Source organism: Ascidiella aspersa, chromosome 8, assembly GCF_963924565.1.
Source record: "Ascidiella aspersa chromosome 8, kaAscAspe10.2, whole genome shotgun sequence".
Lineage (NCBI taxonomy): Eukaryota > Metazoa > Chordata > Ascidiacea > Phlebobranchia > Ascidiidae > Ascidiella > Ascidiella aspersa.
Genome location: NC_139454.1, coordinates 11,852,034 through 11,921,186, shown reverse-complemented (window position 1 = coordinate 11,921,186; position 69,153 = coordinate 11,852,034). Strand labels below are relative to the sequence as shown.

The following is a 69,153-nucleotide window of genomic DNA, read 5'->3' as shown; positions in this document are numbered from 1 at the left end:
TTAGGTTTCAATCTTATATAACTTGAAACTATATTAATACATGTATAAAAACTTGTGTGTTTCCTTTTTTATAATAAAGTTTAAATTATACTAAGATTAGGCCATCGATGGGTTGTAGTGTGGCAGATAAGGATACTTAAAAAAGCCAAATGAGCTACAAAAATTATTTTGGGGTATTTTTTGTCGCATTTTAAATACCATCATTCCAAAGGCTCATAACATAATTAGATACTTATCATACGTAGCCTATCGAAAAAACACGCCACTGGCCAATACTTTTCAGCTAATCCAAAACTGAACTATTTGTTCTTCGTGGCCAATAGCGCCATTCTACTGGGTTCGAGGATAACGGAACAGGCAAATGTGTCTTATATTAATAACTTTTATTTTGCCTTTTAAACGTTTTTATGTGCGCAATATTTAAAAAAAAATATTGCCAATCACCCTTTTTACTGTTGTTTGTAAACAAGTCAATGTTTTGAAATGACCTAGAGTTCAAGTCAAGTCCTATTGAATAAATAACAAGTCAAGTCATATTTATAGCAAGTCAATTCCACATCAAGTCCAATTGTCATAAAAATGTTTATGTAGCAAAAGTTTAGATAGCTAACCCGATTTTACAAATGTCAATGTGTAAAAGAATATCTGATGTTGTAGAGAGCGGTATTTGTTCTTGCTACTTCACGCGTTCGTTTTGCGTGTGCTAAAAGTCTGTTTAAAGCAGGGCTGCGGAGTCGGAGTCGGACTCGGGACTCGAGTAAGACCTTGTAAAACTACCCGAGTCTCGAGTCCGACATGCGCATGCGCAGTACCGAATTTTAAAACTAATATGGCCGCCAAATGGAAATTATAAAGGTAGAATATTATATGACGAAATATTTTCCAACCGTGTATTGTAAGGGAATGAATTATACGACACTGTAGCGCGTCGACTTATTATTTGTTGTTATTTAATTACGTGGCCCAATTGCAGACCTGCCACGATTGCTCGTAAATTAACACGAAGATGTTATTTGCATTCCGTAAACACGCCTCTGCTAATCGATGGCCAGGCGTGTTTACAAAAGCCTAACTAGACGGCATCCTAACTGAATCTACTGAACGTAACTGGAACTGACTGAATCTCAATTTAACCAACTGATATAATGTAACGGACAGACTTTATTATGCTGGACTATGTTCTTACTGTACCATGGACTTTAATTTATTCCTGTAAGTTGATTGCCGTTCTGATGTTATACAATAAACTCAGATCCGTTTGATACCTTGCTGTGGCTAAACTGTTAGAACACGCAACCTTCGATCAATCTTAACAAACGGAGCCAGACTCAAATCATAGCAGAAACCAGCATCTGCTTCAAACTATTCAATTTAGCCCTGCAACACCCCTATAAGTGGATTGCTGAATATCCACGTTATTTTAGTTACGTAAATTCGTGAAATACAGGCTGCAGAGTCCGGGGGGGTATTTTTAACCGACTCCGCAGCCCTGGTTTAAAGTAGCTCTGGCTATTTCATTTTCCCTTTTGTATCCTGCCCATAGAGGCCGTTAACTGACCAGTTAATCCTTAACGCATTCGCTTTCCTCCAACGTCAGTTTTTATTTGATTTCTACAAAAATACACACCACGGGCACGCCTTACTGGCGAGACGCGTTTTACTGCGCTGAAAGCAGTTTCATTGAAAGCGGAGTATACGGAATTTTTCGAATGTACAATAAATTTTTAAGCGTCCTGACTATATGCACTTTGTAATGCAATCGCAGTTTGTTTTATTTTTGATTTAGTTGAGTTCAGATAACACGGTGGTCATGTACCCCTGTTGAAATATAAAATGTCAAAGGACTACTTAAGTAAAAAATATATTTAATGAGTCCACTTTTATATGCTCTTAACTGGACCTATTTTAACCTCGACCACAAATCATTAAAAACGAGAGTTTATGGAAGTTTGGGTTGGCTGATGCCCATGCACCTTATAAACACGTTTGGCTTAAATAAACAATAATTTTTAATTGAATAGAAAGCGTTAAAAATAAGAATAATATATCTTGAAAATTTTTGCCCCCGAGCACATATTGGATCTATGTGGCAATAAACATTGTATACTATATACCACACATAAACTAATCTCTTCCTGCTTGATTAACATAACTGCACAATAAGATCACAATTGAACAAACTATTGATTTTTTTAGGTAGGTAAGGCAAATAAATTATTTGGTAGAACAGTAACAACAATTAATAACAACCAACCGCAACCAATTTTTAAAAGATTAGTCGCACATGATTGACAAAAAAAACTAGAAGAAGAGGTACAAATATTACTTCTTGTAATCATAAAATCCGCTGCCAGTTTTGCGGCCAAATTTTCCTTCAGAAACAATTTTATTAACAAGTTCGCTCGGCTTGAATAGTGGATTATTTGGCTCCAGTTCACACCAACCTAAACATACATTAAACAATAATTATATTTATATTTAAAGAAAAAAGTGTCAAAAATGGACATAAACAAGTTTTAAATATTTTGTATAGTTTTCGGCTTACACATTTCATGGTATTAAAGTGAAAAGTAGTTATTCAACATAAAAAAACAATTATACAGGTGTATGGGGCTGAAAAGTTGTAATTGAAGATTATTAGGCTTAAAGATCGACAGTTATTAGGCTTAAGAGATTTACCATCCATTATAAATTTGCATGTGTCAAGTCCAACATAGTCAAGTAACTCAAAAGGTCCCATTGGATAGCCGGCACCAAGCTTCATGGCAGAATCAATGTCTTCTTTTGATCCATGGCCTCTTTCATGCAACCTCACTGCCTCCATAAGATAAGGCACCAACAAGCGGTTGACAATAAATCCTGGTGTGTCCTGACACAAAAGTTAGGCAAATAAAAACACCATTCACCATTTTTATTTCAGAGGTATTTTAAAAATTTTTTGTTCACCTGTTAAAAATTTAAGGTTTGCATTACAATTGAGTTAGCAACAAACAAACACAGGGCAACTTTATGCTAAAAAAGTAACTTGTCAAATTGAGAATTTTTACTAGTAATAGTTAAAAATTTATTTAAAAAAACTGTTCCTTGAGTACTGTGAAAGTTTAACATAATAGTTGTAACAATAAAGCTTAGTAAAGCCCACAAAAATATATTTTTTTTAATTTAAAACATTAAATTTTGCAAGAAATTTGGATAAATATAACCAGCTGATATTAGGGATAATATTACACCTTGCATGCAACAGTAGTTTTTCCCATTGATTTTCCCCACGACATAAGTTTGTCGAAAGTCTCATCACTTGTGTTTGGGGCTTTTACTATCTCAACCAACTTCATCATGGGAACGGGATTAAAGAAATGAACGCCGCCGAACCTTAAAAAAATCCAAAAAGAATACAATGTAGGCATTCAAGAATTGAGGTAACAGTGGAAAATAGGAATAAATTTATTTAAAATTACCAGCTTTTATGACTTGATTTTATTGTAAGCTTGATATTTATATTTAATGGGATGTAATTTCATTTTAATATATCCGAACAAATGCATCAAGAATACTAATGTAATGCAAATAAAAATACCTGTCTTGTCGCTGAGTTCCTTTTGCAATTTCCTGTATAGGTAACGATGAGGTGTTGGAGGCAAAAATAGTGTGTCTAGATTTAAAAGTTAAAATAAATTAATAAAAAACAAATAAATAACAAAAAAATCTTTTACATACTGAGGAGCACAAGCATCAAGCTTTTGAAATAAATCTTGTTTGACTTTTAAATTCTCCACAATGGCCTCAACAACCAAATCACAATTTTGACTTGCTTCGACTGCATCAGATTTGAATGACAAATTTCCAAAGATTTTTTCCACAAAACCTTGGCCTCCCTAGAGAAAACATGGTGTTCAGTTTGTAAAGATTAGTAAAAAATATCAAGTTTTTATTGCTTGAGGAAATAAAATATCTTATTTCACATTATAATTGGGAACAAGACATTTAGCAGATAAATAAATTATAGGACATGTAAATATTTGAAAAAAAATTTAAAAAATCACAATTTCACTATTTAGTATTTGAAAAGGGTAAAGGAGAAAGCTAAATGTGTTAATGATTTTTTATGTTACCAGTGTCAATTAAAACACTGCTTGATTGGTTGGAAAGATATGGCAGACCATTTCCATATAGACCTAAATAATATTATGTGTTCACTTACAGCAGGATCTTCTGCAAATTTTTTCTTTGCAACCCTTTGAAGGCTGTTTTTAATGGAAGCTTGTGTTTTGTCAAGAACTTTTTGATCAAGGTCAACAACAGTAACTTTTTGACCTTGAGTGGCGGCAACTTGTGCGATTCCGGATCCCATAAGGCCACCCCCAATAACTGTAAAACAATTCATTTTTAATTGAAATAAGATGTAATAAATATATACAAAAAAGTATAAGATTCTGGCTGAAAACTAATGCTTTAAATTTTTCAGAATTCTGCAGTGTGCAGCACCAAATTTGCAGCTGTGCAGGCGTGTAATCCTACCCCATTCAACCTTTTCATAGAAATTTGGGTGTACAATTTACTGATTGAGGTCTACACACAATTTGCTTTGAAAAAATCTTTGGTATGCAACTGCCAAAGAATGCAGACTGGGTGGTAGACATGCAATCACCTGACTGCTTTCCACAATTTATGGACACCCAGTCTGGAAAGTATGGCAGTTCTCGCAGGCACACAGGCAAAAAAATCCGGGTGACCGGGTGCAACAACAGGTAAATTTACTAGGCCATTGATATTCCATGCCAAAGGACGTCACTGACGAGATTTTGGGCAAGCATTCAACACCAAAGATCTCTGGCAGGAAGGCAGTAGAATGCAATGGGTATGCGATCAGATAATCCTTATAAACCGCAGCCAAGTTGCCTGTATATATATATATATATATTTTACTTACCAACTACACTGCTAATGCAGTTGCTTGCTGAAGTTCGCATGCCATGTTGAGCAATTTTTGTAACTTGAGAGAGCATTCTTCTGGATTTTTGTTTTTAGTATTTGCTACACTTCCCTATGAAATTCTAAATTCACAATGTTTAAGTTATTGAATTAGTCAAAATGTTTAGGTGCAAAAATTTGAAACTTCACTATAGTGACTAAGTTAAAGATTAAAACATGGTGCTAATCCATACAACTTTTTTTACAGTAACAAAACGAGTTGACACAAATGCAAGAAAGAAATAATATTCGAGAATAAATATATTAATACTACTTTGGATAAATATATTAATACTACGACCCACCCGAACCCAAAAGCTAACTTGCACCTTAACCCAATGTTAGCAATATAAACATCCAGACGAAAATGTGGTAGGATACTAGGTCAGCGCCTAAAACACAAAATAACCTTACCATAATAGACAGCCTTCTACTTATTTAAGGCAAATCACGGGAAACGAATAATTTTTTTACTTGGGCAACTCAATTAATTTCTAGGGCAGCTTACCATCCACCATTGTAAGTTATAGTTACGAATTTAACAACGAACTTTGACCCTGCTCCACATGATGCTTAATCATGCTTGTTACGAATTTTCAAATCTCGGACGACGTGAAAATAAAATTTAGAAAAAACACTATAAAAAACTTGACAAAAAAAATTACAAGTAAATGCTTTTGAATAGCTCTCTTAGCATTTTTTGTTATAGTTTAAACTTAAACATAAAACTCGCTTGAGATTTATGTAAAACCAAAGAGATTATATCTCTTTGTGTAAAACAGTGTATCGTACTAATGTGGTATGACGTCGAAGTAGTTATAGGCGTAGCCAGGGGGGGGACTGAGGGGCCATGCCCCCCAAATTTTTAAATATTTTGTTCTTAATAATTTGTTTTGTAGCATTTATGAGCAGTACCACAACATTTGATCACAGGCAAGCCACACCTTCAATTGTCATGCATTGTTACGTCTAAACGGTGTAGTTAATATAACATTTACTATACATTAATGTACTTTCACTACTTTCAGAGAGTTTTTGCTCATTGACTGTTTTTTGAGTATTGCGTTAACACTCAGTCAGTTGCTGCTCGAAACGGTTTGCTAGCATTGTTACTTGTGTTCGTTACGGCAGTTGATACAATGCTAAGAGCTAAACAAAACATTCCAACTTTTTGTCCCCCCCCAAAATTTTCGGTTGGCTACGCCACTGGAAGTAGTATGCATTTATTGAAGCGTTCAGGAATATGTCCCCGTTTGGTTGATTAGGAAGGAGGTTATAATTGTTTTCTAAAACATAGGGTTTGGCGCCGTTGTATCGGTAGGCCTACTCGATTATTTTTTTACAAAATAGTAGGCTACTTAACTCACTAAAAGCAAATTATTTTGCGAATCGCGAGAGTCTGAATTATGCCATCTAGTAGCATGCCCATTTTTAGAAAAACTTTGTACTGACACGTTATGGCGTGTTATGACACCATCTTCGACGTTTCGACGTATTACCTATACTTAGGTCGACTTCACAACCATGGGCGCCCGCACGGGGGGGCACTTGCCCCCCCCCCTGGAATTTCAAAATGCAATTATTAGTATTATTTATAAGTGTAATATGTATTACTTATAAAGGTTAAAAATATTATACATTATCCATTGCCCTCAGTGGCGTATCCAGGGGGGCGGGAGTTCTTACCCCCTTTTTGTAAGTGATATTATCGTTTGGTGTTCGTTTTTGTCATGGTTTAACAAACTGTTCGAAGCGGCGTGCTCTTTAAGTAATTGGGTCACGCGTCTTAATCTAATGCGAAACCAAAATCGAGCGCAAAACGCGTTTTTCGTCTTTTGTTTGGTCGACCGTAACCGTAAACGCTGGAAGTTTTTCTCTTTCGTTATTTGTTTAAGTTGACTGATTAGCAAGTGTGCATTCGACAATTGACAACGCTAAGTCAAACCTTCTTTCTTTTTTACTCGCTAATAAACGTCGAGTTATACGCAGTATGTTCCTCGCTGTTCGGTCTCTGCGTGCGCTCATATCCGATGCTGCACGACATTTGTTTAACTGAAGCAGTTTCTTAAAAGGAGGTATAATGGTGACTGTCGTGCGCGTTTCAAAGTCTCTATTTTTAAGTAATGATGGTTAACGCAAAATTATGCTATTTAAGCATAGGCCTACTCTAAGACCACGTGCTAAGTGTGCAATGGACACGACTTATTTCCCCTCATCCGCAGCTTGTAATTTAGCTGACTTGGCACACAGCTCGGCGCAGATGTTGCACTAATCTAATAACACCCGGAAAAAACATTCTTTGTTTAGCATTGCAGATGGCGAAAGACGTGCTTGTAATTTAGCGCTCGTTCCGTTCATGGAACTTGAAAACTGTGCTGCTGATAGTCGAATTATGTGTGATTCTACTACAATTAATCACACATATTCCACGGTCTTGGTTTGTGAAGTTAACGATTGTACACCGTGATTTTGCAGCTGGCGCCTGACAGGATTGTCGATGACGCACGTGGTCGCTTTTGCTTGACGTATTTGGTAGTTTCTGATTAGTTTTTTTCTCACGTCTTGCAATCACCATTCTATGACGTCATACTGTCACTATTTTATGACGTCATTATTCATTAACGTCAGACGAAAAATAGGGGAATTGCCCGAGTTAAAAATTCAGAACTCCCCTTTTGATTTTCTGGTTACGCCCCTGATTGCCCCCCCCTGGAAAATTTTCTGCGGGCGCCCCTGTTCACAACCAATTAATAACGTCGTAATATGGATGTACAACGTTTTGTGTTCTTCGGAAAAAGGAGGTTATATGCAATCAGGGTATACGTTTTTATCATGTGAGGGGTTTCCCAGCAAACAATTTACCGTTGCGTAAACGTTTTTTAATGGACTATTTAAACTACCAATAACGTTTTTCTGGACCGTTGTTTTGTCGTAAAGTGTAGACTCCCAGCATCGTTTTTAAAACGACATATATTACGTCAATTCTTACTTTCCTATGACGTTGCACAGAAATGTCGTAAGGACGTAATTGTGTAGACTCTAATTACCGTTTGTAAAACGATAAATATTACGTCAATTCTAACTTTCTAAAAACGTAAAACATAGACATTTATTACTGACTTTCCTATAACGTTGTACGGAAATGTTGTATGGACGTAATTGTGTAGACCGGTCATATTCAAATGGCGGATCGCGATCCGGTTCCGGATCTTTTCAACCTTTTGTGCGGATCTTCTAATGTAGTCTTAAAAAACAAACTTTCTACAGTGTTTTCATGTAAATACCAATTGTCAGTGTTAATGAATTTTGTCAAATATCAAGCATAGAACGAGACTTCCAAATGCTAATCTTTGTGAGCGTTTGAGGATATCAGTTAGCGACAGAAAGCCCCAATTTGATGCTATTGTAAGACCTGAAGTCTAAAACAGGGGTCGGCAACCCACGGCCCGCGGGCCGGATGCGCCCCGCCAATGTAATTCATTCGATCCGCCGCCTCTTTGACAAACTAGATACTAGTCCATTTCAAATACTTTTAGACTATTTTAACTAAAAAAAAACGTAAATGCGAAAGTTTTTTTGAACTATATATAAGCGCTTCATGCCGTTAACTAAAAACTTATTCAAAAATATTTGACATAAATTGTTTAAATCATAATTATTTTCGGCAATGTAATAAAAACTTACAACAAATTTAAAAGAAATGCCGGTATACGTAAAAAATCGCGCTCGCTTCGCTCGCTAGGTGCGCCCGGACTTAGAAAGGTTAACAAACACTAAATAAGATTAACTATTAAGGTTATCGCATTTCTTCAAAGTAGTTTTATTACACTTTTAATAGGGAGTATGGATGACGACGTTTGGGCTCGATTTTAAACCAAACAAACGCCATTTTTCGCGCTTTGCGCCGACACTTTACTGCCTCCTTAAATGTAATTAAACACGCTTTTAAGCAAAAAAAAAGATCCGAGGTCCGCCTGATTAAAAGTTGTTCTAACATTTTTTTGATAACACAATTCTCAGTTAAATTTTTGTGCTTTCTGAGTTTGGTGTTGGCCCGCGACTAGAAAAAGATTGCCGACCCCTGGTCTAAACCAACTCATCATTTTTTTTTCTCATTGAAACAATCTTGGTGCTGTAGCACACTTCACTTTTGACTCTTACAAAGTTATCAATATGTTGTAGGGTACATTTACATAAATAAAGCACCATAAAAATTAAAGCGTGTCTAATATGTTTACTATTCGCATTTGGTGGATCATCATGTTGTAAAGTTTGGCTGTGGTGGATCATGGCAGAAATCATTTGAACACCCCTTGTGTAGACTCTAACTACCGTTTGTAAAACGATAAATATTACAAACGTAAAACGCAAACGTTTAGTACTGACTTTCTTATAACGTTGTAATGAAATTTTACAAGGACTTAAATGTGTAGACTACCAGAAACGTACTAAGAACGTTGTGCTTGCTTTAAAATTTTATTAAAAATCAAAGCTGAGAACAGAAACGAAACAGTAGAACCCGTGGTATTATTCGTGTTTGGATGGCATATTAAGTGACATCCAACGTAAACTTTCAACATATTAGTCTCGCCCAACGAATATTTTTCAATGGCATATTCAATCGGATTCATTCAACGTAGGAGATAGCCTACTGCTGTGCAGGATGAGGATATGTCGCTGCTGGATACTGGCATCTCGATGTTCCTAAAAATAACTTTTTGTTATAATGGAAATAAAATAACGAAATTCAGAAATATATATCAGTTAGATATACATTTCTATATGATTACGATTTATTTTGCAAAAGTCAGGGGTGCATAACCTTTTAGCTGTAACGGCCCCTTGTCTTTATTTTTCTCACGGCCGCCAGTAGAATATGTTTTACGTCATAACGTGGCGTCATAAACCAATTAATTCTAAAAATAAATGAAGTTCTCTAACGGAGTCGTGCGAAACCATACAACTGAAAAAGGTCAAATCGCGTAAGCGCAAAAAATGCGTTTATTGAATTTAAATTGGCAAAACTTTCAATTTAAATGATATGGACTTAGGCACATAAAAAACAATGCCATATTGTTAAAAAAAATACCAGTATTTATTTCTTAATTTAACAGAAAATGGACTTATATTTTTTTAGTGACGCGGCGCACAATACTACAATTACATGCTGTAACAAATAGTGCAAATAGACTAAAACACAATAAAGACAGACGGAAATTCTCGTGAAGCGCCAACACTTTTATTTTCCTAAACATGTAATAGTCAACGGCCGCAGGTTGTGCACCCCTGGCTTAAGTAATAAATTGTTTAAATCATAAACGCAATACTAAAAGCTTGCAAATATTTGATTACATTGAAATTGCCTACAACATTATGGCACAAAAACATTGACAACTGTGTACACTTTAACTTAAGGAATATATTTGGGTTGAATGTTCTCTTTTTCAATCGTAAATAGTTGATATTTACTGGTTTCGCAGAAAGATGTAAATTTCAGTTTTTAAACACTTTCAACTAAAAGTTGTTCATACAAATAATGAGGGTTTTATATAGACCTAAACTGAACATCGAATGTAATGTCGATTACAATTAGCCTAAACTTTCTTTTTTATTACAATTCATATTTTAAAACAGTTTACCTTTTTATAAACTTAATAAAGTAAATTTTGATAGTTTGAAAAAAGCGTTAAATTATAGGGTCAATGGGGGATAAATTATAAAAAAAATATAAAAACAAAATGCAGTTCTAGGCCATTTAATCTGATAAATACACAAAAAAATAACCAGGTGTTGTCAAACGAATATATTTTGTCCTATGAAGAAAATGCCACACAACACAATTAACACATTTTTTTATGTTTAAGCCTTTTAAGTTGCTTGGTGAGCAACGTAATCTGTGATGTACTTGGTTACAAACGTAATCTGTTAAGCGATCCTGTAAATCTTCCTTAAATTTTAGTTAAAATCTATAATATAAAGTGCAGTACAAAATTACTTTTGATGTGTATTTTTCAATATTTAAACTGCATGTAAATATAACATTCAAAAATTATAATGTTTACTTTTGGGTAAAAGTTAAAAGATAAACTGCTGACAGCAAACTCCAGCGCAAAGCTGCCCTAACTTGCACTTCCTCAAAGTTCAAATGTTCGCGCAAAACACGTTCAAACTCGATTGTGATGATGTCATACGCATATCGGCCAATCGGACGTCGTGTGGAGTAAAATTATATGCACGGTAGCGAAGCGGGACGGGGTGGGAGGTCGTTGTGACCCAGCAGGAGGCCATTCATGCCAATAGCGTTGTTTCCCGCGGGAAAAGGTTAGTTAAGAATATAATATCTTTAAATTGAGCAACCTATGTCTATTGTCAGAATATATGCAATATGCTTCATAAACTTACCAAATAAGTGTTTGTTTGACAATTCACTTGAATGAGAAAAATACAATTTATATTGCACGTAAATTTTTCCAACAAATCAATTTGGTAATGCTTTTTTCGCACTTTAAATGTTAAATTAACTCGATTCCAAACTTTAGGATTCTAAACGAAATTGCCCAAAAATTAAAGAAAGCTACATATCTAAATGTTACTTTCGGAACAAAGAGATTTAAAATCTCTTTAGAGAAACGCTTTAAACAACGCATTTTTTTCAAAACCTAGACGTTTAACCATATACGTTGAATAGGATCATAAGCAAAACGTTTTTAAGAGTTTATCATTCGTTAAAATGAAACTAATATATTTAAATGTTTCCTACAAAGGTTTAAATAACGTTTTTTTGTCAAAACTCCAACTTTTAATCATATCTGTAAAATAAGTTCAAGTAAAACTTTATATAAGAGTGACTTTATTTTATATATTTATAAATTTCATGTAAACGTTTAGCTAACGGTATTTTATTAACAAATTAAACTTTTAAATATCTCCGTTAAAAAAGTACGGATTTTAAATGTTAATTATAATTAAAATAATATTCCGTTTTAAAACATTACTCAGCAAGGTTTACATAACGTACGTTTTTTTCAATAACGTAAGTTTTTTTGTTTTTTTTTAAAGTTTAACCATATACGCATATAAGTTCATAAGTAAAACGTTATATTATCGTGACTTTATTTTATAAATTTATAAGTTACATATAGACGTTTAAGTAACGGAATTTTATTCACAACTCACTTAGACGTTTAAATAACTTTGTTAAAAGGGTACGGATTTTAAACGCTATTTACGATTAAAACAAAGCTATATTCATTTAAAGTTACTTATTAAGGTTTACATAACGTTATAACATTAACGTCTAAAACGTTTATAATATTAACGTCTAATCACACACGTTAAATGGGGTCTTTAGTAAAACCTATAGTGTGTTACGTTTTTTCAACGTTTTATGAAATAATAATAAAAACTACTGTTTATGTGTTGCTTTATAGCGTTGACATAACGTAATTAAATTCTTATCGTTAACGTATGATTAAATATCTTTAAAATGTACGACTTTTAAACGTTATGACAAAAATGTTAAAAAAATTGCATTTAAATGTTGCCTATTAAAGTAACACTAACGTCATAAAAAACGCAACGTTAACGTCCTAATAAATGTTCTGTTCTTACGATTTTTAAACGCTAGTTTTAACGTTATAATAACGTTTGTAGTTTTCGGTTGTTTAAAAACTTCATGTCTACGTTATAATAACGTTTATTGGTTTTAGCTTCGTAAACAGAACAACGTTCGGGCAAAACCAAGATATAACATTTACTCTGTTGTATTTAGACGTATCACCACTTTACAACCAATTGTTAACGTTGTAAAATGGATGTATAACGTTTTGTGTTTGCTGAAAAAAAAAATAAATCAAGGTAGGCCTAATTGTTTCTTGTGGAGATTATTTTGTTGCCAAAGCCAATTCTTGTCAACATGCATAACAATGCTTACATTTCTTGCTCGCACTTAGCTTTATTCCGTAAATATATGAGTACCTAATTTAAAAGTGTGCTATAGATCTAATTGTCTAAAAAAAATAATCGTTATTTTACGATTACTCTACCATACAATGTAAAGTAAATGTTTGGGACTCACAGACTGACGTACGGTACCGGTAACATATAACCACAATATTATTAATTAAACCACAGTTGTTTATATTTTGAGGTAGCCTATAGTATTTTAGGTTGCTTTACTTTTCACCCAACCCGCCTATTTGGTGAATAATCTTGCTCCAGAACAGCGGTAACCAAACTGCAGCCACCGATTTGCTTATTTTCTACCTCAGCTAGATTAGATAACTCAATTACTGTGTTTGTATTCTTGTCTCGAGTATTTCGACTACCAATTCTTATAACTCCGTCATTATCACCGGATCCATTAATTATTTGGGTAAGGGTTTGGGTTTGGGTGGGTCAAATATTATTAAATATTTTTTCTTATGCACATTTTTCAAGTCAAATTACTGCATTGTCCAAGACCTCAAAGTCTAAAAGTCGGACTTTTAGATCCTTTGGATGCCCTAATCGTCGCAGACCTTAACTATACTAATTTCTGACGGATTGGGTGTCGTTGTAAGTAACCTATTCCAAATGGACACATAGGAGGCCGTAGGTTTTATTATAAATATTTTAGAATAAACGAGTTTAGGAGAAATTTAAGATGTTTTAAACACGATAAGATGTTTAATGAGTTTTTTTCTAGAACGTCTACTGAACTTTTTAGCAATCGTTATTACCGTTACGTTAGACCTGGACTACTAAAGACGTAAATAAAGCCAAGACGTATATATATATGGACTATGAACAAAGTTAGAATGAGCTAAAGACGTGGTTTATCACCCGATCCGTTAGAAATCAGTGCATTTCTAAGCAAAAAGGTCTACGACAATCAGGGCATCCAATGGCAGAAAAGTCTAGACTTTTAGACCTTGAGGTCCTGGCAATGCACTGATTTGGACCTTTAGGTAAACTCCCGGCGTAGTTAAATTAAAAATATTCATTAAAAGTTCAGAAAAGATAACAAAAAATATGAGATAGGATTAATAACACTTGACCCACCTAAACCCTAACGCTAACCCGAATCCTAACCCAAATAATGTGCGTTATTTTAATAATTCTTTAAATGCTGGGGAAAAAAGCCCAAACTCGGATGGGCATAAGATGGTTTCTCGTCCATTGTATTTAAGATTATTACGTCACAAATTGAGGTATTTGGTCCTGAAGCGTTATAATTATTAAATTATCGCACATTATTTGGGTTAGGGCGCTGGTTAGCGTTTGGGTTTGGTTGGGTCAAGTATTGTTAAACTTAATCTTCTTATGTACATTTGTTAATGCAAATTAGTGCATTGTCCAAGACCTCAAAGTCTAATAGTCGGACTTTTTGATCCTTTGAATGCACTGATTTTCGTAGACCTTTTTGCTTAGCACTGCACTGATTTCTGACGGATGGGGTGGGTTTATCCTACTGAAGATGTATTTAAAGTTTACTAAACGTGTTTGTCGAGCGTTAGTATTACAATTTTAGACTTCCTCGTGACGAAAATAAGGCAAATTAAGATGAAAACCAACAAGTTTTAGACAAGCTAAAGATGACCTGAAGCCATGGAAGAAGAAATGATTGCGTTTTTTAAAAGTGTATTGTCATCTGTAATCCAAGAAAATGTAGAACAAGCTCTACAAAATTGATATATATAGTATAGATCAATATATTTGGGTTTAATAATACTATTTGCTCGTGAACGCACTTTTAAAAATCCATTTAAGGGGTCGTAACTTTTAATTGACACCCCGATGCCACCTGTCACCGATTTCGTGACATCCTGTTTTACTGATTAAGTACACCCTGTCATTCATTTTTTTTAATCTGAAAAAAGTTTGCAGTGGACAGTATGCACTTTTATTTGTTTAAAAACGCAGTAGTTTGTTCCATATTTGCTACCCATAACTCAAGTCCAGTTTATACTGCGTATTTGTTGGGCTGATAAAGTTAGTACCGCTAGGCAGATGTAGAGTCGCTACATTTTTGTAGCCTGCACTTAAACAAGTTTAAAAAAAAAAAAAAAAAAAAAAAAACTGCCAGTTCTAACAATTAACTTTAACAATTTAAGTTTTAACAATTAACCATATTTAATTAAAAACAATTAGCGCTAGAATTCAGAACTGGCAGTTTTTGGGTGAAATTCATAGAGATCAGTGGTCGCACCAAAAAGTATTTTCAAACACATAATCTTTGTAATTAGTATTCTATGGTCGGGGGTTTACCTAAAGTTTTAAGTACGGAGAGGTAGATACTTAAACGTCTATAGTAGGATTCCAAATCTAAGCGTTTTCAGAACGCTTCCTATTGGCTGAAATTTAATGACGTCACAGATGAAATTTTAAGACGTAACAGGCGATCAGCTGAACGGCCGTACTAGATAATTTAGTTTTCTTATAGAAGAAAAATACCAAACGGGTTTTTGAACATATTTTTAACTCTGGTAATAGGACACGTCGAGCCGCTGCAAGGCGCTGGTCTAGAATCCTACCACAACGTTGAAATGATTATTAAGCAATGCATAATATGTGGGTTAGGGTGTCGGTTAGCGTTTGGGTGTGGCCGTGTGGGTAGGTCAAGTAATATTGTTTAACTCTATTACTGGACTCACCCAAACCCAAACGCTAACCGGCACCCTAACCCAAATAATGTTCGTTGTGGTAGGATTCTAGACGAGCGCCCCGCTGCAATGCTGTCGTACCACATTTTCGTCCGGGGGTTTATATTGCTAACATTATTCGTGTTAGCGTTTGGGCTTACGTGGGTCAAGTATTATTATATTTAATAATAATGTTTCCCCAACCCAACCCAAAACCTAAACCAGTCCCTAACCCAAATAATATGCATTGTGGTGGGATTTTTAATGAGGCTCTTTTAATTTATGCCTACACGTTGAAGCACATTTTTTGATACTATTTAAATAAGTCTTAGGAAGATATCAGACAATAAATAAATCTAATGTACTGTTAACATAATTATATTTTGCTAATATTATACGTATGAATCTAATTTACTGTTAACATAATTTATTTTTACAAATGTTATAAGTATGAATCATGATATCTCATTTTAGACAACATTCGTACAGTACCCTTGGATATATAATTATATATATATTCTAGAATCTAGAAACAACTGTTTTCACAAAAAAATTGTTTGTTGCTTTAAATGTGCACATACCTAGCATATTCATTGACCATGCTTTCTTTATTAAACCAAAAATTGACAACACTAGATAAGGAGACTTACGTATTAAAAAAACAGAAAAAATCACAAAAAACACTTCACAGATTAAATAAAAATGACTTTAAACTTTGCATACACATTCTCCGGCTTATTTGAATTTGCAATTAATATGATTAAAATTAAACTGTAATATTTGAAATAATTCATTTAAAATCAGTTTCAGTAATTCAGGCTGTGATGCAATCAACATCTAGCCATGACATGAGGCTTGCATCCAAGATCTTGGCTCAACAGGGACAGTCACTTTTTCAACTGAGCTACATAGGGCTCCATGGGAACGGGTTAAGGAACAACCATAGCACATTGCCTGCTGCCTTCTGTTACATTTACAACTCCATTGAAGATGATCTAAAAGACTATTCATAGCATGTTAAACCTAGTTAGTTATAAATAGAAATGCCTATCAAATTAAGAAAGTTGAAATAAAATGCATTAGATCACAAAATAAATATTATATATACAAGAACATCATAGTTTAGTTTTCAACCTTTTAGTTCGTAACCAAACGGTAAAGTGCATTCTTACAATTTGAATCCTAATTGCTTTAATGTCATTCACGTTATGGACCAACAAATCAATATTTAACATTAAAAAACTTTTAACATTCTGGATTTGAAACTACTATTTAATAATACCTCTGGTATTCTACTTTGAACATCCCATTCCTATCAATCAGGCATTTTTTTAAATGAGATTTACTGTTTAGGACTTTAGGATCTTAAATATATAATTTAGATTTTAGATGTTTCTTTAGATTATTATAAAAAAATGTTGTGTAATCTAAAATTGTGGCAGATTTAATATCAAGGATAATTATTTTAGTAATTTCTTAAGTTTAAAATTTTTGCTAATTGAAAAACAATTAATTAGTGAGTTAATAAATCAAGATTTCCATAACTGGTCCATATTCAGTAAAATGTTTTTTAAAACAGCAAATCTAAAGCTTAAGGCAAAACCTGTTATGTCCAAGTGTATTAAATATTTTCAAAAGTATTTTTTAGATTTCTTTATAATAAATCTAGATGTTTTTGATTTAATTTATTATCGTTAGAAAAAATGGCAACTATCATTGAAACAGCACACACCAACTGTACACAAGCAGAAAATCCTTCTTTATTTGTTGCACTTTAATCATACTCAAAAATTGCTAATTAAGATCTTAATGAAAATCAATAAATGAAGCAAAAATTGTAAGTGTTGTAGATATTGCACCAAAGTGCCAACTTAAAATACAATCAAGTCAATCAGTCTTATATAGCTAATCCTAAGGTGTGTTTAACAATCACTGATGGTGGGTAAAATTGACTTTTAACACTAATATAGTTCCAACTCATTTAAAGTTTTGTGCTTCATTCAGCCTACTTAGACCACCACAATAGATTAGAGTTCATAATTAACTGATTCTAACCTAAAGGAAAGTGGCACGCCGCCTGGTAAATAATACAAAGTTTGTCACACAATTGTAGATTAGATCATCATTACTTTTACAGTAAAGGCTGAAGTTTTCAATCCTATTTATTCAAGTTGTATGATATTTGCAATCAGGAAACTGCAGGCTATTGTTACTAAAATGGCAGCTAGAAATGAGTAAAAGGCAAACAAAAAAAAATTGCCAATTAAGTTGGTTGTTCAAACGCACATGACAAAAAATATTTATATTTAATAAATAATAAACAAAACGAAGTTATTAAGTTTAGTATGTTACTGTATACCCAGCATAGTTGCGTACGGTTAGTTAAGCAGACTGTACGCAATTTTTTGGGGCCCTTTTTCACTATTGTACGTAAAAATTAATAAAAAATTTTTTTTATTCAAATGCCGCATACCACAACACATATTGTTTGGGTTAGCGTTTGGTTGAGGGTGGGTCAAGTTATTATTAATAATAAACATAATATTACTTGACCCACCCTCACCCAAACGCTAACCCGCACCCTAACCCAAACAATATGCGTTGTGGTATGCAGTATTATTATTATTTATTTTTTTGCATGACTTTTCACGTACAATAGTGAAAGAGCGCCTTTTTTTGTAATGGCCTGTTTTGGCTTTGCACGCCTGCATTCACACACAACTCGTTTTGGCTAGGGATATTATTAATCAAGTTTAAACACACTTGAACTAATTTTTGAGACATATACTGCTAACGCTTGTTTTTTAACAGAACAGTGGTGTGGTTATTTTGCGCTTCTTTTACGGCGTAAGATTTAAAACGGTGTCAAAGTATTTACCCATAAGCCAACTAATTTTCTCCTATTTACCGACACGACAATAAACGATGTTTTAAGTAACGTTTTATGGTTTTGCTCAAAGAGACTTTAAATCTCTTTGGTTTTGCTTTATTTTTCGTCAAGTACTACAGTACATTTGCGCTTAATAAGAATATATTACGTCATAAAATTTCAGCCAATAGGAAGCGTTCTGAAAACGCTTGGATTTGGAATCCTACTATGGACGTTTAAGTATCTACCGTACGGAGAAATAATGAATTGGAAAGAATGGAAGCATTAATTGCTGAAGAGTTGTCAGCTGTAAAAAAAAACCTTTTGGCCAAAGTTGAACACTGTCAAATTATTGCATGTCACCGAAATCTTGTTTCTGTGAAATTAACGTAAGGGCTCTAATAGTGTTCAAAAACAAAGTTTGTATATACCCACTAGTTTAAAACATAACCCCAAGTTTAAACATGGCCATCTTCCCCTTGGGAATTCACCTCGTGCCAGAAGATATGTTATTAAAACAAATACTTCTTTTTTTTACTCCTATTGATAAACAGTTGACATGCAATATTGCAAAGCATCCATAAAACTTTTGCCAATTCACATTGTATTTATTTAGAAAAACGAAACACAGGGAATTGACAGCTTCCATTCAGTTTCCTAAAGACTATCCAGAATCAATATTGTTAGTGGAAATAAAGAGTAAAGTTTTGTCTCCAAGCCTGCTTAATTACATTGGTCAAATCTGTGACCATGAGCTAAAGAAATATGTTCATCAAAAACAAGTAGGTCTACGTCATTTTAACTTGGCAAAATAAGGTTAAACTCATGCTACTGTTTTAGGTATTCCTACTTGTGAAGTTTTTGCACAAATTCTTAAATGAAAATCCTCTGGTAACTTGCAGGGATGAGCTTACGTCAATCAAGAAATGCCTTATAGTGGTAAATAACTATATTTACTGCTGAATCTTTATCCATTAAACTGAACTATTTTTAGGAAGGTGTGGATACCATGAAAATCAAACAAAAACAAGGAATTGTTTCAGTTCATGTGAAACAGAAAAATTATTTTCTAAAAGTGAGATTAATAAAAAAAGTATCACACTTAAAAACATTTTTGGTGATATAATTTTTTAACAAACAGTGTACAGCTGCTGTTCCAGACCACTACCCAGAAGAGAGGGTCGAGCTTAAATTAGATGATCACAACTTTCCTGCTGTAATGGCATATTACTTTATATCACAAGCAAAAGAATTTGCACGACAAGCTGTGGAAGCCCCACTCAAAAAGGATCCGAAGTGGGTTAATGGTAGATGTTGAACTGTTTGAGGATAATACTTGCACTAAAAAGACCAAACTTTCCATTTTTTAGAAAGCCACCTTTCCAACCTAGTCCTCATTTTAAAAAGGTCTTGGAGTTTTTAATACAGCAATGTGCAAAACGCTACCCGCTAGAAAATTGTCCAATTTGTGGGGAACCGAGTTTACCGGACGACCCAATGGTAAGCCAGTTTGACCTGCCAAAGATTTAGACATTACCAGCTTTATGTTTATTATTTAGAAAGTTGTGAAGGAAGTAAAAGATGCCAAATATGCAGATCGGTTGTTTTGCGGACATTTGTTCCATCATGGATGTTTAGATAAGTTTATGAAGACACCTCCATTCCATGGTAAGCGTCTTTCAGATCTAACCTCATAACAGACATTTTATGACAGGCAATTTAGATTTATAATATACTAATTTTCTTTGAAAAAGTTTACACTGTGTAATGCATTGCACTTATTGTTGGTAAAATGTCAATGTCTCTTGTATGCAGAGGGGAAGAAATGTCCAAAATGTTCGACTCGCATCTATCACGACAAGTGGAACATTTCGCCAAAGCTTGCTGAGGAACGCTGGGCACATCATGAAGCACGTCAACGCGAACTCGATGAAGTTGTAGACTTCTTGTCATGATACTGACTACATATGCATAATCATCAGCACTTAAAGAGGTCAAGGCAAACTCTGTTGACAGCCACCTGTGTGTTCCTATTGTTATAATAAATATAAATTAAAATAGTTTGATTTCAAGAGCATATTATTCCTCAAATTAAACCTAACCTCAAATATCTGGAAACGCCTTTGCACAGGCAACCTGGCCACCTTCTTGGTACTCCGCTAGAGAAAGCCACTGAGTTTTGATATCATCAGAGTTTGCCCAAGTTTTGCCCCCTTGGCAAGCGTATGATATTGGACTATATTAAAAAGGCGGAAATGTTAATTTTTGATAACTAACAAAAAATAAAATTTGTACAGCCACAATTTTTTTTTTGCTTTTTAAAGGCTTAACAAAAACCTGAAACAGTGTTTATATGTTATAATAAAATGTTCAAGTGCTAAATTGCCAATACAAGACACATATACGAATTATTTTGGTATAAATTGTACATCATGCAGTAAGTAGCTTTATAGTTAATTAAGAAATGTTTGAGCAAGAACAATATGCAATAAAAGTTTGAAATTACTTCCACTTACTCTTTTGGAAGGGTAATATTGACCTCATATTCATCTGGGGCTAAGCGTCGAACATCGCGATAAAGACGCTCTTTGAAATTCGGAAATAGGCAGTTTCCACCAATAATCAGGATATTTCTAAGCAAGTGTGGTTGCTGCTCTAAAAACAAAAAATTAAATAGAGATATGAAAAGAACAATACATCCTGAAAGTCCATCCTAATCATGGTTTAGCTTTAATTAAGAATCGTTATACCTTCAGGGCATTTTGAGACCGAATACAAAATTGCTTCTGCTAAACCCATTTGTGATATTCCAACATCGGAAGGATGAAACAGTATTTCTGGAACCGTAAATCTTTCGACAGTAAGTCGAATTGTTTGTTCCTGCTGATTCTTTCCTTTCTGTACACCTTTTACAGAATCTTCCCAAGGCTTAAAAAAATAGGCAATTATTTACACGCCTCTTGGGTGCCCTGCGTTTTATTTGAATTTATTAGGGGGGGATGTAAAATAATTTAAAAAAACAAATCATTTTTAGGGAAATCCTACAACACAAAAGCCTTTCTTCTTACTAAAAAACAAATCCATGCAGTTTTGCAGTTAAAAGTATATTGAAAATTGTACATTTGTGATTGTCATATATGTTGTTACAAACCTTTATAAAACCCCGTTTGATGTGGGTGTAGTCTGGCAAAACATAATCTCTTAGTACTGTGTTTTCTTTGCCCCTTTTCTTACAGATTTCCATGTCACTGTTAAAGTCCATGCTGATGTAACATGCGTCTTCTTTTACCTAAATAAACCATAAAAGGTGATTCATATTTTAGGGGGTGTTTAACATTTTTAAGAAATGATAAAAAAAAAAAATCAAAACCTGATTCATGACATAAGTCTCGTCCATGACTTGCAGCTGACGGTAGGATATCACTTCCTTTAGATGATTTGTCATAAGCTTTCCACCAACATCAATTCTAAGTCAGAAAATTGTAAATTATTTCTGCTTTGCCAACTAAGCGAACTTTTATTTTTAGCCAGATATACCATGATTTTTTAAATATTTACCTGCAAACAGCATCAACAATTTTATGATTGTTATGGTAAGGAACGATATGAGTGAATGAGTAACCAGAGTCTACAACAAGGCAACTGTGTTCCTCTGGGTTTTCTGAGGAATACTAAAAAATTTTAAAAGAATAATTAATAAATTAACGTTTCGAATAACTCTTTATTTGAAACGTTCAAAATTATACCTACTTCTGTATGGGCTTTGATATTCTTATTACGTCTTACTACAACCTCCAACCATTATGTTTCAAAATAATTAATTTGATATTAAAGTCTTTTGAATTTCCATTTTAAAGTCTTGTAAAAAACATGTGCATGGCAAGTATTGAATTTAACATATCAGAAAGTTAAAAAAAGAGAGAAATATTGACCAACGAACAAAGATCCAAAACCCAAACTATAAATACAATTTGAAATTGAACACCTCTACCTGGTGACTTGCTAATGTAGATGTATTGGTTCTTATTAGGTTTTCAAATTCATATTCTTCAAAAAATATTTCATTCATTGCTTCTTGTGTTGACCCAAAGTTGAAATGAGGCTCTGTTACAATCATGCTGGTTTCATTACACTTCAGCTAAAAAATAATTTAATAGATTAACAAACAATTCACTGAATTCTAGCATAAATTGTAAACCATATTGTTGCAATACATACAGAAAACTAACCCTACTCGGAATGACAAACCCAACATTAAAAAATTGCACTCTAAAGTAGTAACAACATTTTAGCAACTATCCAGACCGTAAAATAGGTTTTAAACACACAAACTTCAGTAAATTATTAAAAGTGGTACATGTACTCAAAATAATCCAGTATCAGCAATAATGGCGGATGTCGTTAGTTTTGTCATTGTTTGCTGACGTTTCTTGCTTAGATTAAAAATAGGGCTCAACCTAGGGTTGAGCTTTTTGAATCTTTAGGTTTCAGTATATTTTTTTTTAATATTAATAATTCTGACATAATTGTACCTAATTATTTAAAAACAAAAATGTTTGAAAGCATACATTGAGAACATCCTTTCCAAATATGTGATCCCAAATTTGCCTTTGGACATCCCAATTAAGTAAATAACCTTTTTGGAAGGGTAATACATAAAACAAACTGGAAAAGTCTTTACAGGAATCAATTTGGCTTGAAATAAAGTTTTTTCTCCTCTCACTCTTCGAGCGAAATATTGTGTTTGGCAAATTCCTGTAAGAGGCAAAAAATATGTATATATTTTATTTTATTACTATTATTAACAACCTTTGTAAGTCAATAATGACCATACTTTGTGTTGGTTGTACTAATAGACCAAACTGTAACTTATCATTTTAACTCGTTTACTTCGTATACATCCTTTAGGGTTTTAGTTTTTAAACTAAAGAAATTTGATGAAGTTATTCAATCTTGAACATGATTTCACATAGCAACCCCCCAGTTTGCATTTCATGTCCACTTTTTACTTCAACTTCGGGTGTGCAGCTTCAAATTTTGTGATTTCAGTTCAGGGCTGCGGAGTCGGTTGAAAATAACCCGAGTCCGACTCCGGCCAAAAAAATAAACCCGAGTCCAATCAAATGTGCGATTTGGTGAGCCCGAGCCCGGCTCTTACTGTACACTGTACAGCCTTTATTCCGCCAATTTACGTAACTAAAATACCGTGGATATTCAGCAATCCACTCAATGTGTGTTTTTTTGAACTGCGCATGTCGGACTCGGGTAGTTTTATGTGGTCTTACTCAAGTCCCGAGTCTGACTCCGGTAAAACAAACAGATTCCTTGGGTCCCGAGTGCGACTACGACTCAGCAGCCCTGTTTCAGTTATCCAATCATGTTTAATATTGATTACTTGAGGTTCCTAATATAACGTTTTTTCATAATTTAGGTTTGCACCTGTCACGGAATGTATATTAGGCAACCACCTAGTCTACATTCTCTAACAATTGCACACTCAATATTTTTAAATCGATTTGTATGCACACATTAATTACAGAAAGAGGTTTAATTGTGATAGAATTCTGAACTTCAGGTGTGCATAAAACCTTGAATGCACACCTGAAAATTTGGCTATATGCCCAAGATACCGGAAAAAATTGTTATAGAATGGAGGATAGGCAACGACAAAACAAATAGCAAGCAACCTGTTTTACAAAAAAAGCAGTATCACTAAAGTTAAATGACTAAAAATCAATTTACTTAAAACACTTGATTTTAATAATATTTATTTGCCAAATGTACCTCACTGTAGGGATATCATTCTGAGCCACTTTCAAGGAACATGCTCCGTTATCCAAAACAGTAAACGACATATTTTAAGAAATAAAAACGGACTTAGTTGCTATTATTTAAAGAGAACAAGTAAAATTACAAAAATGTGACTTCAAAAGCAACACTTTTTCATGTAAATTTATTTTATGTGCTAGGACAGGGGTTTGGCTACCTACAGCAATTTGTAGATGCCAACTGCCAACTCTCTTTTACAAACTGGGCACAATACCATCCCATTATTTGGCTATGTTAAATAGTTATCATCTTTGCACTTATTTAAGTTATGCATCTTGTTTTGAAGAATTCTTTTCAGCCTAAACGGTTGTACAAAACCAGGAACTATCAACAATGTAAGTTCACTCAAATAAGTATAGTAAACTGGTTAGGATTAAATTTATCGCGTTTTCTGAAATATTTTTATTATACATTTTCATTGTGATCATGAAAGGAGTCCTGTGGATTTTTTGGCGCTCTTTCACTATTGTACGTAAAAATTAATAAAAAAAAAATTTTCTTTAAATGCCGCATACCACAACACATATTGTTTGGGTTAGGGTGCGGGTTAGCGTTTGGTTAAGGATGGGTCAAGTTATTATTAATAATAAACGTAATATTAAGTTATTATTAATAATAAACGTAATATTACTTGACCCACCCTCACCCAAACCCAAAGAATATGCGTTGTGGTATGCGGTATTATTATTTTTTTTTTTGCATAACTTTTCGCGTACAATAGTGAAAGAGCGCCGATTTTTTTTACGTGCATAACTGAAGGAGTGCCTTTAAATTTTATAAAGTAATCAGAACAACAGTTATTATAACGAAATGCCCAATACACGCTTTGCCATCAAAGTTGACAATTAACAACTATTACGACCAACCGACACCTTTTTGAGTTTGGATTTTGCGAAATAACCCGTTTGCACACTGCATTGACCGCACATGTGTGTTTGCTAAAATTTAACAAACAGCTTGAAAGAACAACCAAGCCAGCTGAATGACAATGATTTATACGTCACAATTGCTGTTTGTGCTAAAAAATTTCATGGCGAAAATACGGCACAACATTTCAACGCAATTCAATTATTAAACAAAGCATCGCATATTTTTTAACTAACAAACAACAGGGGTTTCCGTTGCGGTCCCCGTTCATTTTATTTTTTTAGTTAATGTTCGCGCCACAATGCCTGTGAGCTTTGAAGACTCGCCTTCTAAAGAAAAGATTGTTAAGCAAAAATCCATTTGCAAAAAGCACTCTATTGACGTTGCAGCGCAAAGGTTTGTTATGTTTTTGTAATTATTGTATTTATTTATTTTTTTCCTAGCGACTATGATAGTCAGTAAGTTCTTCTGGCATTTATTTGTTTGTCCAACGTTTCGGTTACCTATCCAAGATGCATTCATCAGGGAATGTAACCAACAAGTAAAACTTTTTTTACTTTGGGTAGTGTTTGGCGTGGTGTTGTTACATTCCCTGATGAAGGCATACTGGATAGGTAGCCGAAACATCGGACGAACAAAAAAATATCAGAAGAACTTATTTTCAGTGTATACTATGCCTGGTCGCAACAGCCTTAGTTTTGCAAATAGGCACGATATATTACGTGCATTCGTGCAATGCCCCGATTTTGAGTGGTTAAAATGTATGAAGCCATCAAGCTGTTGATTGTTGATCATCATCGCATACTATGGTGTAGACCAGTGTTTCTTAATCTTGATGAATGGTTCACCCCAGGGTGAATAAAATTTTTGCAGGGGTGAACCAACCAAAAGGGGTGAATAAGGGTGAACCGTGTCAGAAATGGATGATGGCTTGGGAGCAGGGCGGATATTTCCTGTTCAGTGAACAGGTGAGAATTTCCAAAAACAAAATCAACTTTATTTATTTCATAAGGGTGAATGAAATCTGGATATAGATGCTATAGGGGTGAACAAAACTAAAAAAAGTTTAAGAAGAACTGGTGTATAGGCCACTATTTTCGTGTAAGTGTAAATAAATGTTTAATTTCACATTTAACCGAAAGTAATGTTCCGTATTGTGTATAAAAAGTATTATTGTAAGCTTGTTAAAGACGCCTGCTATTGCCGATGTTTTAAAAAAAGTTTGGGGTATTTAACAGTTCCGATAAATCAAATTGCCACGTTGTGTATTTTGTTTAAATGTCGCTACTAAACACACAACCTTGGCTAAGCACGTCTTCATATATCGATCGAAAATCACTAACAAACGTAAAACCCTAAGTCGTAGTGTAGAAAATGTTAGAATTGCGCGAAATTTAAGCAAATACGTAATCCCGGTACATACCACACTGCATCCAACGACAGAAAATCCCGTTTGATAAGTAAATGTGCTAAGTGTTCAAACCGCTGCAAAAAACGCTATATTTTGCAAACTCAGTCTAAATGTTTCATAGTTTATACTCGGTTAAAGGTTGCTGTACGTTGTCTGGGTACGTGCCTTGATGCCTAATGAAAAAATGTTAGGGAAAACGCTGCAAAACACGCAATGTTTTGCGAAACTTATAGACTATCTTTTTCGTTGTTAAACAAACTGCAAGAAGCCATTAAACAACTCTAAATTTTTAGTTTTACCAAGGAATGTACTTGACTTGATAGTTTTTAGCCAAAGGCAATGTACTTGACGCAGTTTATTACACTATATAATTGTTTGGAAACGTTTATCCCTTTTACGTGAAGTGGTTTTTCGAAAAGTCGCACGCCCGTGCTTTGGAGTTACCATGCAACCTGCAATGTTGTGTGATGTTTTTGAGATGGTACGACTAAATAATCAAATCGACTATAGCACACAACACTCGAATAAGCATGTCATACATATTTTAATTTAAGTAACGAAAACCCGTGACATTTGTTAATTGGTAATAACTCTCGAACGTAAAGCGTAATATTTAAGCAAATACGTAATCCCGGTGGTAGACTGCGTCAAACGCGAGAAAAATCTCCAAATTTCTACGAACTCTGCTTAATTATTGCTTGGTTAAACACATTGTAAGAAGCCATTAGGCTTTGGCCTTGCAATCACTATCAAACTACTTTTCGGAAGGTTTGTTGTACGATATCCGCCTAGGTTTCCTGCTGCTTAATCAAAGTATGTTTATTATACGCCTTGTTTGGTAGCAGTTTAACTTGTGTGATATTCAAGCCAACACGTAATCCCGGTACCCAAAAATAATCCGTATAGTGTTTAAAAGTGTAAATTGCTAAACCGTTGCACTAAAATCCATTATAAGCTGCCAACGTCAGACAAAACCGTAACTTGTTTTTTTACAACGATAAATCACAAAGCGAGCGCAAATCAGTAAACAGTTTAGCAAGTCATTCTCATTTACAGTACCAAACAGCTGAACAGTTACTGGAATGGTTTGAAGGGATATAAAAAGTTTTGATGAAATCCAAGCAGTGACATCTTCCCAAAATTTGCAACATGTTCGCAATAGAGAAACACATGAGAAATTGTTTCAACATTTAAGTTGCAAAAAACTCGCCGGTTGGTTTCAGTTCTATCAAATGAGAATATCGCATTATTGGTCACAATCGCACGAAGATTAAGTTTAATTTGAAAGGATCGCAGTTTAGTTTCAATTGTGACTTTTCAAGTGATTTGATATAACCTGTCCCAAGGAGTTGTGAAATCCCGTTCCCACTTGCTTTGCTCTTTATGCGGACGATCAGTAGTGTATGTTTTTATCTCATTGTATAAAGCTTTTGATGAGTTATGTACCTGAAATGTTTGTCTTAAAGCAGACCTGGGCAACATACGGCCCGCCAAGCGCAGTTTAATCCGGCCCGCGACTTATTTTCGAAAAAAAAAATACATAGGCTAAGCGAAAACCAGGGCAAGTTGACAGATCTTGTCAAGACCCCGCCAAATTTGATTTTTAGCCTGTTCTAAATGCTAAAACGGAAATTATTTTCGCGCTTCTTAAAGTTTTAAAAATAAAGAAAAAACATATAGGTAAGTTTTTCGTACGAAATTTTCACGTATTTTAATCTTAAGTTTTGGGTCAACGCGCCCCACAACTTAATAAACGCTAATATGTCAAGCAATATACATTTTTAGTCGGTGCTCAATGCTTTACGTGCCATCTAAATCTAACTTAAAGTTAGCATTTTCAAACAAACATAGTCGCAAATTTTTCGAGCTTCGCGCGACGTTTCGTGACCTTCTTTAAATCCGACTTAAATTGCACATTTCGCACAACTCTAAACGTTATAACAAATTGGTTGATTATTTGTTTTACACCGTCAGAGTATGACGTCATATTGTATGTATTTTAGATCCTATGTTTGATCCGGCCCGCCACAATATTTTAGGTTTCTCATGCGGCCCGCGGCTAAAAATAATTGCCCACCCCTGCCTTAAAGTGTTGCAATTTAGTATCGGCTGGGGAGTCTGACTTGGAGTGGTCCCACTCGGGTGGGAGAGCAGCGAACATTCTAATAAAGGTTTTAAAATCTATATTGTTTGGGTGGAATTTGTACTTAACCGCCAGCTGATCATAGGTCATATAGTGTCCCGAGTCGTTTAGGAGATCATTGTGGTCAATAACTCCCGCATCAATAAGTGGCTTTAAATAAAACGTTTCTGTCGGACGTATTTGTTTAAACCAGCGTTTCTCAACCGGTGCGCCGCGGCGCACTGGTGCGCCATGGAAGGTTGCTAGGTGCGCCGCGAGCGAAAGGAAAAACATGACGAAATAAGTGCAAAATTAATCGGATTAAGACTTTAATCGACAAAATAACGTTTTCAGTCTCAAAGACTGGAAGTCCCTTTAAGTGTTGCAACTATAAAACCCATATAATGAAAACTGCAGGCAATTTAAGAGAAATATGGGTACACCTAAAAAATTTCGCGCTCGCTTCGCTCGCAAGGTGCGCCGCCACGTTTTAATACGTTTCTAGGTGCACCCCCAAGTAAAAAAGGTTAAGAAACACTGGTTTAAACCATAGGGGACGGACCTTAAGTGTTTGCAATTGTGTTATGGTCATATACTTCCTACAGTCTTATATTGCTTTTCTAGTAGTGCGTAAAGGTCTTAGTTTACAACATTGCCTCGAGGTGGCAGATAAGTCTCCTCGCAGCCAGCATTCGAACTCTTTGTTAGAACACCCTTTTCAAGCGTTTTCCACGGTGCACTATACTCGACGCCCATTTAATATTTAGCGACATGATATATGCGTCAACGTCCAACATATTTGCTCCTCCGTGTTCAGTATTTGCGCATAATTTCGTTCGCTTAACTCTTTCCCATCTAGATCGTCATATAAACTGAAATAATTTCGTTTTAACTTTACGCAACCATGATTCGGACAAGTTGACCGGAAGAACACTAATTTTGTAAATTGGTGTGGGAATTACTAAGCTTTTTAGTATACAAATTCGTTCCAAAAGAGTTAGCCCACGAGAGGACCAAGTATTTAAAACTGCACTAATTTTATTTATAACTTCGCCAAACCGTAACTTGTTTGAAATATAAATTAATTAATGTTCAAACTACGACAACCAACTGCGACAACAAACGCGACATTTTGCGTACTCAGCCTAAATTTTGCGTGGTTAATACTGCTGCTAGAAGTTTTAAACTTAAGTCGCCGGTCCTTTTGATAGGCGACAATTCATTCTCTAACTCGAGCGACCCACAGTGTGACGTCACCGGTACTTTTGTTAGGCGACGATTGACTTCCTTTACTCGTTCGCCGCACAGTGTGACGTCGCCGCTCATGTCAGTCACTCATCGGGCGAACACATGGCATCGTCGGCCATCCGCCGTCCGGCGGACAAACTTTCTGATTTATATATATATAGATGAAGCTGTCGCAAGACTATTATATTGCAATACTTTCAAGACGTGCTTTACTGCGCTGTTAACTGAATTCGTTGAAAGCATCTTCATGTTGGATTTTTTTGATGTAAAAATAAACTTCGCGAACTGACAATATGCTCGTTAAATTGTCGAGGCGGTTTGGTTAGTTTTGATTAAATGGAGTTAGCTAGTAGGCTACGGTGGTTACTTTTAAAATCGTTTACAACAGTAGACTACATGCTTTAAAACAAAAAATAGCATGAGCTACATCTTTTAAGTTGACAACCTACCAACTATTAGCTAGGGATGTTTAAAGTAGAATATCGAATCCTTGGATTCGAATCCAATTCTGCCGTTTATTTCGGGTAATTGGAACCGATATAATTTAATGTTTTACTGCGGATTGTTGCGCCTAATTGAACAAACGCGTGTGGTAAGTTGGCCTGTCGCCGCGGCGACCAATTTATAGTGCTTGCTTTAAATGTAACCTCGTAGTTCAGTGTCAGCGTTTTTTCGGGCGACCAATTACCGTCTAGCGATAAAGTTCGTCTAATAATTAAGTGTCAATCAAGCGTTATTGGGCGAGCGGTTAACGTATAATGTCTGGTGTGGAATTTGCAACTTCCCTAAATGCGTTAAGTTGAAAAAGTAACATAGCTTTGCAAAACGTGCTTTGACCTATAGGGTTCCTTAAGGTCAAATTTAGGCCAATATTCAGCGAGGTTATGCTGTTATGCACAACGTAATTGTCAAGAATTCGTTATGTCAATAGTAACTTCGTATTCTTTGCAGTACATTATTTGACTGCAAAACAGATCATGTTAGTCAAAAAAGAAGCACTAAAACCCAACAATGCTTTCAAAAACAGGACCGAATTGCTTAAGACTTCTGTGTGCAGTGTTGCATTGTACTCACTATTGGCAAAAATATAAGTTTTGGCAACAACCTGGACAGTTGACATATCACAGTTTACAGAACGGCTTCAGATGACAGTTGTTAAGAATGTTAAACATATGGGAGATTTTTTTTTAATTATAATGTACACATGTTAGCAAATTGTTTGGGCGATTTATTGTTGTGATTGTGGGCCCTGTAGGGTAGATAAAGATTAATCCGTTCCCCAAACAAAATCGAGGCTAAATAATTTAATAAAAATATACCAGGATTAGCTACTGGATTCGTTATTCTAGATTCGAAACCTATTATTCTAGAATACCTTGGGATTCTACTTTGAACATCCCTACTATTAGCCCATTACCTATACACGGTGTGGTTAACCACTATTAAGTAGAAAGGAAGTTTTCCGCCTTTAAAAAAACATATAGAACGGTCAAACATTTAAGCTTGACATATACAAATATTTGCTCTTTCAGAGGCCCATCTGGATTAAAAGACGTTAAACTTCCTCAGATTCCGAATGGCGAAATAGGTGGAGCTGGTCCTATGAAAGTCGATCCTTCTCGTTTAACATCATGGAGCAAACTTCTTACCAGACGTCAGCAAAAGGCTTTTTATCAAGCGTTTCAGGTAAAAATCGCGTTGAATTTTTTTTAGCTTAATGTTTCTACATTCCCAGAATGAAAAGTTTTAGCAGTAACTTGACTACAGTGTCGATATTTCAAGCTGCCTAAATATCTCTTCCGTGTAACATCTAAACTGGCCAATATGGCTAACTTCTCACCGTTATTTCGTTTTTGCCGCCTCTTATCAGATAAAGTGTTTGTTATTGGCGCATAAATAATTTTTAGAACGATAATAACATTTTCTTGTTTGTAGTTCTTCGATCACAAACAAAACGGTCGAATAAGCTGTGAAGAGTTTATCGAAACACTCCGTCGTGTTGGTGTCACTGTTAACGAGAACGTGGTCTACGATCTTATTGTGGCGCAGGTAATTGGCAGCTAATATATATCTTAAATTTGTCCTGTGTCTTTTATATTTGTATTTTCTGTTGATTTTAAACGCACCCCTTCCCTTCATGTGGTTTACTGGCTTACCAAACAGAGTAGCCGAGAGAAAGCCAAATATATTACACCCTATTTTATGTTCCTAATTCGACCCCAAACCGAGACAAAAGGAGTATTAACACTCTTTTATCGACATCTGGACGGTTAAGTTAGCTGACACATGTAGACTTTCGTAATCACCGACTACAAAAGCTGAATCCTTTTACTTTAGGATGAGAATGAAAACGGCGAAATGGACTTTGAAGAGTACTTGAACTTCATGACGAACGAAGATATCTTCATGTCCATGATGGGCGCCGGTATGCCAGGCAAACCTGATGACAAGGATTTCCTTATGTATCAGGTCATATATTTTGTTTTCGCATGTTTACTGCATGCATTTCTCCTTTATCATGCCTGGGTGAAAAAAACACATGTAACCAGCAGTGAAATCGGCCAAAAGTGTCCGGAATGTACCATTAAACTAATTATATTGGCAACGAACATCATCTCAAAAACTTTTTGAGAGTTCCGATAAAAACAGTTTTTCATCGTTTCGTTAAGATTTTTTTTCATTGTTTCAATAAGAAAATTACTTCTACCTTTGACCCCTGCAAACTGGCTTAAACACATATTTTTGCTAAAAACAGTTGGAGAAGAATAAAATCAATGGGGAAGGTAGCGTTCTAGGAAAATACCAATTAAAACTTTCAGTTAGGCCGGCGGTGTGTACTGGGAATACTTGCTGCAATTGGAATTACCAATGTTGATTGATGTTGCTACGAAAACTCCTACAATAACACTTAATGTCGACCACGCAGGTCTTGTCCAAGTTTATTAAGAAGAGCGTTTTGGACGAAACCCAGCGACAGGAGATTGTCGGATACTACACTAGAAAGCTGAGAAAGGTTGCCAAGAAGCACATATTAATGCACGCGGCACATGTGGTGCACCATTACGCGGACGGTTAGAACGTTATACCTATAGCATGAAATAGGCAGAATCCTCTATTTTTGTTTTCTTGGTAAGTGGACGTACTTGGTTTGTTTACAGGAACAAACTACTTATATTTACGTCTATAACGTATCCCATTAACGTAGCTTTTTACAAATTTAAGAACTGTTCAATGTTCATTGCTTTGCCAGTTTGTGTACGGTACCTTTTTTGAGCCAGGCCTTTTTTGGAGGACTTTTTTCAGTTTAAATTTGGTACAATAAGTCTTATCCTATATAGGTATACCTTGCAATTTGTTCTTAAAAAGAAACAAACAGAACAGTATGCCAGAGTATACTTACTTAAGTTCACTCTGCATTGTTTTGCATTAATTGTAATATTAGCGGCAAACAAGAGAGGCTCGTCCGAAAACATTATTTTATCACAGGTGCTCGCTCATTGGGCCTCACTGAGAAGGAAATATTTAATCAAATCGAAATCATTAAACAGCAGAACGAAGGCGACGAAATGAAGAAGAATAGTCCTTACGCAATTCCTATTCAACTTGTGCTCTCTGCAACAAGTCAGTTTCGTTATAATACGTTTTCAATATAGATAAAACCATTATTTACAGAGCAATTTCAAGTTAATATTGAAAAAAACATGCACAAATTGTTCTTACTCTGTAATTTGTTTTAAATGAATGGCCTGAAAAGGCGGTTCGTGAAAATAATTATTAGGCTACACAGTGTACCGGTAAAAATATATTTTTCTTTTCAAGGGGTCATTTTTAAAATTATGCTTTAACATTTTTCAATATGTAATCAATATGTAAATAGTTGATCATTGTGTTCAGTTAACTATAGACATTTTTGAAGACCACATTCAACACTTCAAAGATCCGCATATGAATCGCGGTCCAGCCAGAAAAGTATAGACCTGCAATAAACGAATGTTCGCTTCGCCCCAATGCATTATCGCCATATCTTTCAATGTATTTAGTTTATTTGAATTGCATATTTGTGCACGGGATCGGCCAGCGAACACGTACACAAACATACGAATGAAATTTGCATTTTGTTTACTTCGATTTTTCAAAACATTTAAAAAATGAAGCCGCGTCATTGAAGAGTTCCCCATGGTACTCAATATATCTCGATTGTTAAAATAACCACAATTAAAATTAGTGGAGTAGAAAAAAGCAAAATAAAAACATTTACGAATATTAAGTCGGAGAGAAAACTGTACACAATTTCAGAAACGACCAAATCCAACCGTAGCTTCAAGCCTCCTGGCTGGAACACTCGACAGATCTCGGCGTACGGGGTTCGACTCCCGCGAATAGACATCAGCGAGTCGAAAACCTTTGAGAACGTACACGGAATCAGGAACAAGGTTAAGGCCGTCAAGGAAGACTACTATTGGTAAGCATGGGGCACGTAGGAGACGTATACTCCTATACACCGGGATACACCGGGATTTTTAGATCAACCTTCGTTTTTTTAAGTTTTAAGACTTTTTATTGAGAAGATTCGGTTCGCCTCGAAAGTTATAATTAAAACTGTAAGTGCAGCAATTAAATTAAAAAACACGTGTAACGAAATAACTTAATAACTTATTGTGAAATGAAATTTTAGCAGTAGAGCTGGTAGAGAAATGCGAATACTGGGAAAAAAATTAAGCCTTTTGTATGTTTTGTTAAGCGTATTGTATGTTTTGTGCAGTGGGTTATAATTTAGACATTTTCTTGTCTTGTAGATAATTGCCATTGTTCGGGGATAGGCCGGCATGGCGGACGACGCATCCTCGACAAAATATAGTGGATTTTAAAGGCGTATAGGCCTACCTGATATTTTCAGGAAATATAAAAATGTTTAGGACCAAGCACGGATCCAGGATTTTTGTTTGGACAAAGCTATGTCATAACGTTACGTTACAAAGTTACTTGAAACGTCAAGTAACTTTTAAAACACCACCCAGTTCGTGTATTTCGTAACAAGTTCTAGAGTTCTAGAATCTAGACCAGTGGTTCTTAAACTGGGAGGCGCGCCCCCCTTGGGGGGCGTGTAAGGTTCACAAGGGGGGCGCGAAAAATTAACAAACTATGTATGAATTATGACTAAACTTTAAGGTGAAATGATATTAGAATGGACAACATCGAGTTATCACACATTAGTTTTTTTCTGTTATGTAGAATATTCCTGTTGATTTTAAGGTTAGTATTTTCGTTTTGTGAGAAGATGATTCCACAAAAACTTTATGATAACTAGGGCGAATATTTTTTGACCTAAAACATAGGAAATTTTGACCTGAAAAATTAAAATTTTGACAAATTTTAACCTATAATTTATTTTGACAAAATTTTGATTTGTTAGAAATTCATTGATTTAAATGAGCTAGGCGACATTAATCACGCGTTTTTTATACCATGCTCAATAAAAGGTATAATACGGTTAAAATGACTTTGAACGCAAATCAAAACTAAATTTTTTTGATAAAATTGAACGATAAATTTCAAAACAACTGAACAACGAATTTAAAAAAGCTGACTATATATTTTTTTAATTTTGTAAACGATTTGTGCATTTTTATTTGATTTTAACTTTACAAATTTTTGATAAATTTTGACCTAACGTAAATTTTGACAAAATTTGGACTTTTTTTGACAAATCAAAAAATATTCGCCCTAATGATAACTCATTAAAAACGTGATTAAGTTATCCGCTCGGATCGGCCATTCGAGGAAAACTTGGTGTGTGCCGCATGCAATTAAAAACGATATTTGTTAATACCAAAACTTTTTTAATTTTTTGTAGTGTTTAATAAACAGCTTATATATTCACAGAGCGTAACTTGAGAAGTGCTAATACTGCTGATTGTTGAAAAATACTGTTCATTGTTACGTCACACTACCTAGCTTATGGCTATCTAATCTTTCTGTTTTCGCTTTTGTAGAGTTTTTACGTATTGCGTTCTGTTTTATTAGGTTCAGTTAGAAACTTTTACCTAGCATGTTTTTTTATGTTTGTGCTGCAAGTTAAATATGTTGGCAAAACAAACAAGCCTAACAACAAGATTATATATTTTTCTTTTGAGTAAATATGGAGTTGCAGGTAAACATAATTTGCCTACCGCTAAACCTACTGTTAAAACTCACTTGTTTAGAGTTGTTTAAAGTCTACTTTTAGCTACACACAACATTTTTATCTGGCCAAACTGCTGTTTATTAGCCAAATTGCTATAAAAACATAATCTCTTTTAAAAATTCGAGCTGAGTTTGTTAAGATCTTAAATTTACTCCTAAGAGAAAATGTAAATCCACGAGTGAAATACAAGTAGTTTATCCAAATATCCATGCTTCAGAAATGGTAGAATTTGAATGGGAAGCAGAATGTTTAGTTTACAACCCAGCCACATATATCTCAGTTTCATACAAAGGTAGCGCGAATTTGAAATCGTACATCAGTTCTGATAAACTTTGTAAAATTATGTAAATGAAAAGCGCGATTCTATGTCCAGCCCATTTTGTTGAAATCAGACCAGCCAGAGTGCGCCGTGCGTCTCATCGCAACATCGAAAATAAAAATCGGGGCAACTTAAACTATATACAAAGGCATATTTCACGCAGCACACCATCGTTTTCAATCTTTTAATATAAAATATACGTCATGTTTTGACATAACTTTTCAACGTGGTTTCCGAGTTTTTTTAAGTTACCTGATCTGGAGTTGGCCACTGCAACCGCGGTAAATTTGTCATATTCCGCGTTTCAAAATATGGCAACCCTAGGTTAGGCTAGGTTAAAAACAGTTACATCCTTCGCATTGATGGAATTTACTTGTAAATCAATTGGTGTTATGCTTCTGTTTTTGTTTTTTTGAAACAAGGTGGGGCGCGAATTTGGTTAAAATTGTAGAAGGAAAAAAAGGTTTAAGAACCACTGATCTAGACTATAGGGTTTGTTACTTTTATCACAAAAGTGTTATGGATTCAAGCACAGCGAAAAGAGCGCTTTTATGCCGTGTATGATGCCCAGCTTTCCTTTCAGATGATGCGATGAGACGCATGGCGCCTTTGGGTTAAAATGATTTTATCAAAATGGACTAAGGCAGACAAGAATCTTATTTGATGTTCGAAGAAACTTTTAAGAGAGTAAATGGCGCCTTTGGGCTAAAATGATTTATCAAAATGTACTAAGACAGACTAGAATCTTATTTGATGTTCGAAAAAACCTTTAAGAGAGTAAAGGGCTCATGAACATTCAGTCCACCCTGTTTGGTTCAAGCATCACCAGCTATAATTTTTTCAATTACCCTTTCTTGTTACAACATGCACTTAATAGTATTGACTTTTGTAAATTTCGATTCCATTTTGTAAATTTGGTAAGAATGTATTTTACGTCACATGCAAGTTGTCCGAGATAACCCCGAGCATGTTTGAACATAACCCGGTATCGTGGTAACATCGGACATTTAAGTGACATTCAGTTTTGTCGATTTAGCGCATTACAGTACTTCTGATTTATTTAAACATAATCCTACCTGTTTTTGACAGAAGATCGGTCTATTTAGTCAAGTCAAACATTTTAGTCAAAATTGATACACATATTTGGGTACACTATGCACGGATCTGTAATGTAGCTTAATAATAAATTTCAAAGCCAAAAAGGTCGAGTAGATCGACAGCATCTTGATTAAGACGTTTCGATACGAACTTGTATCATCTTCAGTTAGTGTGACGGAAACTCTGATGATAACAATTGCGTCCTGCCTTTTATAAGTGAAGCTTTGATTTGCTTATGTCTTGTCTTGTTAACATATGTCTTGTTACAAAAAGTTATAATCAATTAGAAGAAACGTACTAGCGATTCCCGGTCTCCCCAATAGCCGATAAAAAACAATTCATCTTCTTAAAACTACTACAATTTAAAAGAAACTTTTGTTACAAGGAATCTATCGAAGGCTCAAAAAAAGAACTTCGACGATCTGTGGAAGGAGCTCCATGTGAGCAATATTTCGACTGGGCGACTGAAGTCGATGATGAAGGGAGCGTTTGGCGCCTACACTGCTAGCAGACTCACTGGTAATATATCTTCTAATACCCGTAGTTTTAGGTGGGCTACACTCACAGTATTATAACACTAAACCGTATGTAGACAAAGAAGGGTTTTGGGGGGAAATCACGGAAAACATCCTACCTTTATTCCTTTTTGGTTTGTTAAAAACTGGGTGATTGTGCACCAGTAAAAACCGGTGATGTGCACCATCGTGCCTCGAGAGACTTCGAATGGTGATCAATGTTTTGAAGGAAATGCCCTTTTTGTATTGCAAATAGGCATGAAATATAACATGTGAGACCTGATTTCATTTTATCCAATTTAAATATTATTATGAAGTTTACACTTTGCGTTATATTAAGGGTGGGCTAACTGTCAAGTTTGTGAAAAAGTGAAAACTATCTTCAAACAGGAATATCATCTATAAACAAGAATATAGAAAAAGTCTCCCATTGCCAAAAGGCAGGGCAGTATATTATCAGGACCTGATTTAATACCAGTTATTTTTTTAGATTTACTGAGCACCTTCAAAAAGCGTTTTTCCACATTAAGTATTGTCCACATTAATTTTAAATCGAGTCATTTATTCATTAGATATGGATTGCTTTACGTTGTTCAACGCGGGCCATAAACATTTGTACAATCGTTGTAGGCTACTGATCTCCAGTTGGAGTGCTCGCTTTGTATTTATTTGTCAATTTATTTTCGATTCAATTCAAACTTTTCTTGCTTCGTAGGTTGTCGCGGCAGGCACACGTCGGCCAGAAGTGCCGAACCGAAGACTTTTCGCGGCCACGTTTTGCCCGAAAGAACCTTGATCTCGGCCGGACTATAACTAAATACAAATTTTCGCTGGAACTGTCAAGAGATCTTGAAACTAAATAAAGAACAAAAGGCGTATCGTGATGACGACTTGTTTCGGATAAGCGCCATAATTGGTGCCCACGTTTGAATTTGTATACGTGTACAATTTTTAGTGGCGATGTGGAAAAGACTTAATGATGAAAAGACTTAGGAAAAATCTATCTGTAAATGCTAAAAGTCGATAAACTTTAAAAGTTACCGCGAGTAAGGTATATGTCCGCAGGCGCAGGTTCAGTATTTTGTTTCAAGGTCCATGAAATTCTTTTAGAGATAACGTCAGAATTTGACATTATAACGTAACGTCAAACATAATAAAAATAAGTTCTTAAAAAAAAAGCTTATTTTTATTATAAAAAAAAAAAAAAGAACTTATTTTTATTATAGGCCTATACTAGGCCTGGTAGCAACCACATATTTATTAGTAACGTCACAAAGTTGAATAGAAACGTTTGTCATAAATGTACTGTCAATGTAAAAGCTATTGCTGATTAGCGCAAAACAAAAGACGCTTTAATACCGTTTAAGTTGTCATAAAAACGTTTATTTTGGAGCATACGATGAGAAGTACGCCTACGCCTTTGGGTTAAACGATTTTATAAAAAGAGTTAAAGACGGGAATGTGAACTTTTTTGCACAACTGCGCAAAAATATGTCTGCGTAAATATGCGCACGTTTTTTTCAAAATGTGCGTAAATTTAAATTTAAAGTGACTTTTAAAACTGTGCGCACTTTTTCCAGAATGTGCGCACATTTAGAAATGAATATGTGCAAACATTTTCAGATAGACAATGTCGGCATAATTGATAGGCTTCTTTCTTCTAACTGTTCTTTCTTGCATCATTGATTGACAGATTCGGTGAGTCTGAGATGACTTTCCGGTGTATAATCAGGGCTGCGGAGTCGGAGTCGGACTCGGGACTCGAGTAAGACCGCGTAAAACTACCCGAGTTCCGAGTCCGACGTGCGCATGCGCATTATTAAAATTTAAAACTGTTAAGGCGGCAAAATGTAAGTTGTAAAAGTGTAATAGCAAATGGTGAAATATTTTTAAACCATATAATGCATGTGGAGGGTGGATCAATTATGACACCAATATGAGTGGATTGCAGAAAATCCACCTTAATTTAGTTGCGTAAATGGGTAAAATACAGGCTGTAGAGTCAGAGCTGGACTCGGGACTCGACAAAATCTTACATTTGGCCGGAGTCGGACTCGTTTTTTTTTAACCGATTCCGCAGCCCTGCTAATAATACGAAGGCTATAATCTTTGATCAAAAAGCAGCTTCAGAAGAGCTAGATCACAGCTTACATTTATGTCTGTGTATCTTTCATTGAACGTATTGTTCAATAAATATTCTTTTTTTTATAAAATATTGAATATAACATAACTTGACTGAGCAAAATACAAGTTTTGACGTCATGCTGGGGTGAACGCTTTTTTTAAAGGTTCGAGTTTTTTCAAACATTCGGTTGAGTTTCTGGTTCGACCTTATAACGTAACTTTGTTGCGTTTCTCTGCAAAAAAATCCAAAGCCCTGTAGTGATTCTATAACTCTGTCTAGATCTGCCATACGATATTCATGTTTTATTCCAGGGTGGTCCACAGTTGACTTCATCACGGGCCACAATATTTCTTGCCTATTCTTTGCGGGCCACATAAAGTAGGCTACATGCGTACCAGGAGCGGATCAATGCTTTTAGTTTGGTCGAGGCATGAAATGTTTAAAGATAACGTCACAAACTAACATCATATAACCTCCAGAAACTTGCTTCTGTCGTCGAACTTGTGCGAAAATAAAATCGAATGTTAGGAGACTGGGAAAAATGGTGTGCGCGTAGCGCGAAAAATTTGCGTATTTGACAAAAATTGGAATTAGAAGACTGCATTATATAAGCGTAGAATGTTCGCGTAATCGAAATGTTGCATACTACACAATCGCTAAATTACAAAAAGGGTATCATTTCGCGCAAAAAGGTTTTATTAACCAGATCAATTTGGCTGAAATTGCATGTTTAAAAGGGTCAGAAGGGCGTTTAGCCTCAAGTCACGGTGAAAACTGTAAAACAATACTTTCTAGCAGCGCGATATATTTTATCGTATATTTGCTTTAAAACGCAAATATAACTTATAAGTTCGCAAAACAACCATTTCAGAAATAAAGTTCCATATAGGACACACTTCTCTCAAACCGGTCCAACACATTCCAAAAATTAAGTGTTCTTGCCACACCCTGAATCCGAATTTGGTGAGCGATAGGAAACTGGTTTATTCAATGGTATAAACGGAAAAATGTGATTATAACCACACAATTGGAGTATGCTTACTGTTCGCTGGTCACTTAGATTTATTTGAATAAACCTTTAAATGTACTCGTTGCAATAATTCAATAGTACTTCGCGGGCCACGAAAAATGATGTCGCGGGCCATATGTGGCCCGCGGGCCTGGGTTTGCACCACTCTGTTTTATTCGATTAAGCGCTCCTTCTTTTTGTGCCTACTCGTGTACTTTGTAGGCCTACTTGCTCTCACAGAAGAGTTATACCTTTCTATCTCAGCCAGGCCAGAACAACCCCATCTGATCTCCTTCCTTGACAACTGCCCTGCTACCTTCTGTGATAGCATAAACTAAACAACCTAACCGTACTATAAGTTATCGGCAATACTTGTAAGATGCCCTACAGCTACAGTCCCTCTCAAACAAAAAGGGGGGAGAGTTATGGTTTTGTGCCCCCTGAATGTTGCAGGGGTACAAACAAAGTTACTACCGTTCATTTTTTGTTTATATACTCACTCAGGTAACATAAAATACCGTTTGTTATTGTTAAAATAGGTTACTTATGTTCGCATCTGCGTTGTTAAAGTGTTACAAAAAAGGACTTGCTAAATGCCTCTGTAATACCTCCTGAAATATATACAGAAAGTTAAGGTAAATATATATATATTGAGTCACCCCTGCCTACTATTTTTTTTCTTTGACTAAACATTAGGGTGCTATAAATCTCTTTGGTTTAACTTTAACTGCATGAGTGCCAAATATGTTCACTTGGAATCTTAATTGGGACTTTCCCGTCGTCGATTCTGTCGCAAACGTAAACATTAAACAAACTTTTTCGTCAAATGTTGTGTTTACAACATTTTGTTTGTCAGTATACCAAAGAAGACAAATTGCTGAAGATTGCAAACGTGTCGATAATAATGCTATGAAAGCTTTGGTTAAATACAAACTTTTGTTTGGGTTAAAGCTTATTCAGTTGATTGGTTGTAACGCCGAAACTGCATCCTGTAAGGGAGCACCAACATTGGCTTCGTGTATTTCGAATACCAGGCAAGTTAAACTATATATTTAAAAACATGTTATAAATTCTTGGAAACTATGGTAGACACAAAAATTGATGCATAAAACTAACTGGTTGAAATATTTTTTTACAACAGAATATGTTATGTAACCAGAAAATACAGGGTCTCCATATTCGTTTTGTATCAAACTAGCTGACTAACCTGTGTCATACAGTTTTTCTGTTTAACACCAACTAGTTGTGTTGTTTAAGGAAGTACCAGGCTTCTCCACTGACTTTACAAAGCAGCCCAGAAATGCAAAACGACACAAGCTTGTTAGAAGAAGTTAAAAAGGTGATACCACCGCTGACACATGACCAACACAAAGGACAGGCTGGAAGAATTGGTGTCATCGGTGGAAGTGAAGAGTGTGTAACATTGTTGACAGCAGAACAAACACTTTTACTTTGAGATTTGTTAAAAAAAACATTAACCACTAAAAATCAGCATGTAAAGCTACAACTTTAACTAGGGAATTAACCTAACATATTAATAAACAAAATATGTTTAAAAAGACAAAAAAATATTTAATAGTAAACTGTTTTTGTAGGTATACTGGTGGACCTTACTTTGCTGCAATTTCTGCTGTGAAAGTGGTGCGTGAAAAAAGTGCTAAGTTTGTTTTACATCAATTTAATCTTGTTTCGATTTAGGGTGCAGATCTATCACACGTCTTTTGCATGAGAGCTGCATCACCAGTCATTAAGTCTTACAGCCCAGAATTGATTGTTCACCCTCTTTTGTTAGTACTATTTTTTGCTTATATACAATTTTTTTTTTAATTTTTACTTACCAGTTTACACTTAGTTGTGCATACCAATGTCTATTGTTTTTATCACTTATATCAGCAGCAATTGAAGTATCATATAATAGGAGTTTAAAGTATGAAAAAGTTTTTTTTTAAATATGACTTTATATATATGTATATGTGATCCAAATAAGTATTAAATTATCTACTGTTTGGCTAAAGAAAGATGTACATGTATTAATTTCATATATTCTTCTATGAAATATTCTTATTTTGCCCATTTATAGAGATGCAGAAGATGCAAGAAACAAAATTAAAGAATGGTTGCCAAGAATGAATGCTTTTGTGATTGGGCCAGGATTGGGACGGCACCCATCCACTCTTGGTATTGTTACAGAAATCATTGCCGATATTCGAGCTAGAAACACTCCAATTGTAGTTGATGCTGTGAGTGTTATTGAAGGGTAAAGCCAGTAAGGCAATACTTTTACTTTTGCTGTGATTACTAGTTGTTTATCATTTTACTTGGTTTTATTTCCTGAAATTTGTCAAACATTTTACAGGATGCTTTATTTCTGGTAACCAGCAATCCTGAAACTGTTAAAGGATACAAAAGAGCAATCCTGACTCCAAATAAAATTGAGTTTCAACGGCTTTATAAGGCGATGGTAAGAGCAGTTTTTTCAACATATTTTCATTGAAGTCATTTTGAGGGAGTATTTCTTGTCATTATAACAAATATCAAGCAACTGGTATTTCAGAATGGAGAAGAAACAAAGCTGCCAGGAATAAGTGATCAAAAATCAGACCAAGCAGCAGAAGAAACAATTGTTTTAAGTAAACTGATGGGGGGAGTAACCATTGTAAGAAAAGGAAAAGTTGACATTATTGCTCAAGATAATCAAGGTGTGAAAAATCATAGTTTAAATTTGGAGTAAGAAGTTTTTAATTCTGTTTAAGTTGCTTTAAGACTTTAGATATTTGTGTTCACAGTTTTAAAAGTGACAGAAGTTGGAAACAGGCGTCGTTGTGGAGGCCAAGGAGATCTTTTGGCAGGATCAATGGCAACGTTTTTAAATTGGGCACATTTAAGGTAGGTAGTTAATACATCAGATTTTGTTATACTGACTAATGGACTAAGTAGTGTGACCCAATGTATCAGCTTAAAGAGACCTTTAAAAAATTACTTCCATTTTTTGATCATAATCTATGTTTTATCAAAATATTTGAAACAAGAATTAAGCTTAACTTGGCGAGTAAAAAAGTACAACACAGGTTAAATATCCACCATCCAATAACCTAAAACTCAATTTAATAAAATATATATATTAAATATCCCTCTGCAGTTTTACCATACATCATTAATTTTGATAATAGGCAAAACCCTAAACAGGAAATGAGTTTGTAGTATATATTTGTTTTGCTTTTGCAGTCATGTTGATGGTAACACTACCCCTCCTGGTATGCTGGCTGGATATGCTGCTTGTGTTTTGACAAAGAAGTGTGCTAAACAGGCTTTTGAAAAACATGGAAGATCTCTCACCACTTCAGACATGATTGAAGAAATACATAAAGTTTTTGATGAAAATTTTGAGCACTCCTTGGACGTTAAGGGATAACAAAACTTGGCAGTCTTTTTATGTTAATTCAAGTAATCATGTAATTTCAGGGAAATTTTGGCAACTCTACAAGAACACGTTGGCACCTATCTTATAATTGAAAAGATAAACAATAAATAAAATGGTTAAGACATTTTAACAAAAGTGTCTAGTTGTGTTTTAAGGTCGTGTGTATAAAACTTTTTGTGGAGCACATTTTGCTTGGCAGTATTGTATAATTATCTTTTTCTTAGAGCCTCTATCTCACCGATTGTGTTAAAGTGAAGGATTATGTATTTTTACTGAGTTGTAATGTAAGGAATTTTGCTCAGCAATACATTTTTGTGTTTCAACTTATTGGTGAATTATAAGCATGGGAAATAGTATTACAAGCTTTTAATTGATTTTGAAAAAGATACCTTTAAGACTTCGTAAGCGCAGACATTTATTTTACAAGATTCATAAAAGAATTTGCAGGAAAACAAAATAAAAAATAGTTACAGCAGGATTAAGAAGGTGCTCCAACAAGAAAAGTATTTTTTTTAAACCTAATATATTGTCTTTGGTAAACCGTAATTAAAAATAAGTCAAAGCAATAAAAAGGTAACCACGAAAAATTGCCCCAAAATTTCATCGGAGCTCAGAAAATTGTTTCAGGCAGCATAAAACAAGGTTTTACATTTTGACAGAAGAAAAAATGCATACTAATATTACTGGCATCAGTTTTCACTTAGTATCTTGTTTAATATATACCTGGACTTAAATTGGAGTACTTTCAATGCAATTCAGAGCAAAAATAAACACTATCAAATATTTTTTTAAAGGTAATTGCTAATAGGATTATCTGCAGTTGTGAGTATAACACCTAATTATACATCAAGAACAACATGCATGCTAATCACTTTCTATATTGAAAATAAGAAACACACACAAGCTGTACTTGAAATATGACTGCATTGTGGTGCAACCCCATAGACAATTTTATACAACATAAATTGAGACTAATTCTTTCTACCATACACATTATTTTAAGGGCCAGTATACCAGTAAAGATGGTTTATAACACCATAATAACACAAACACTTGTGTATTGAATATATAAACTTATTTTACATTATCTCTAGACTAGCTGTTTTGTTAACCACCATGTAATCCCCAACCTGCATGTACAAATACAAGTATTTTTCAGTGTATGCACCTTGGTTCACTTACAATATGATTTGTTCTCATTTTATAGTACTTGTCCACTGTTTAAATCCTGTTACTTACCAGGATTTGTGTTTTGATACATCAGTCTGCGTTGAGTACAGCTTTTGACGAATATATTTTCTTCACTTGTCCATTATAGGAGTTGTTTAGGTCTTTTTTGCCACTACAGTGCTGGCCTGAACAACTCCGTTCTCACTTTTAGTTTCTTTGGTCGACTTTGTGCTATCTCCAGTTTTAGCAGCAGTTGCTTCTGATGGAAGATGGCTAGGGGCCAGGGGTTTTGCCACTGTAGTGTCAATGGTGTCCCAAAGCTTTACTTCTTTCCAGATAACTTCCTTCCATTTCTCAACAGAATATTCAGCTTCGTCGATGGAGTTGTCGCCAAGCTGCGGAACAGGGCCTTCTACTTCGCTCACATCATACCTAAAAAAATGGTACTATGGGTTCTACAGGAACTCATTTATTAACATAAAGTTTAGGATTTTGTTAAAAACAAGAATGTAGAAACTCAATATGGTCACTACACTGGACATTATTCAGAGAAGTATCTGCCTATAAACAAATTTAGTTACAACATTCTTTACAAAATAGGTTTTCTACTGTATATGCAAAGTATGACGAAAGACATTATTAATAAACCTAACAAATATTCCAAACAACCTTGTTTAACAAAACAGTAAGATACGAAAGCCTAAATTCAATTAACCTATTTAACTTTAAACTGGGTTGGAGATCATGTACCAGGAAAATTGATTTTGTTCTCTGGAGAATAATGTAACAGCTTGCAGAGCATTTCAACTTAGCCCAAATTAAAAAGGGGGAATTTACCTCCATGTCTAAAGTTATCTACATTTACAAATAATTGGTATTTTATTTCAAAGACAATAAAGTATTTCGCAAAAGCCATGAAACAGACTAAAATAACTATATTTGAAAAGTATACAGGGACAAAGAGTTTTTGATCACACAAATATTTGCATATTTTTTAGTGATTTTTTTTTGGATATAATAGGAATAATAATAATATTACTCCAAATGTCGTAATTTCTCCACACCACAAAGGATGAAACAGCCAAGCAGTCCTTTACTGCATATTGTCTATGTCAGGGATGGCAAACATTTTGATCGCGCAGGTGAGTGGGGTGACAAACAAGACCTTATTACTCCAAATGTCGTAATTTCTCCACACCACAAAGGATGAAACAGCCAAGCAGTCCTTTACTGCATATTGTCTATGTCAGGGATGGCAAACATTTTGATCGCGCGGGTGAGTGGGGTGACAAACAAGACCTTAATCCTTACAATATGCACAAGTGGGTCATGTATTTAATTATATGCTAATTTTATGCCAAACTTTGCTGCTGCGTCTTTTTAAGTGTTATTGTCTCGGTTGGTTTTTGGATGATTTCCAAATTTGGATTCCTTGAATATTCAGAACCTAAATAGTTAAGAAATGCTGCAGCATTTTTTATGGGATTACAGTAGTTCAGCAAAAAGGTTTTCATCATGGATATTGTCAGGCTGGCAGAATCTTGCCAGCCTTCTGGTAAAAAATGCTTTTAGTTGTCTGCTTTTCTGCATGCATTTGTTGAAATGCAGTTAATGTAGGCCTACTCGTCACCCCTAAAACACTTTTGCACGACCCACAGATTGAACAATGAACATTGGCCAAAACCAAGGTGAATTTGTACTTTGTTTTGCTTAGTCCAGAGGGGATTTGGGAGTTTGACTGGGGAAACTTAGAATTGACAAAAAAAGGATGTTTTAGCTGGGGGCAGAGCCCACTATAAAATCTAAATAATACCAGTCTTTTTTGGCAAGCTATAGACTGAAGTTTACACCTCATTATTACATCACAGTGCGCTCTGTTGACTCTCTGTTATTTACTGCAACTGCATATATTGCTTTCAATAAAATATTAACTTACTAAGAATTGGTTATTAATATAGTGGCTCAAAAGCTTACAATTTTTTTGAGGGTATGCACTTGCTTTGCATTGACAAATTTACAGGTACGGATAATGGGGTCCAGTCCATGTGTTGGAAACGGTTGATAACCACTGGCTTAGACTATTTAAGGCTGGACTGTAGGTCGTTTACTAAACTAGACGAAACGGTTTGTGTTCCTGAAGAGTCCGACGAGTGCATGCATAGTACCATATTTGAAAACTGATACTGTTGCCAAACTGTAAATTGTAAAGGCTGAATAACATAAGGTGGATATTTTCAAACAATGTATTGAGATGGAACAATGTATTGAGATGGAATTATATAACACCACTATGATGGGATTGCTAAAAATCCACTTTAATTTAGGTACATAAATGGTTGAAATAAATGCTGTAGAGTCGCAGCGGGACTAAACGGAATCGGACATTTGGCCGTAGTCGGGAGTTAGACTCTTGTTATTTTTAAACGACTCCGCAGCCCTGACGTAAAGCTCCATATTTTTTCTCACCCCTTTCCCCTTTTATATTTAAAATTTTAACACAAAAAAGTAAATACCAGACTCTAATGTAGGGGTGCTGGAGAGCCTCGTCGACTGTGATTCTGTCAATTGGGTCGACAACCAACATCTTGGCTAGCAGGTCACGCGCCTGGCTTGCTCGTAACCTTCCATTGCTCTCTGAGTCAGCTGGAAAGAGACTATCAGGGAATAGGCGATGGATTGGGTGGCCCCTTTGTAGTGGACGGTTGAGGACATAATTGCGCACCGTTGGTTGAAGCTTATTGACAAAATCCTGAAAACATTTAATGTAAACAAGTACAATTTAAGAATATTAACAAGGGTTAAAAAAAGTATGTTTACTTCAGGGAATACATGAGTATACAAATGAAAACTAGAGAGCGACCGAAAACACTTTTTTACCTAACGATACTCGATGTTTTACAATTTTGTCAACCAATACCCGATACTGATTTTGTTATTTACCTTAGAAGAAATGTGCAAAATTTGAAATAATTGAAAATTAAATCCAAGTAACGTTTTAGTTTATATACCTTTATTATTTATTAAACTATTATTTTGCATATTAACTTGGCGTGATGCTAAAACCCATTTTTTTTTGTTAAAAAAAAGTTGTTTATTGTACAGAAAAAATTATATCATATTTTCGAACTAAAACATCGGCCTACATTTACTGATACCAATATATCGGTAGAAGTCAAATATCGGCCTTTATTATCGGTTTACCGATATATCGGTCTACATCTAATGAAAACTATAGTTTTTATTTTGTGGTTTAGAGGAGAGCTGCAGCAAAATATAAATAAATAAACCCTGCAGAGAATAAACAAAACTTGTTGAAAAAATATAACCATACATGTATCTTTGTAACTTTATTGATTAACAACCTGTGAAGGAGTTCCCAGTTGTTCAGTGATTTTGTTCCACTGATCAATGTGGTCAGTCCCTGGAAATAAGACTTGGCCTCGTATCATTTCACCAAATATGCATCCCACTGACCATATGTCCACTACTTCTTGATAACCCATACCGAGAATCACTTCTGGTGCCCTGTGAAAATAGAATACAGTCTGCTGTGAAACGTTTGTTTGAAATCATAAATACCATTTGGCTTCAACAATATTTTTAATAGATGACAAAATAAACATGATAGATGGCTTTGGATTAGCATATGGCCACATAAGACTAATTTGTAATTCTGTTTGCTTAAAAAAAATTGGATATGTTTAAGTTGAACAACAAAATAAAGGCAATTCTGCACTTACATTTGTATAGGCTGATATTTATAGTAAGAAATGTGTATTGCTGTCACAAAAACACACTAGGGCAATGTCTAAATATAACTAAAGCACTTTGATAAATTTTAACAGTAAAAAAAGCCAGTTAGGAGACAGAGGGCCACACCCATCGGAAGCAGATCAAGAACCAGCCGGCGTGGGGAGCAAGTAGCATGAGTAATCGTGCAGACAGCCATTAATAATTCACATAGAACAGTAAACCAGATGGTAGTTGGGTGAGTGGGAGATTCAACAATTGCAATGCCTTATTTATAAAGCAAACCCATACTTCAGTTTAAGTAAAAACCAATTTGCAAAAATGCATGTTTTAATGTTTTTTGACAGCAATTTCTGTTACAAAAAAAGCAGACTGCTAAAAAATAAAAATTTTACCTATAATATCTCGTTACAACGTAAGGTGTCATCATGAAAGAGCCACCAGCAGTTCTAGCAAGTCCAAAATCAAGAATTTTAAGCGTACAATCCGATTTTACAACAATGTTGGATGGTTTGAGGTCGCGATGTATTATTCCAGCTGAATGCAAGTGCTTTATGCCACACAGGAGTTGGTACAGAAGATAGGAGAGTCGTTCATGATCAAGGTCCATTTGAATGACCTAAACACAACACAAAAGCATAATTACATATTTTACAAAAGCTCTACATGATAATGTATGTATTAGAACATTTTTCATGTGACAGTTGTTACAAAGCATGCAGGTTTATATTAGGAATTTGTAATTATTCTATTTGCAGTTATTAAAAACTCAAAATTTTTAGTTTATTAAAATCTTTACGACATTTTTTATTGAATTTAAGCTAAATTAGAAACTTAAAAAACTATTAAAGAGATTAGTAAAAAAAAAATAAAATTCCATACTTGACAAAGACTGGCATCCATGAGTTCCATGACAAGATACACATGAGAAAATTCTTCAAAGCTGTTTTGAGGTGAAAATACATTCAAAAGGCCAATGATATTTTTGTGATTGACAGCTCTCATAAGTATGAGCTCACGGTAGGCGCGTTTTGCGTGGGTTGGATTTTGAAACGGTCGGCTTAACTTCTTGATGGCAACATTTTGACCAAGTATGGTATCGTGGGCGGCACATACCTATGAAAACATTTACAATATTGTTAATCTTTTTCCTTCACGATATTTATGGAGATTTTTTTGCATCATGTAAATTAAATGTAATCATGTTGTAGTCCAGTACTCAAATATATTTGGGCACTTTAATTAATGAAAAGCAACTACAAGTAGACATTACAAAAATTATCTAAGTTTGTTATTGTTAATTCGTTATTATAAAGTTGACATCTTTTATTCATAAAAAAACTTAAACAGATCATGTTTCCTAATGATTGATTCATTTAAACTGCCAATAACTACTTCCTATACTAAACTTGCACTGTTGTTATTTACCATTCCTTGGGCACCTGATCCAATTGGTTTTAGACTTTGGTATCGTTTTAGCACGGTGAAAACAGAGTCTGTGACTTGTACTGTGTAGAATTGAGTGTTGGCCACATCTTGGTCACCAGGTCCGGATTCAGATGCTGCTGCACCCTTTGATTTTCCGGTACTCATACTATCATACACTTGCCTGCGTTGAAGGTTATAAACCAGTTAGTTTGAAACATACTGTTTGGTGATTGCAATACAATACAATATTAAAGATTATTGAGCTTAATCAAAAGAACATGTAGATCATGAAAACGTTTTATTAATTTAGTCGAAGTAATGGTAAAAAGCTTATGCTTTACCTTATAATAACACATCATTACTAACTACTAATTTATTAAGGACACATGCTAACAATACATAAAAAAGCTAGGCGCTGGTCTAGAATCCTACCACAAAGCACAATATTAGGGTTAGCGTTTAGGTTTGGGTGGGTCAAGTATTATTATTAAATGACAAATATGAGAATACTTGACCCACCCACACCTGAACGCTAACCAGCACCCTAACCCTAATATTGTGCGTTGATTTTTAGTTGTTTGAACGCTGTGGTAGGATTTTAGACCAGCGCCAAAAGCTAAACTATGCACAACTAACTTACCCCATATGATGGTAAAATTAACAACTTGTGGACATTTATAGGTTTTTAAAAATTAAGAGCTTCCTCACATGCCGAATTCTTCAAATCGTATAAATCTTCCCCTTCTTAAGCAAATCGCATTTGTTTAAAACACAAAATTTAACTTAAAATGTCTTTGGCCAACAATGTTAAACATATTCCATCTTTAGTTAACTTGTGTTTAACTAAAAAAATGCAAATTAAAGTTACAAATAGGAAAATACTAAACTAAATGTCGTAATAGGAAAAAAATTGACAAGCCCCTCTGGAAAAACTCCATATACGAATGGTGTTCAAACAACGAATGAAGATTTAAGTTTAGTTTGTCTGCTAGATGGCGTCATCACAGTGTTTTATGGTATCACAAGGTGTGCTCTGAAGCGAAAAATATTACCACACCCAAAAGGAAAACATTATTTGGAAATATTAAATTTGTTATATAAACAACAACGATGGCTGCAAAAAAGGCTTAAAGATTTCAACTCTATTAGGAGACAAATTCAATCGATTGTAATAGTCAAAATATAAGTTAAAAATGGCGGGCTGCATCGTTATTCCCCTTATCTCTAAGTTCATTCTAAAATACTTTTATTTTTATTTTATTTTTATTTTTTAAGGAATTGCATATTTAAAAACGAGCAAAAATGATGTAAGTATTTTACAGTCCTTTCTAAAACATTGTTTTTTACTATGATATCTATGACGAAATCTCGTTTGCGAAGCTGGAGATAAAATACCCTTTTTCACTGGCGTTGTAAACCAGAAGTGGGCATGTGAGTTATTAATCCGTATAAATCCGTTATTATCATCAGAAACTTTAACATTTAAAGCTAGTGAAGTATTGTCTATTTATTCTAAATTAAGTTAGTGTGCTTTATGGTGTTAGTTTAACACTAAATAGAATTAATCCGACATCGTAAAGTTTATTTTAATTATAGAATGCTGATGCCAAAGAAGAATCGTATCCTCATCTATGAGCACCTCTTCCGTGAGGGAGTTTTGGTCGCAATTAAGGACCCTTACCTGGCGCAGCATCCAGAACTGGAAGCTGTCCCGAACCTTCATGTGATGAAAGCTTGCCAGGTTTTTAGTTTTTCTAAATTCAATGTAACTTACAACTGTCAAGCTCTGGGCATAGATGGATGAAAAATTGCTTTCCAAAAATTTTGGGTGTTCACCTGCCATAAAATGCAAACATGAAAACTAAAACGCAAAGCAAGATTGTTTTAACTAGAAAACATTATTTTAAAAAACCTCAGTTTGCACTTGCCACAGACATAGCTTCCAATTGAAAACTTTTTGGATTTTGCAAGGGGAGAATTTCATACAGCTAAAATTATGTGGCTGTATTAAAGTTTCTGTTGAAATACTGTAAAAATTCTTTACTAAAATTTCCTTTTATTCAAAAGTCTTTGAATTTATTTTATGTTCAGCTTAAGTTCTGTGTTTGAAAATATTGTTAATTAAACAAATTTAAAAAATATTCTCTAATTGTGTTGACTATGGCATTTATACAGTTTAGTTTTCGAAGTATATTTCAAATTGTCAAGCAATATGTCTTTGGTTTGTATTCAATAAAATTTGTTGCAACCATGACTTTGTAAATGTTTTAGTTTATGTTCTTTCAAATGCATAAACCTACTTGAGAAAACATCTATTTCTTTGCCGACCAACTTATTCCAATACTGTACTGTTCAAAATTTTGATTGACTTTCAATTTATTTTAGTCTTTGAAATCACGTGGTTATGTCCGTGAAAACTTTACCTGGAGGCACTACTACTGGATTCTTACAAACGAGGGAATCCAGTACCTTCGTGACTGGTTGCACTTGCCACCAGAGATCGTCCCTGCCACACTAAAACGTCAGGCCAGACCAACAGAGGCTAGGCAACAACGACCCAAAGGTAAGTGTTAACGAAGTACTTCTGTGCACTTTTACTGTCTGTTTTATCCTTAAGTAATTTATTTTTCCGAAATTTAATGTGACTTACATACTTTATAATATTTATTCAATAAAACATGTACACACACATATGTGTGCTAACAACTGTGATCTAGCTCTTCTGAAGCTGCTTTTTGAACGCCATAGCAGATTTAGAGTCTTATCGATCAATGATGCAAGCAGGACAGGCTAGAAAAATAGCCTGCAGTGAGGTTCGAACTCATGACCTCCGGTCATACCGGCACCGTCTTGTCTTCTACCAATTGCGCTACACCGGCTAAGAGGAGCGATTGAGCAACAACCATAGTTGGTCAGTCCCGTTATGACCGGAGGTGAATGAGTTCAAACCTCACTGCAGGCAAATTGTTTTTTTAGCCTTCTCTGCTTGCATCATTTATCAACAGATTCTGTGAGTCTGCAATGGCTTTTGGTGTATTTATGATATGTATGTATAAATAAAAAACTGGGTATGCCTGCCCCCCGAGAGCAATAATTTTTTTAATACAACAACAAATTATATTAGTGATTCACAGATGGTAAAAAATCCTATGTATTTAATAGTCCATAAACAATTTGAGGCTGTGTAAGAACTACATATACACAAAGGGAAATTAATTAAATCAAAGTTGCTGATTACTAGGGAGATTATTTTTGTCTTGTCAAAAAAGCCAAATTGTGTATGAAATGCTCAAAAATCTAAAATTTACAAACACTGTAACAAGCTTTTTGAAATTGTCGTTTAGTTTAAACTTTTATCAGAATTTTGTTTTGAATTACATCCAAAAATATTTTAACTGTATTATAGTATATGACTTAAAGCAATATACACGTTAATTTTTTTTTTAAATAATAGAGAAAATAATGCTCATTACATATCGCATTAAGCAAAAAAGAAGATTTGATATACAGTGCAACCTGCTCACGACGCTTTGGTTCTCGAAAACAAGTCAAAAAGTAAAAAGAGTTTTTTAAAACACACACTAGGAAGTAAACCTAGATTCTGGCTGAGCAGATTAGTTGGTGTTACGGTAATGGCCGAAAATAGTGTTGGATTGAAAGCACTATTCCCTCCTCACCAGATCTAACAACATCTTCAGGGCTTAGTGTATATATTTCGTGTGACAATGCTAGCCGCGCTCAAAGTAAGACGGCTCTCTTGTATATGATTCAGTGTACTCATGGAAATAATTAAAAACTTACCAAAAATAGGCCGCTATTATAATATATTAAGGCTTTAGCGACCCAAACTTAATTGTCCCGCAACCCACTATTTGCGGACCCCTGGGTTAAAATACCTTAGTTTCAGTAAAAATTGATGCTGTTTTAAATGGTATTGAACAGTTTTTGCTGTGTGTTATATCGCAGGTGATTTGTAATTATCTAATTTGCTATTTTAATAATATAATAGCTATTCATGAATTGTTTGCAATTCTTTTTACCTTTTATTTTAATTTAACTAAACTGTAGCTCAACAATTTTCTGAAATAACCAACATTTTGTTTTTCTTCTGCATTTTCATAGTTGTTTCTCCATTTTTTTTACTAACTATAAGCATTATTAAGAAAGTTGTGTTTTATATCTATAAAATAACTGAATTTTGTTTCACCGGTTGTTAGTAAAACACCAAAACGAGTGACAGCACCCAGACACTAATAAAGTAGTTCCAACAACAATGATTGTGTTAAAATCGATTCCTGATTGGTCAAAATTTTGTAAAATTTCACAAATTTACGTAAAAAAAAATAATCGCCCTAGTGATAACTTATTAGTAGGATAGAAATTCACATGTGAGTGGATTAATCTAGCTAAGTACTTATTGGAAGCCATTCATTCATTCTATTGGCTAGTGCAATTTTGATTCAATGTTAACCTTGCAATATAAAAAAGGTCATTCACTCTGGATTTTACAGTTTTGTTGATTCATCCATGTTTAACTCTGAACTTTAACCAAGTTTTGTAAATAAACTCTTAATTTTTTATTTTAAGTTCACTCCTTGACTTAGTTGAAATACAGTCAGTTCCCAAAAGAGTTAGTCAAGTCAAGTCGTTTTACCAAAGCTGTTGCAGTAATAAAAACTGATAAAACAAATATATCTTGTTGTTTTTTCAGTTGATGAACCCCGCCGTGCATACCAGCAGACTGACCGCGAAGCATACAGAGCGGGCCCGGGTGCACCGGACAAAAAGGCTGATGTTGGACCAGGAGCTGGCTCTTATGAATTTGTGAGTTTGTGTCAATGTAGAGTTTATTCTTGTACTAAAGAAGACTGGTCCAACGTCGACAGCATTTACCTTTGACACCATAGCTGTAGGTCTGAAAACATGTAAATTGTTCATGGCTAAAAGAGACCATACATTTATCCGTTAAAATTGTAATTTGAGAGGTGTTGCTACTACACGGTCGGAAAATAACAAATATGTTATCAAGATTTAACTAGATCAATTTGCCTAAAATTGCATGTTGGACAGCGGCAGGACACAAATCTATAGTTACAAAGAAAACCTATAAAAACTTTGCAGAATCGCGGTATATTTTTTATTACTCATTCATTTAGTTTGAAGTGGCAAAAATAGCAATTTAAGTAGTCCATACTTTCTATGTTTTGTTGAACCCAGTTTATTAGTCACTCAACATTATGCATTACATTTACAATCATTGTTGCGCCATATTCTGGATTTGTTATTCTACATTCGAAACCTAAAACTCTAGTATCCCCTGGGAACATCCCTAGTTGTGTATAATTGTAGGGGTTAGGGCAGCGTTTCTCAACCGGAGCGGCGCACTGGTGCGCCATGGAAGACTGTCAGGTGCGCCGTGAGCAAAAGGAAAAAATAATGTAGGTCCTATTAAATAAAACATAAATTTTTTACTTTTCTGTTAAGCTTAGCAGATTAATTCCACAAGCCTTTCAAGTAGAAAACACAATAAGACCTACAAAGCAACAATATCTAAATCAGATAATTAATCTATAATTGGCTACCATAGTAAGTCTATTAAGACCACCGACATAATAACGCCAAATTCGCAGTAATAACCCACAACAGAATAAGATCTAAAATAGTCTAGATAAGACCTAATGTAAAGGCTGGAGTCCCTTTAAAGATATGCAACTATAAAACCTATATAATAAAAAAAAATTGCATGCAATTTAAGAGAAATACCGGTACACCTAAAAAATTTCATGCGTACGCAAGGTGCGCCGCCACGTTTTCATACGTCTCTAGGTGCGCCCCCAAGTAAAAAAGATTAAGAAACACTAGGTTAGGGTTTAAAAAGATTAGGGAAGTTATTGTTCGACCTTTGGGGTGAGGTTTAGGGTTAAAAGATTGTAATGTATCAGCCTTATTCTAACCATTCAGGTCTTATTCCAACAGTTTCATGACTTGTTCCGAATTAGACATTATTACGATTAGTGATTTTTAGTGGTTTAATTTCGAACTTTTTATTCTAACGTTGATTTTGTTCTTATTTTGCTCTTTTGGCTCAGTCCAAATATAGATCTACATTCTACAATAGCTTGATCAAAAGTACTGACTACAAAATAAAAAAGATATATTTTAAAACCACTTTTATTTTCTTGATTGAACACATAATCCTTTATTTGCTGCACTATGTTGTTCGTTATTGTGATTATATTGGTATATTTTGTTGTAAGTGAGATAATCACCAAGTTAAACTAATCTCTCCATCATACACTGTATTAAACTTTCCAAAAAGGTTTTGTACAAAACTTATTGTTTTACCTATTGAAGTGCTTACTAAATTGTATTTGTTGCATTTTTGACCATTTTGTATGTTATTTCAGAGAGGTGGATTTGGAAGAGGCAGAGGAGCCCCTCCCCCGTCATAAAAGATTCATCTCGCTAAATAAAAGCAAAAACATGCACTTTTGTGTCTTTCGTTTGCAGTGTAAAAAATGCAGTGTAAAAAACAGACTTGTAAGCGAAAACGATTAATGCTTTGTAATGCAAAACGTTTTTTAGTTAACAAGTCGTTAACCGTAATAATATTTTAAGAAATTTAAAACATAGAGCAGTTTAGAGAGAAATGACCCTAAGTAAAAAAATATTGCTTACTCAAGTGTGCAGTTGATTGTCACGCGTCACGGAAGCCGAGTTACTGCTTGTGCTGAGAAAAAAACAATAGTTAGATAGCACAGCACAATGGCGATGGCCACAGCTTTTCCAAAGGAGTTACGTTACATTCCGAAACCGTTCGTCGTTCTTACGGGACTAGATGTCACCTACAATGCCATACATAAATCAATTTGGGACACTTTCAGCAATAACAGGTATACATAGTCGTTCTGAACGCTAATGTTATCATACCATCGTTGATTTTAGAAATGACTTGACATTCAGTTTAAGCTAGATCCTTGGTCCTGATATATCGGTTGATAAACTTTGATGTACGGGTAAAGTGATAGATAAATTATTTCTTTTTTTAATCAATAGATAATTGCTGGTAATGCAATTAAAGAATCTTTTAAGAATAAAGACCTATCTTAAAGGTATCGTTGGCAGTTTACCTACTAAAAGTTCAAAAACATTTTGCTTGCAAAACTTTAAAACAAGAGTATCTATCAGAATAAACAAGATTTTGTATCTTCTATTCATAGGTTAAGGGTGGTAGGCAAAATATTTTTTTAGGAAATTTATTTTGCATTTAAATATATTCAGTATTTACTTTTATTAATGCCTAACAAAGGGGGCTAGTCTGCATTTGATGGCACCAGTACCAAATTTTTAGATAATCAGGTGTGCAATCATGTTTTTTGCAGGTTGGAAAATCCTACCACAATTTGACTTTTTTTTAATTTAAATGCATATTATACCAATGCAGGTATGCTCACACATTTCTTCAGAAAAAAATATTAGTTGTGCACCTGACACAGAATGCACACTGACCAAGGGGGTTTAAATCCAGGACTGTGGGCTCCAATAAATTGAGCCATTGCATCCTTTTTTTAAGTTTAAACTAAATTTTTGGTCTATTTAAAATACTTAAATAAAACAACTTTTGTGCTTGGCCCCAATCTTTCTAAACTAGAAGGTGTGTGTGTGTTCAAAGGAATGGTCCAAAGCCCCTGTGCTGAAATATCCTAAAGGCAATGTTTTTTTCTCCCATTTAAATATAAGCACAAGATTAACAATATATAATGGTTGTTTTTTTGCCTGGTTGACTCTAAAAGCATTTTTATCAAATTAATGTTCTGTGAAGATGTAAAAAAGCTATTATCTTAAAAAATTTCTGGATCCATCCCGGACATATAAGGTTTCCATAAAAATGTATTTTGATGCCAGAAATATTCGAAACTTTTTCTTCACTTGTTTTCTTTTTCTATTAGAAAATCCGACCGCCTCCAGATAAAGTTTACCTGTTTGCCTGGCGATCATGCCTTTCCGAAATGTAAAACGAAAAGATCATCGTATGACTGGTACATACCAAAGGGAATCCTTAAAACCCGGTGGATGGAAAAACACCTCAATGAGATCCCTGCTTTGGTTGTAATCTTTTTTGAGTTAGACTGGGATGAACTTGCTTGGAGGGAAAGGCATTTGGCCTGTGCATCACGGGTCCAAGTCATTAGATCAAGTCTTCAAGGTAAATAGAAAGGAACATTGGTGAAATATTATATATATGTTAACATCAAACATAATACTGAATAGATTTTCTGTTTTTAAGTTCCCCGCTTCAATTTGATCTTACTTACCAGATATACCACCAGAATTATTTGCCTATTACAATGAACCATATTTCATATACATTCTGTCACCTAATTGCTTCATGCTATCGTATCACCAACTTTGTTCCTGTACGCTTAATAAACTTTAGGAAGATCAACCAAAGTTGCGGTTGTTCTCATTCAGCGGAGCACTCCGCTTCCACCTGGCGAGGATATGGTTGCAGCTGAGCGAGCAGCAGCACTTTGCAGTGCTTGTGATTTGTCTTCTAAATCACTGTTTGTTCTTCCTCATACAGACCATCTCTTGGGTTATATCATCAGGTATATTTATTTGTGTGTATCTATACAATTAAAATTCAAAATGTATGTTTATTCAGCCATGTTCATAGTTGTTCTGCCTTGTATGAAATAACTAAAAATGTAAATATTGTTAAACTCCATACATTGTAAAATTTTCTCCAAATGTAGAATTTGTTTTTGAAATTTTGCATGATTTTACCTAAGTGGGTAATACAAAAAGAAAATCTGTTTAACAACTCAAAGCACCTTTCAATAGAGGCTTATATATAAATATGTTTATTAAACACAATTTATGTATAATTTCACAGATTGGAAACTGCATTTTTTGATTTGGCTCAAACCTACTATCACTCTGAGCTGCGTCGTGTAAAAGCTCACAAAGAATTTTTGAGCAAAACAACACACCAGTTGCTTTTTCCAAGACATCAATTTAAGATCGCTTTCTACAGTGAACTAATGCAAGATGCAACAAATGCACTTAAACACTACCAACAGGTTTATATTTTTTTAGGTTTTTAATACAAATTTGACATGCAAAAGTCAAATCTTACCATAAAAAAGCATTATTTTCTTACTTTTTATTTAAATAAATATGGTTATTTAACTGAAAAAAATGCATAGTTTCATTAAACTTAGCTTACAAGTTTAGTTTAAAATATTTTATACTTGTTTCAGTCTTACAATCATATTCATGAGCTACGTTCGCATGCCACCAATAATCTGGAAGTAAAATTTGTTGGTGGGTTGGTCAACTTCAAAATTTGCAGACTTTGCTTTCTGCAACTCAACGCACCTCTTGATGCAATAAACCAATTCAGACGTCACATTGAGCAGTTTAAACCACAATTTGGAATTGCAGATTTAATGTTTGAGCATTATGCTTGGTTAAGCCAACAGTATCTGCTTTTTGCCGATCTTTTCAAGAATGCAATTGACCAGGGTTTGACTGCTATCCAAACACAACACCCAGGATTCTACTATCAACAGGCTGCACATTATGCTGATCTACGGAAGCAGCATATCTTGTCTTTGCTACCATCAATTGAAATATTGGCAGAACCCTCAACCAAACCACTGAGTGTTGAGGTCTTGGATTTCTACGGCCAGCGACCTTGGCGTCAAGGTCATCAGAGGATCGACCCACCTGATCTTGCCTTGGAAAAAGATGGCATTCTTGCCCTGCAAAAAAGAGAGCTAAAAGAAGACCATCCCTGGATTATTATTCCTCTGCTTAGCTCTGCTGTGACCCAATTTAAGAAATTTCCTTGTTCCAGACTAAAGCGCTACTTGACGATTAAAATGGGAATTGAGTACTATCATGCAAAAGAATATGGCAATGTTATAGTGTACTTAAACCGTGCAATGACAGAATACAGAAGCTGCCAATGGTGTGAGATCCTAACTCAACTGACTTCACTGGCATTTCATTGTGCTTATCTTCTTGCCGATCTGGAAAACTACTTTACCTATTCTCTAGCATTAATGGGAAAGTATTCCTGCTTGTCAGTTGAAGAAAAAACCTGCATTCAGAAGAATGTCTGTCAGTTGCTGAATGGTGAAATACCAGATGCCACCCGTCTCTCTCCTCAAATATGCCAGTTGGACGACCATTCAAGCGAAATTGAAGGGGTGAGAACAGCCTGGAAAAATCTCCTGTGCTCAGAAAACCTGAAATGCTCTGTTGAAATGAACAACCATCTGTCATTTGTTGAGTGTAGAGTAAAATTTACTGAACCACAATGTCCTTTGGATTGTAGTATTCAGCTGGAGGTTGGTAATTTCATAATATATGCAAAATGACCTTGCATTTTATTTGTAGATTCAGGTAGTTTATTAAACACCCACAGAAATCCTACATTTGTTTACACATTCATGACTATAAAATCTCTCCTAATACCGTTTTGAACAACATTTGTATATGCAATGGTGGCTTATATTTGACCAGATTTTTTTTAGGTGTACACCAGAATAACATCACCATCCTTATTTCAATTTTCTGAACTGGCTGTTAGTCTGAGCAACACTGCTTATGATGACAAATGTGTAGTACCTTCTGGGAAACTGTGCTATCAGCCAAACCAAGTCAACTATCATGTTTTTGAGTTTCCTATTGAAACTGAAGATGTAAACAGAAGCATTCAGGTTTGATTTTATTTGTATATAAATTTATATATATTATACAATATTGGCAGTCACATTAAGACTAGTTTTGCTTTTAAATTTTTAGGTAAAAAACATCATGTTAAAACTTGAGTCATCAAGTAGCAACAGAATAAGTCTTTCATTGACGTGGAAACGGGTGGAGAATGGCCAGCAGTTTAGAGACCTAGAAGTCTTTGACTGTCACGAAAAAGATAACAATGAATGTGACAATCAATGGAAAGAAATTAGTGAGATCTGCACAACCGAAATAATTGGGAGGGAATCAAGGCTAAAAATAATGGTTAGTAATGCTGCCCCTGCATTGACAAATGAAATCTTCCCACTAACTGTCTCTCTGACTTCCGAAGAACCAAATTCCAATGCTGAAAATATCAATGTGTTAGTATCACTGAAACCTGAGATAAAAGAAGATGATATGCTCTATCAAGCAACTAACATATTTCTAGACCCAGAGTCTCCGGGAAGTAACACAAAAACGATTGAGTTTTCACTTGGTATTTTGAGGCCTGGTGAAGCCAAAGAGAAAGTTGTGTATGTCCAACCAAGAAAGCCTGGCAAGGTTTCATCGACCGTCCAAACAGAATACAAGGTAAATAACATCCCAGTTGGATCAAAGATTCACAAAGACAAGCAACTAAAGCATGTTACATGCAAGTGCAAATCCTCTACTGACATGTTGTTGGAGATAATTGATCCTTTCAAGTTGACAGCCCATGTAACTTCAATGAGCATGCAGTCTGTGTCTTCTGTCTATGCTGGTCAACCTTTTCTTATGCTGGCATCCCTTGTTGCGCATAGTCCATGGCAATTGGATATTTTGTCTTGCAAGCACACTCTTCCAAAAGAAACTGATCTCAGTTTGACCTCCGAACCACAGCTCATAAATTCGAATTTACTTCTCCAAGAGAATGAGACCATCATTGATTGCTCAAGTTTGTCACTGAATGAAAGTTCAACAATTTCCTCAGGTGTTTTGTTATGTTTCCTAAGCTATTATATGAATAACTGTTAGCTGTGGTACGTTTGTTGCTTTCCTGTTTAATTTGTACTGTTTTAAAGCTTTACTCTTTTTGCAGAAAATGTTGACTTGGGTGTTTACACAGTGACATGGAAGCGAAGTGGTTCGAGCTCTCCCACTGTCACTTCCCAGCTCAAGTTGCCATCAATTATTACTAAGTAAGTCTTGCTGCAATTGCCAAATTTCCACACAAATGTGACTGTTGAAAAATATCAATACTTAGTCACTAAAAATATGAACTGGTCCCCACAATAATTTACCTAAAAAGTGGCAACGTGACTGCTTGTCCAACATTTTTTTACTAATTATACATATTTTTTTTACAAGTACTGTAATAATATAAACAATATTATTATTCTCACTTTTTTCAAATCTGGTTCGTTGTGGGTCAGGCATTATTAAAAGTCCCATCCCAATGTAGTATCACCTGTGGTTTTGGCTTTTTGTGTATAAATCCTATTTGTATAGAATCTTTGAAATCAGTCGAGACGAAAGTTCTCCCAAAATAAGGCAAGTAAATCAGGGTGAGAACCCTTAATACGGGTTGCTATTCTGATAAATTCATGCCTGTTCAAACCAATATTTAACTGGACCAAATAAAAGTGATTTGATGTTATTTACTGTTGAAGCAACCTCATTAAACAAGGAATTAAGTTTAAAATAGTTTCCATAATTTGTTCTATGTCAGTTGCAATGCAAGGTCTCATGCATTGATTAATTTCCCTTTTTAAGGACTTTTCCGGTAAGTTTAAATGCCGATATCCCAGCCTTTTGCAAGTTGCGTCAAGATGTTGAGATCACATACACAATAAGCAATCATAGCAAGGACTTTGAAATAGTGGAAGTTATGTACAATGCAGCTGACACATTCATGTTTTCTGGACCAAAGCACAGCAAAGTATTTCTGGCACCATTGTCTTCTCAAAAACTGACTTATGTGCTGATACCGCTTGCCCTGGGCTACCAGGTAATATCATATAATCCACTAATTAATTATTAAATATCATTGATTTTTGTAATGTTTACCCTGCTTGCTTTTAAAATAAAAAAAACGGTTATTTTCAACTCTGGCGTTTTTTTTCACACTTTGTGAAATTAATACAACTACCCTTAACAACCATATATGGAAACAACTATCACAAAATTAAGCTTGTAGGGTACCATTCACCTTTATAGTAATTGTAAACATCCACTGAATTTATTAAGAGTGTAAGATAGTTATATCTATGTGAATTAGGCTAAAAATGGGGTACATATCATAAACATATGGAAAATGTATTTTAGCTTATGGGTAATTTAAAAATGTTTGGGGCCAGATAATGGAAGTTTAGAAGTAAATTCTTTGACCTGACATGTCAAGCATTGTTTAGCTAGTTAAAGTCGGCGTTTAAAATACATAAAACAGATTTCCACTTCAATTGGACCACTTGTATACTGTTGCTAGAGTTTTGATGGTTTTAGAACCCTATTTTTGTCCGAAACAATTTTTGTGTGCAATGTGATTTTAAAATGTACATTAGCAATAAAATAGTGCTTGTATGCTATAAAAATCGATTTATTTCACTTTACTATACATCACTTATACAGGCTTTACCACAAATGCAAGTGTCTTCCATCGCCATACAAAAAACAAAATTTCTGGAATCGATAAGTAAAGAGAGTATGGACAACTTCTTTCTGCATTCTTCAATTCCAACCCACCTTTATGTTAAACCTACTGCTGTTTCAATTGTCTAGGCTTTTTTTCGTACTGTTTCTGATTTTTTTTCGTTTGTTCAGGCTATCCAAGCTTGAGATCATTGTCTTAGATTTTTCTCGCATAAAATCTGCTTAGTGTTTAAAATTGTTGTCACTAAAAAAAAACTTGATGTATGATTGATTGTTTAACTATGATTTTACGTTTGTCATGGCAATTAATGAATCTTCTTAAAAAAGAACTTAGTGCAATTTCTTTGGTATATTTTTCTTAATTTACTACAAATCTGCTTGGTTAGTTTATAGTTTCAAATTTGGTTCGAGTTAAAACCCAATATGGTGCAATTTTGTCATTGATGCGCCAAATTGAATAGGGATTTGATTAGTGCAATAATTTGCATATTTTTGACTCGAGTTGATGCTATTAGTCCTTTTTGCGTTTATCTTTGTTGCAATTTTGCGCAATAAATTTTTTTGATAACCGTAGACAATGTTTTATTTACTGTTTCTTGTATTATGTAAATTAAAAAAGTTATATGAGACATTATTGCTGCGTCTATTTGGTCTCAGTTAGCAAAACATTTATACTTAATGCATAAAAGATTAACACTATATCATCTAGCAATCACGTAAAAAGTTAAAAATGCATATATTACGTGAAATCTTTGTTGTTTTTTGGTAAATGTTACACACGTTATACTAGCATATTACACTGTTGAATATAAAATTAACTTAACTAGATATATTTTGGTAGAAATTGCATTTAGGCTTTTGACACCAAGAAGGTAAAATATTACACGGAGCCATGATACCGAAAATACTGCCACGCGGCCCACGAATACATGATAAACTAAAATACTAAAAAGTAACTCGCGGCCCACAGTTTGCCGACCACTGCAGTACAGTATAAGATCAAAATCGTCTGGATAAAACCTAAATCTGTTGGAATAAGGCCTAAATTTTTCGCAAGAAGGCGTAAATTCATCGGAATAAGTCCTAAATGGCCCAAATAACGCCCGAACCTGTGGGTATCGGACGATCGGGGGGCATCGGTCTAGCATCGGCCTTTTTGGTGACTACGTTTGGACGCCCTAGTCTGACTGGCGCTGTTTTGGCACCGGATTTTGGTCCTGTGTGAGGTTATTGGTGGGTGGGGTTAGAACATGGGTTAGTGTTGAAATTATTAGGGAAGTTAGTGATGTACTTAGGGGTGGGGTTTGGGGTAGTTAGAGTGTTGTTTATGCCTGATTCAAACCTTTTAGGCCTTATCCTGACGGATTTAGGACTTATTCCGATTCAGACGGTACTAATACCATTAGGTATTAGTCCTATTTTAGCCTTATTCCGAATTGTGTTTTATTCGTACGTTAGTGTTGTTCTAACTCGGTCTTACGGCTGGAGTCCAGCTAAAGTTTTAAGGCGTTTTCATTTTAATAACAAACATATTGAATGTGATAATTTTTAAGCAATGTACTTAAAGGCATAACGCAAATCTAGTAGTTCCTATATAGAAGGGTTGAGAACAATATAAAGTAACTATTTTAAAATAAATACGGTCCGATAAAGGATACCACGAATTGTCAATCATAGGTCACACATGATTGCGTTTGCAACGACACTGGAAGAAGGTTGGTGATAAGCTCGCTTTGTTTGATCGCGGAGTAGAATCTCTTAACCTTTCTTGGTTGAAATAGACTTAATTAATTATGTAGTTCTAAAACAGTTAAAAAATGGTAAGACGTTTTAATATTGTAGAGATGTTTTTTTTTGTTTTGTTGTATTAAATTAGTTTTTTGGTAAAATGCCTGTGATTGACTGTTTCTATGAAAATTTCCATCTTTAGATCGCTTTTGTGGGTTAGCACTTGACATATTGTTACATTGTCTTAAAACTGTACTTTTTATACGTTTTTTTAGCTAGCAACAGTAGCGCACAAATGGACATTATAAATTTAAAGCACAACATTAGGCCTTTAACTGGCGCTGGTCTAGAATCCTACCACAACGAAACACCATTTGGGTTAGGGTGCGGGTTAGCGTTTGGGTTACGGTGGGTCAAGTATTATTATTAAACAAAGAATATAATAATACTTGACCCACCCACACCCGAACGCTAACCCGCACCCAAACTCAAATTTTGTGCGTTGATTTTAGAACTGTGGTAGGATTCTAGACCAGCGCCCTTTAACTTCAAAATTCTTTTTAAGTTGAACACAGTCATAAAACTGAGTTAAATTGTGGTAAAAAATGTTTTTACTTAACATGTGAGATTTACAAACTCCAAAATTATTTTATTTTAAAATTATGTAAAACAAAACAATATTTTAGAATTTAAATGAATCTTGTGCTTGGCTCCAGTCAGTCTGCATTTCATGGCACTTTACGCAGCAATTTTGGGTGTGCTATCATTGTTTAATGCACACTTGAGTTTTTTGAATCTTACCATTACTAGGGATGTTCAAAGTAGAATAATAAGTTTCAAATCTAGAATAACGAATGCAGAATAGCGAATCCTAGTATATTTTTATTAAATTATTTAACCTCGATTTTGTTTGGGGATTGGTATGAATCTTAATATACCCTACAGGGCCCACAATCACAGCAATAAATCGCCCAAACAATTTTCTAATATGGGTACATTATAATAAAAAGAATATCCCATATGTTTAACATTCTTAACAACTGTCATTTAAATCAGTTGTGTAAACTGTAATATGTCAACTGTCCAAGTCGCCAAAACTTAAATTTTTGCCAATACTGAGTAGAATGCAACACTGCACACAGAACTTTTTAGCAATTCGGTCCTGTTTTTTAAAGCATTTTTGGGTCTTAGTGCTTCTTTTTTGACTAACATGATCTGTTATGCAGTCAAATAATGTCCTGCAAAGAATACAAAGTTACTATTTACATAACGAATACTTGACAATTACGCTGTGCATAACTGCATAATCTCACTGAATATTGGCTTAAAGTTGATCTTAAGTAACCCTATAGCGCATTTTGTTGACAGCCAGAACGTTCAACAATATGTAATGTTACTTTTGCAACTTAACGCATTTAGGAAAATTGCGAACTCCGCACCTGGCATTGCACGTTAGTTGCTCGCCCAAGACACTTAATTATTAGAAGAAGGTTATCGCAAGACGCAAAGTAATTGGTCGCCCGAAAAATCGATGACACTGCACTACCAGGTTACGTTTAAAGCAAGCACCATCGGCAGGCCAACTTACCACGCACTCCAATTACCCGAAATAAACGGCAGAATTGAGACCGATATTCTACTTTAAACATCCCTTAGAACCATTACTCAACCTTTTTTTACGAAATATAAGCGTGCTATAAACTTATTCAATAGTGCAAACAAATTAATATGGTATACTTTTCATACTAGGTGGAACAAGACCGAAATTAAAATAATGTCAAATTCTTAAAATCACCGAATTGATGCCGATTCCATAGCCTCTTACCTAACTTAATCTCCAATAATGTCAAAACAGTAAAAAAAAACGTTTATGCCAGACTAGTGTGTGCTAAAATCGCTGAGCTTAAAGCACATACCCTTTCCCTACAATTTTAGAAGTTATTACAGGAATTCCGATATAGTTTTATGGTTATTTGAGTTATTCCAATTTTAATATCGTATTCCGTCATATATATTATTGCAAATTTTGTCTTTCTATAAAACTGAAAAGATAATGCATAATCAATTTTTGTGTTTTTCCATTTTTACTATGCAAACCAAAGTATTATAAAATAACAAATATTTTGGCAGGTTGCTTTAGGTTGTAGTATGAGCAGCCGATCTTATTTTCCTGAAACTTTTAAAGACAACAAAAAGTCCACCCAACAGCCACCATACGTTCAGTCCAAGCCCAGTAATTTAATTTCCCTATCGGCTGCTACGCAATATGCGCCCAGGCCCAACGCATCAAGCATGAAAGTCAGCCGTAAGTCGCAACAGTAAAAAAAAATACTTTCTCTTAACTCGGCCATAGTTATTATTTATATATACATTTATTAATTCAATATATAGAAAATAGTGGAGAGACTTTATGTAATATTTATATATATATAAATATATCAGTTTTGTTTTTCCATTCTTGGTTTCCTATTTTTTTCAAAATTAACTTTTTTTCATACATTACTTTTAACAACTTCAATAATGAAAAGTAACCTGGTACCCAATTAAATGCTCGACACAGTAAAAAGGCTGATCTGACTTTCATAAATAATTTATTTGTAATTGACAACGTAATTCTTTAACAGGGTTGAAAACTGCTTTTCATTTTCTGCAAATGTTTAAATTGTTTCTACTGACATTTTTGTAAGGCCCTATTTATTAATATTTGTAAACTTAAATAACAACAATTTTTGTATTATAGGTGATAAAGAGAGTAAGGTTACCACTGTCGTTGCCACCCCAGGCCACGGGCCCGACCAGCCCCAAGAAGTATCTTATACTGACACAAGAATCATCGGTAAAACAATAATTTTATTCATGTTTCAAAATTTATTTGTTTGTCGCGTTAATTTTAAATAAACTTGTTTTTTTTATAAAAAATAAAGAAAGAAATAATTTTATGTTACTCTTTTTTATTAAAATCTAAACACTAACATCATTTGGTGAAATTTTTCCTTTATACCAATATGCTTGTTTTGTTCAGGTAATGGTTCATTTGGTGTTGTGTACCAAGCAAAGTTGTGTGAGACTCATGAGATAGTTGCCATTAAG

General features: G+C 34.7%; 9 protein-coding genes across 10 annotated transcripts in view; 6 read left to right on the top strand and 3 right to left on the bottom strand.

Moving 5' to 3' along the window:
• Positions 1 to 2,165: 2,165 nt before the first annotated feature.
• On the bottom strand, positions 2,166 to 5,056 carry LOC146136140 (hydroxyacyl-coenzyme A dehydrogenase, mitochondrial-like). The gene is made up of 7 exons (XM_083395445.1): positions 4,931 to 5,056; positions 4,202 to 4,368; positions 3,718 to 3,875; positions 3,578 to 3,652; positions 3,231 to 3,372; positions 2,680 to 2,869; positions 2,166 to 2,444 (listed from the first exon to the last, which is right to left on the bottom strand). The coding sequence occupies exons 1-7, from the start codon at positions 5,004 to 5,006 to the stop codon at positions 2,323 to 2,325; spliced, it is 930 nt and encodes a 309-aa protein (XP_083251571.1). The 5' UTR covers positions 5,007 to 5,056; the 3' UTR covers positions 2,166 to 2,322.
• A 13,661-nt stretch (positions 5,057 to 18,717) lies between these two features.
• On the top strand, positions 18,718 to 20,883 carry LOC146136139 (uncharacterized). The gene is made up of 8 exons (XM_083395079.1): positions 18,718 to 18,851; positions 19,079 to 19,244; positions 19,303 to 19,401; positions 19,457 to 19,537; positions 19,604 to 19,758; positions 19,833 to 19,962; positions 20,022 to 20,130; positions 20,278 to 20,883. Exons 1-8 carry the CDS (start codon positions 18,739 to 18,741, stop codon positions 20,415 to 20,417), a joined length of 993 nt encoding a protein of 330 aa, XP_083251205.1. The 5' UTR covers positions 18,718 to 18,738; the 3' UTR covers positions 20,418 to 20,883.
• Positions 20,002 to 24,348, bottom strand: LOC146136138 (actin-related protein 6-like). The gene is made up of 10 exons (XM_083395078.1): positions 24,247 to 24,348; positions 23,031 to 23,217; positions 22,454 to 22,600; positions 22,021 to 22,133; positions 21,833 to 21,929; positions 21,614 to 21,751; positions 21,213 to 21,390; positions 20,979 to 21,117; positions 20,565 to 20,698; positions 20,002 to 20,492 (listed from the first exon to the last, which is right to left on the bottom strand). The coding sequence occupies exons 1-9, from the start codon at positions 24,315 to 24,317 to the stop codon at positions 20,566 to 20,568; spliced, it is 1,203 nt and encodes a 400-aa protein (XP_083251204.1). The 5' UTR covers positions 24,318 to 24,348; the 3' UTR covers positions 20,002 to 20,492; position 20,565.
• Positions 24,349 to 25,459: 1,111 nt separating this feature from the next.
• On the top strand, positions 25,460 to 38,868 carry LOC146136137 (EF-hand calcium-binding domain-containing protein 3-like). The gene is made up of 9 exons (XM_083396166.1): positions 25,460 to 25,554; positions 31,472 to 31,625; positions 31,875 to 31,988; positions 32,277 to 32,408; positions 32,866 to 33,010; positions 33,426 to 33,560; positions 34,236 to 34,401; positions 37,926 to 38,059; positions 38,771 to 38,868. Exons 1-9 carry the CDS (start codon positions 25,460 to 25,462, stop codon positions 38,866 to 38,868), a joined length of 1,173 nt encoding a protein of 390 aa, XP_083252292.1.
• Positions 38,869 to 41,986: 3,118 nt separating this feature from the next.
• LOC146136136 (ATP-dependent (S)-NAD(P)H-hydrate dehydratase-like) lies at positions 41,987 to 44,933 on the top strand. 2 transcript variants are annotated; one of them, XM_083395872.1, is made up of 9 exons: positions 41,987 to 42,223; positions 42,447 to 42,602; positions 42,785 to 42,830; positions 42,888 to 42,976; positions 43,270 to 43,429; positions 43,546 to 43,650; positions 43,744 to 43,888; positions 43,976 to 44,075; positions 44,415 to 44,933. In XM_083395872.1, exons 1-9 carry the CDS (start codon positions 42,099 to 42,101, stop codon positions 44,599 to 44,601), a joined length of 1,113 nt encoding a protein of 370 aa, XP_083251998.1. In that variant the 5' UTR covers positions 41,987 to 42,098; the 3' UTR covers positions 44,602 to 44,933. The 2 variants fall into 2 exon arrangements, with proteins under 2 accessions (XP_083251998.1, XP_083251997.1); XM_083395871.1 differs by having other exon boundaries at positions 43,729 to 43,888.
• Positions 44,934 to 45,007: 74 nt separating this feature from the next.
• On the bottom strand, positions 45,008 to 51,837 carry LOC146136135 (stress-activated protein kinase JNK-like). Its single transcript, XM_083395870.1, has 7 exons — positions 51,599 to 51,837; positions 50,959 to 51,139; positions 50,413 to 50,646; positions 49,926 to 50,149; positions 49,143 to 49,305; positions 48,294 to 48,529; positions 45,008 to 46,212 (listed from the first exon to the last, which is right to left on the bottom strand). The coding sequence occupies exons 1-7, from the start codon at positions 51,601 to 51,603 to the stop codon at positions 45,936 to 45,938; spliced, it is 1,320 nt and encodes a 439-aa protein (XP_083251996.1). The 5' UTR covers positions 51,604 to 51,837; the 3' UTR covers positions 45,008 to 45,935.
• Positions 51,838 to 52,362: 525 nt separating this feature from the next.
• On the top strand, positions 52,363 to 57,446 carry LOC146136134 (small ribosomal subunit protein eS10-like). The gene is made up of 5 exons (XM_083395873.1): positions 52,363 to 52,389; positions 52,555 to 52,699; positions 53,344 to 53,521; positions 55,670 to 55,782; positions 57,366 to 57,446. The coding sequence occupies exons 2-5, from the start codon at positions 52,556 to 52,558 to the stop codon at positions 57,408 to 57,410; spliced, it is 480 nt and encodes a 159-aa protein (XP_083251999.1). The 5' UTR covers positions 52,363 to 52,389; position 52,555; the 3' UTR covers positions 57,411 to 57,446.
• A 265-nt stretch (positions 57,447 to 57,711) lies between these two features.
• LOC146136133 (trafficking protein particle complex subunit 11-like) lies at positions 57,712 to 64,897 on the top strand. Its single transcript, XM_083394959.1, has 10 exons — positions 57,712 to 57,851; positions 58,908 to 59,164; positions 59,396 to 59,567; positions 59,855 to 60,041; positions 60,222 to 61,316; positions 61,503 to 61,688; positions 61,774 to 62,677; positions 62,786 to 62,885; positions 63,460 to 63,694; positions 64,315 to 64,897. The coding sequence occupies exons 1-10, from the start codon at positions 57,724 to 57,726 to the stop codon at positions 64,462 to 64,464; spliced, it is 3,414 nt and encodes a 1,137-aa protein (XP_083251085.1). The 5' UTR covers positions 57,712 to 57,723; the 3' UTR covers positions 64,465 to 64,897.
• Positions 64,898 to 68,197: 3,300 nt separating this feature from the next.
• Positions 68,198 to 69,153, top strand: part of LOC146136132 (glycogen synthase kinase-3 beta-like) — an 8,828-nt gene continuing 7,872 nt past the window's right edge. Inside the window, exons 1-3 of the mRNA XM_083394960.1 lie at positions 68,198 to 68,368; positions 68,804 to 68,899; positions 69,086 to 69,153. The exon at positions 69,086 to 69,153 is cut by the window's right edge and continues 27 nt beyond it. Of these exons, the coding sequence (XP_083251086.1) occupies positions 68,212 to 68,368; positions 68,804 to 68,899; positions 69,086 to 69,153 (321 nt within the window). The 5' untranslated portion in view covers positions 68,198 to 68,211. The remainder of the gene's footprint in view (positions 68,369 to 68,803; positions 68,900 to 69,085) is intronic.

Coding starts and splice junctions, on each gene's coding strand:
- LOC146136140 (XM_083395445.1), bottom strand. CDS start 5,006: ATGCTCTCTCAAGTTACAAAAATTGCTCAACATGGCATGCGAACTTCA. Junction 4,369..4,930: donor CTGCATTAGCAGTGTAGTTG/GTAAGTAAAATA, acceptor ATTGTTTTACAG/TTATTGGGGGTGGCCTTATG. Junction 3,876..4,201: donor AATTTGCAGAAGATCCTGCT/GTAAGTGAACAC, acceptor TGTTTTCTCTAG/GGAGGCCAAGGTTTTGTGGA.
- LOC146136139 (XM_083395079.1), top strand. CDS start 18,739: ATGGAAGCATTAATTGCTGAAGAGTTGTCAGCTGTAAAAAAAAACCTT. Junction 18,852..19,078: donor CTTGTTTCTGTGAAATTAAC/GTAAGGGCTCTA, acceptor GTATTTATTTAG/AAAAACGAAACACAGGGAAT. Junction 19,402..19,456: donor TCAAGAAATGCCTTATAGTG/GTAAATAACTAT, acceptor AACTATTTTTAG/GAAGGTGTGGATACCATGAA.
- LOC146136138 (XM_083395078.1), bottom strand. CDS start 24,317: ATGTCGTTTACTGTTTTGGATAACGGAGCATGTTCCTTGAAAGTGGCT. Junction 21,118..21,212: donor GGTCTCAAAATGCCCTGAAG/GTATAACGATTC, acceptor TTTTGTTTTTAG/AGCAGCAACCACACTTGCTT. Junction 20,699..20,978: donor AATATTACCCTTCCAAAAGA/GTAAGTGGAAGT, acceptor TTTTTAATATAG/TCCAATATCATACGCTTGCC.
- LOC146136137 (XM_083396166.1), top strand. CDS start 25,460: ATGCCTGTGAGCTTTGAAGACTCGCCTTCTAAAGAAAAGATTGTTAAG. Junction 31,626..31,874: donor CTTTTTATCAAGCGTTTCAG/GTAAAAATCGCG, acceptor TCTTGTTTGTAG/TTCTTCGATCACAAACAAAA. Junction 38,060..38,770: donor CACTGCTAGCAGACTCACTG/GTAATATATCTT, acceptor CTTGCTTCGTAG/GTTGTCGCGGCAGGCACACG.
- LOC146136136 (XM_083395871.1), top strand. CDS start 42,099: ATGAAAGCTTTGGTTAAATACAAACTTTTGTTTGGGTTAAAGCTTATT. Junction 43,430..43,545: donor CTCCAATTGTAGTTGATGCT/GTGAGTGTTATT, acceptor AACATTTTACAG/GATGCTTTATTTCTGGTAAC. Junction 44,076..44,414: donor TTAAATTGGGCACATTTAAG/GTAGGTAGTTAA, acceptor TTGCTTTTGCAG/TCATGTTGATGGTAACACTA.
- LOC146136135 (XM_083395870.1), bottom strand. Junction 49,306..49,925: donor GTTGTAACGAGATATTATAG/GTAAAATTTTTA, acceptor CTATTTTCACAG/GGCACCAGAAGTGATTCTCG. Junction 48,530..49,142: donor AACTGGGAACTCCTTCACAG/GTTGTTAATCAA, acceptor AAATGTTTTCAG/GATTTTGTCAATAAGCTTCA.
- LOC146136134 (XM_083395873.1), top strand. CDS start 52,556: ATGCTGATGCCAAAGAAGAATCGTATCCTCATCTATGAGCACCTCTTC. Junction 52,700..53,343: donor ATGTGATGAAAGCTTGCCAG/GTTTTTAGTTTT, acceptor AATTTATTTTAG/TCTTTGAAATCACGTGGTTA. Junction 53,522..55,669: donor TAGGCAACAACGACCCAAAG/GTAAGTGTTAAC, acceptor TTGTTTTTTCAG/TTGATGAACCCCGCCGTGCA.
- LOC146136133 (XM_083394959.1), top strand. CDS start 57,724: ATGGCGATGGCCACAGCTTTTCCAAAGGAGTTACGTTACATTCCGAAA. Junction 60,042..60,221: donor CACTTAAACACTACCAACAG/GTTTATATTTTT, acceptor TACTTGTTTCAG/TCTTACAATCATATTCATGA. Junction 62,886..63,459: donor TTGCCATCAATTATTACTAA/GTAAGTCTTGCT, acceptor TCCCTTTTTAAG/GACTTTTCCGGTAAGTTTAA.